General features: G+C 38.1%; 1 protein-coding gene across 2 annotated transcripts; it reads left to right on the plus strand.

Annotated features, from left to right (window-relative positions):
* The first annotated feature begins 14,352 nt into the window (after positions 1–14,352).
* On the plus strand, positions 14,353–57,653 carry LOC116255777 (vacuole membrane protein KMS1). Of its 2 annotated transcripts, none has more exons than XM_031631775.2 (8): positions 14,353–15,201; positions 22,588–22,799; positions 23,135–23,213; positions 51,344–51,649; positions 55,453–55,598; positions 56,438–56,554; positions 56,929–57,102; positions 57,193–57,653. In XM_031631775.2, the coding sequence occupies exons 1-8, from the start codon at positions 15,135–15,137 to the stop codon at positions 57,364–57,366; spliced, it is 1,275 nt and encodes a 424-aa protein (XP_031487635.1). In that variant the 5' UTR covers positions 14,353–15,134; the 3' UTR covers positions 57,367–57,653. The 2 variants fall into 2 exon arrangements, with proteins under 2 accessions (XP_031487635.1, XP_031487634.1); XM_031631774.2 differs by having other exon boundaries at positions 14,356–15,201; positions 55,441–55,598.
* Positions 57,654–72,089: the final 14,436 nt, after the last annotated feature.

Here is a 72,089-nt window from a genome sequence, read left to right on the forward strand (position 1 = left end):
CCACTAACAAGACAAATAGGATAGTGGTGTGGTAGATAGGACGTCCTATCCATCTATCTAATGAGACAATTATCAAATGACCTCTTAGGGTCTTTGGTGACTATTTCAATTATGTCTATCATTGAAGTTGTCACACCCCGACTTTTTACCCTCAATTTTTTTATTCTTTTCAACATATCATGTCGAGCTGCGACAACACAATATTCAAAATAGAGCTAGATAAATCAAAATATCAGCGAGGCGAATAATCCATTTATAAACCAGAATTAGTTCATACAAAATGACTTCTCATTTATCAATGACTCTTATAATAAAATTGCCCACAAAATAAAACATCGATGTCTAAACAAAAACAAAACAAAATAAAGACATGACGTGCCTGCATGACTATACACGAAATATCTCCAAAACCTCTCTCTACGATGAGCCATTTGATCAACATGCTGCCCCAGGTCTACCAAAACTTGAAAAAGATAAACAATAGAAGGTTAAGCCTTCGTAGTGTGACAACAAGCGAAATCAATTCATAACCCTCTAAGGTAAAGGATCAAATTTGAATTCCAAAATGCATAAGAAACATAGTTACTTAATACAATGATGCATACATGTATTCTTATAAACACTCAATGTAGTTTCTTACATATTTTATAATATATAGGGATTACTCAATAGCCACAATCAAAACACTTATTAATCATTTTCGATTGATTCAAATATACATTCCATTCAGTTAATTGACAGCTTATGTGGGTGTAAAACACATGCACATGCACACCATGGGTGACCTTCAGTCAGGAGACAACCCTTCGTGGTGACCCAAAACAATACGGATCCGTACACGTTTCAGCGATAAAATGATATATGTATTCTCAAGAAAATTATTCGGTCTTTCCTAGGACACATAGGTTGAGAAGGCAGGAGCCCAACACTCCAAGCATAATACAATGATATCTTGGGGCTATGCACCACCTGCACTCCGAGCAGGTGAGACTAGTGGCGCGGTGGGATGTATCCTAAACATATTGACACAAACCCACTAATTTTAAATCAATTAATCTTTCTTAATTTATCATTATGAAGATACATTCACATTTTGATTGGCTAGCAAATGAGATTGGTCCACTTCACGAGTGTAACGATGCCTCAAACCATCTTCATAAGAAGGTCACACATTCAATTAGTACTATTGGCTAGCAAAATCATGTTCTATGGATCCTTCTACCCATTTAGTCTATTAAATTATATCACTTCACAATGACAATGCAAATAAAAATTTCATAACAATCATAGCAATCAAACCATAACAATCACTTCATATGAAAACTTAGGTGAACCACGAAGAGTAGTCTCGACTTGTGATTGGCTCGTAGCTGTCCTAAGCAAATATCATGCTAAGATGCTCACTAGTGTACAATTGGGGTTGAGGAGGTACACAACTAGATACCCTGCTCAAGTTGCTTTAAGTAGTTATAATGTCTAGCATCCATATGCCATCACATAAAATTTTAAAAATAGTAAATCAATCTCACACATAAATCCATATGCCAAAAAGCACATATATGCACTCATCATTCAAACAAGAACACATTCATGAATCCAATGATCCTGAAAATTCACACTTAGGCATGCAACATACAATCCATATTTCGCTCTAGGTAGAGATTTGCCTGGAATATTGTCATACCTATCGTGCCCTTCCATAATGAAAAAAAAAATTTTTTTGAGCACTGTATCCTTTTGCTGAGGTTCTACTCGATGTACTCGGTCCACTTGCAAAAAAACTCAAAGCAATAAATTTTTCATACATTTCATTCTAAAAATCTATTAGATAGAAAAAAAGACTATCTAGTTATTGATCCTAAAAAGTGTCGAGAGCTTCAATCTACCTTTAGGAGTTTTCTTCAAACTTTTCCTTACAAGGTTGAGACAAATTAATCTAAAATCCAAGTCTTCCATTCAGCATATCAGTTGCCCATTTAACGTCAAACATGATGTACCACCAATCCTTCAATCACAAGCACACCTTCATATTAAAAACCTCAATTCACATCTCTCAATTGCTACCCCCAAATGATGTTGGGGTCGTACAATTGGGATCACTCAGCATGAATCTTTTCAAATACATCATTGTGCGCATCATCAATTATCTGGAAACCTATTCTATGTGGCTAACACTCTGTAGAGGCATCACCAATTGCAATTTTGCTTCTCCATTAGCAATCTAAAGATTGAACACTATTTCACTAGTAGCGTACATCAAACAAATCAACTATAAAAGGGTGTTCCTTTCACACCCTAGTGCAAGTCCAAATCCTAATATCTTATATGTCTTGTCTTCCCCTCAAACTGCAAATATAAAATACAAACTCCATTCCCACATGCATCGCAATATCCAACAAAATATAGCATGGATCAGCACTCTTATAAAGCAGTTATAGACCTTTTTAATGTAATAACATCTCTATCATGCTCCCTAAGTATTTCAAATATAAGTTCATCATGCCAACAAGATAATTATCAACACTTTTAGGGTAAAAGTCCAACAAAAATAAATTTGTTTAACTGTGCTCACCCCTTTTACAGTGCTCCAATTGATATGGCCATCTGCGATAGCCACCCTGAATGCTTGGCCAGCCACTAGACGCCGATGACAATCCATTGTTGTTGCCTCCAGTACCCTCTATCACTGAAAGAAGGGGGAAAACAAATTCCTCCAAGCTGCCAAATCAAAAATAGCAGTTGATGAGACTAAAAAATGAATTGACAAGATAAGGAGGAAGAACGTTTGGTCATTATGGAGAGAGGACCAAAGGGGAGCAGGATTGAGACAGCGGGAGGAAGGGTTTGAGAGTGTGAAAGACCAAAAGTGAGCACAAAAGGGAATGAATGATGAGAGTTCAAAGTGAAAGGGAGAGCATGGGATAGAGAGGGATCAGTTAAGAGAGCGGGTGAGCAAATGGGAACACAGAGGAGAGTGGCGGGACAAAGAATGGGAGTGAGGGAGACAGTAAGGGGCAAGAGAGGGAAAGAATGCAGGGGACCACGAGGAGCCAGCATGAGAGAGCTCGGTTGATGGAGACAAGCAGGCCAGAGGGATCAGACGAGAAGGAGGAGTGAGTGAAGGTCATGAGATGTGGAGGAGTGCTATGAGAGAGACAACATACAGTAGAGAGAGAGAGAGAGAGCAGAGAAGGAGAGTGTCTAAGGGAAAGGGAGAGAAAGAACAAGGGGGAACAAAGAGAGAACTCACCTCTCCATCATGCCTTCTCCACCTCTTCCACTAAGCTTCTCCTTCCTCTTCCCAAACTCTGTCACCTCTTCCTTCATTGTTCTTATTCTGCTACCTCCTCAAGCTACAAAGCAAAGTGATGACCATTACTATGATTGATGCATGGACTGGATATTATTGGGCAGCATTTTGCTCTCTGAGTTCTTTCACATTGCTATTCCTAGCATCTGTTGTAATGTTATGGTTAGTTCTCGTATCAAATTAATCAAGAATAGTTCATTTTCAAGTTGAAAATTTTATGTCTCTAGTATCTAAACTCCCTTTCGCAAACAGATGTTGAGTAGATAGCTAATGGGTTGTGGGATGAAATGTTCCCACTCGATGGCCCTAATGCTTTAGTTTGTTTATCTCAACCCTTTCTATAAAATAGTATAGAAAGCATATAAGATCATGTTGCATCATAATTGTGTTTGAAACCTCAAATTCTTTTTCTGAATATTAATTGGAATACGTCAATTAGTTGTATGATCTATCATTTTGATATTCTTTTCATTTAAAATTTAGTATGTAAACTGTGTTGGACTCTTTTGAGCACATGAACATGAACATGTAGGAATTAAACATGAAAACACAAACTATAGAGAGGCATTTGACAAACCTTACTTAATTTCTTTCCTTCGTTTGCTTCAGCTGAACATGGGTATATATAGACCATATAGGATGTAAGTAACTCAATGCCCATCATAAAGTCCCAATTATTTTTATTTATTTTCTCCATTATTTATACTACTATCCATGCAACACCAGTATTTTCATTGTTACTCTACTATTTTTTTACCATTACTCTTAAAACAAATAAAAGCTTTTGTAATGTATGCATGGACCATAACTGACATTACGACACCACTACAATACATTATGACACTATTACATACACAAGATACTTGGCAAGGTTAATCACATGCACATTGGTTAACCATGGCCATGAAAATCAATGGACTTTTACAACTGTCACATGAATCATAAATGAATAATAACTATGGTAATTTGATTGACAACTATCACCTATTTGACAAAACAATCTATACTTTGTCTACTCTTTGATGTGAGAATTCAAATATTCTCATCAGTTTTTTAATTTAACAAACTTAGGATAAGAGAAAGCCTTGGTAAGATCACCTGCAACTTGGTCATTAGTGTCGCACTATTTGATTGAGAATGCTCAATTTGCAATTACTTCATGAATGAAGGGGTACATGAGTTCAATGTGCTTCATCCTTCGATGTAGTACTAGACTTTTTCCATAGAAATGGTAGCCTTGTTGTAGAAAATTTCAGTTGGTTGACTTTATTGAATGTACATAACTTTAAAGATGCACTTCATCCAAATAGCTTGACAAGTTGCAGCAGTTGCAACCATATATTCTGCTTCAAAATATGATAGTACTTTTGAGTTTTGTTCTTTGAACTCCAAAATATTGTATGAGGTCCAAGAGGGAACACGTGCCTACTTGTACTTTTCCTATCTTCTATCGAACATGTCCACTTACTATAAAAAAAAGCAATGCAATTTAAAATTAGTGACTGGTTCAAACTAAATGCCAAAATTTGAGGTTCCTCATATGTAGTGTTCTATTATTTTTGCAGCACTAAGATGTTCAATAGCTGGTTTATGCACAAATCTAGTAACCAATCCAACTGCAACCATAATGTCAGGTCATGCATATGTCAAGTATATTAAGCTTATTACAATGCTCTGGAAATATGTCTCATTTGCTTTATTGATTTCATCATCAATTTTGGGTTTCTCTCATGCATTCATAGGAGTGTTAATTGCTCTTGCATTTATCCAAATTAACTTTCTTCAATAATTTATTTGCATATTTTTTTTGAGAAGTAAATATCCCAACATTAGATTGCCTCACTTGAAAACCCAAAAAATAATACAAGGAACTTAAATCTGACATCTCAAATTCCTTCATCATTTTCAACTTGAACGGATCACATAGTTTCTTTGAAGAGTTGATGTAAATAATATAATCAACATACACACACACACACACATACACACAAAAATAAAAGCTCATTGCTTTTTAGTTTATATATAATGTAGGTTCATTTTTACTTCGATGAAAACCATTTTGATGGAAATATGAGTTTAATTGACTAGTACCAAGCTCAAGTGTTTGTTTTAAGCTATACAATGGTTTCTTCAATCTGTATACTTTCTTTTCTTTCCCACCAATAGCAAAACATAGGAAATGTTTAATGTAAACAACGTCATTCAAATACTTATTTACAAAAGTTGATTTGACATCAAATTGAAAAACTTGTCAACCCTTTCATGTTGCTTTGCAAGGATACAATTTCAAATCTGTTCATGGGAGAATATGTTTCAAAAAAATGAACTCCATATTTTTGGATGTATCTTTTAGCTATGATGTGAATTTCTATTTTTCTATATTCCATTTTCCATCATATTTTATTTTGTAAACTAGTTTTCAACCAATGGAACTCTTTTCAAGTGGTAAATCTATTAATTCTCAAACATCATTTTTTTTCAATAACATGCAATTCTTTTTCAATAGATATTTTACATTCAGCATTTTCACAAGCTTCTTCGCCACCATAACTACAAAAGGCCATCTATAAATACCTTTTTAAAAAATGTACCTTTATATGTGGTGTTTCTTCATCACTTAAATCTTTGTTGCCATTTTTTGTTTAAAGATTGTGTAGAACTAGATGATGGCTTATCCTCTTTGCTTTGATCAAATGCATTTTCATCAAACACCAAGTAGTTAACATCTTCTTTACTTTGTTTTATTTCAATCAAAAACTACACCACAAAAAATTATTAACTTTTTTAAAATAGGATTACATAAGCAATAATAATACCTAGCTTTATCACTATAACCAACATAAATGCATTTTTTCCCACTTTTTTGTCTATCTTAAAGTGTTCACTTGCACCAAATGCCACAAAAAAAATTGACATTATTTACATCGAGTTTTCTTTCGCTTTATGTCTCATATGGAGCTTTGCTTCAAATTGAAGATATTCAACAAATAAACTGAAGTAATTATGGCTTCTACAAAAAAATTCAAAGGAAGATGCTTGGTGTTTAGCATGTTACAAGTTATTTCCATAAGTGTTTTACTCTTCCTTTCAGCTACACCATTCTATAGAGAAGTCTGCCATATTGTCAACAGCGTACAAATATCATTTTGCTTACAAAAGTGTTTTGGCAAGCTCTTTAAGCCTTGTCTAATCAAAAATGACATTTGATATTGTTTTCCATATATGCGCTCTTCACAAACCTTGTTAGGTAGCACAATCAAAGGCAACTCAAAACTAGTTTTTTCTGACTAAGTAATTTAATCTACCAAAATACACAAATGACCATATTTGAAGTCCAAAGAGTGATATGTTCAAGAGGAAACATGTGATTTTGTGCCATATTAACTTTAGCAATCCGTTTTTCAGCCTTCTTTATCTCACATGCAACATTCTTGAAAACAACTATGCAACCATTTTTTATAAATTGTCCCATACTTAGCAAATTTGTGGTAAATCACATGCATAACATACATCTTCAATGAGTTTTGTTTACCAGATTTGAATGCTACTTCAGTAGTTCTTTGTTCCATAATTTGAATTTGATAATTGTTACCAAGCCACACATTGAACTTCACAAACTTGTCAATACTTTTAAACAAATTTTTCCCATTAGTCATGTGGTTACTACAACCACTATAAAAAAAAAAAAACCCACATATTTTGGTTCCTTAACATTTAAATTTGGACTATTGAAAAAGAGATTATCTTCTCTTTCTCAAAAGTTGCTTGTTGTTTGGCATTTTGGTTGTTCGAATTGTTCCTCTCACCATTATTATATCTTTGATTGTTTGACCTACCACAACCTCTTCCTTGACCACAATAGCCAACTTGGTAGCTTCCATGTCTATGAACTCTATTTTTCATTGTTCTATTCATTGCAATTAACCTCATTATTATCAACCTTTGATAAAAAACATGTTCAGTCATGTCTTTGTACCTTTGTTTAATCACTGTTCATGTAACAATAAAGAGCACATTAGTTCATTCAAAGAATAGGATGAAAGATTTTTAGATTCTTCTATGGCTGTAATAATAAGGTCAAACTTTAGTGGTGAACTTCTTAATACTTTCTCAACTACCTTTTGATTGGTATAGCCTCCCCAACTGTCCTCATCAAATTGACCATGACAACAAGTGTAGAAAATAAGGTTTGAATGGACTGATCACCACCTTCCATAGAGAATGTCTCAATTCTTTTCTCAGAGTTTGAAGTTTTACTACAGTGATTTTTTGTCAGTACGAAACCCTTGTTTCAATATCATCTACGTCTTATTTGACTTAGTCACATTTGCAATCCTTGGAAATATGACATCAAACACAGCTTGTTGAAATACCAACAATTTCTTGGCATTTTTGTTTCATTGTTCTTTAGCATCACCTTTTTTGCCAATATTCTTTTCTAAAGACTTAGAGAGTGACACTTGACAAACTTCACTTCATTTCATTCCATCCTTCATTTCAGTTGAACTTGGATACATATAGACATTACATATAGGAGATAAGTAATTCCTAAACACTAAAATGCCCATCATAAAGACCCCACTTTTTTCTATTTATTTTTATCCCATTATTTATCCACAACTCTCCATGCAATACCACTACTCTCATCATTACTATACTACTGTCTTACCTTTACTCTTAAAACAAAAGGAGCTTTCATGACATACCCATGGACCATAAATATCATAAAGACACCAGTAATACAAGACATTATGATATCCTATACTCAAGACACTTGTCAAGGTTAATTACCTACACATTGATTAACCATAACTATGAAAACCAAGGGACTCTAACAACTCTTGCATGAATCATAAATAGACTATAACTATGACCATTTGATTGCCCACTAAGTAAAGTTTCATTTTTGATGTCCCAGCTTTTGTAGACAAATGATTATAACACACACATAGAGTAAATACAGGTTTTAAAAATAAAATGTTCATACTTTCAATGAGGTAAAACAATAGTTTGTAAAAAAATATTTTAAATACTGTTTATGCATTACTACCAGCTACATTAACTTAATTTATAAAAATTGGTTCAAAATTTTAGTCCTCATATCAGGTGAATTTGAAATTTAAAGTTGAACCTTTTTCATTAGAAAACATAAAATGAACTATACATGTGTGTGTTGCATTGCTGAGCATACATAAAGCATTTTATATCTTCTTTGTCTCAAGGGCAAAAGATGAACATTAAGAATAATTTGGGAAGAAATTAACCAAAAAAAATGCAATAAACAAACTTAATTAATGGAAAACTGGGTGATAATGCTATACTTTTAAATAAATTAGCTTATTGGTAATAATTTCAACCAATTAGACAGCAATATTGGAGAATGTTGTTGCTTTAGACCTGAGCTCATCATAATTTAGCTTGGACCATTGACTATGTATTCATAAGAAAATTATTAGGAAAAAAAATTCTAATTTTTTACTTTCTTATTTAAAAAAAATCCTGAGAAAAATATTTTTTTCAGAAAATGCCACAAAAAAATTTGGCAGAGAAACTATATCCATGGTATATATTATAGAAATCATCCTAATTAATATTATCATCAAAATTATATGAATGGAGTGGGTCTGTGACAATAATAATTGAACAACTTGAAGTACACCCAATGTCAAACAATTTCCCAATTACAACATTTATTTTTAGAAGTTTTCCTTTTTTGCATGCACCTTTTCGTCTATGTTGCAAAAAAGAACCAGCTTTCATGATGTCCTAACAGGACTCACATATATGTATGTGATTTGTCAGGATGAGGCTTGAATAAGAGAGTGCAATGGAGAGGCCTTTCCACCATTTCATTCACACATGGCTTCAAAGAGCTCTTTTTTTGCGTAGTTTGTTGTTTTTACTTGCCTACCACCGATTGACTAATTGATTTTTGTCTTTTCACTCTGCTCTTTTGTTACTTTTTTTTTTCCTCCATATATGTTGAATAAAAATTATCCAAAAATCAAATTTGCATCAGCCACAGGCGAACATTCTGGTCATCATCAGATGAGAAAATTGCCTGATTGAAAATTAGGCCCTCAAGCATCATGAAAATTTTATATGAGAAAGTAAAGACAAAAAAGTTTTGTACTACTCTCTCTCTCGGCCCCGACGCATTCTGAGGAGGGGATCCTGATGCCGTTTGTCTCTATTGCTCTATCCATGTGTTTTTGTTCGTATCCAAGAAAACACTATGTAGGGGTTGTCCCAGATATTATTACCAACAAAAACTATAGAAAGATGAATGGGATCCTGAGCAAACAGGATAAAACAACAAAAGACCAAAAGGATGTATCGCGCCCCAAAGGGGAAATCAACTGACTGTAGCAGTGGATTCCCACTCTTCAAAAAATTCAGAATCTACTGATTTGCCTTGCATGGATAACATGATGGAGGGTCTGTGCTGCCCCTCCATCAATATCCATGGGAAGTCTCCAGCCCCCAACCCCGCCCCCAGGGGTGAAGGTAAGGTAAGATTTTTTTTAGGGGCGAGCCAAACGGTTCGCAGGTTGAGCCAAGAAGAGCGATAGGTCGGGTTAAGTGGAGCGACAGGTCGAGCCAAACTAAAAAAAAATTGATTTTTTTAATATAAAAAAATTCGAAGAAGTCCCCTCCGTGCGAGGGCACTCACGAAAACAGTAGGCCCCCTTTTCCGCCTCAAGCCTCTCCCTGTTCTAGAGAGAGAGTCTTCCTCGCAAGACTCCGTGTTTTTGTTCGTATCAACACTGTTTTGATTAATTTGAATATTGAAGCACTTCTCGATAAGTTGGTAAAACCGAAGGCAAAAATAGAAGAAGCCCTAACCTTGTCGTCATGCTATCACATACAAAACCAATAATAAACTTAATTGAGGATTATATCCTTCAATCTGTACGTTAAAAGACATGGTTTTACAAATTATATTTGGGTGAGTTGAGGAGAACCACCACTTGGCTAGGCCGAAGCTCTTACCCAACCTAGGATGTACTTTCAGTGTTTTGGGGTGCTGTCTTTGCCGCGCTTCAACTTACATACTCGTTAATTCTCTTTTTACAACATAGAGAGTCGATGCTTTAGGGGTTTGAAATGAAAGTTGACCGCCTAAGAGTCCACACCCCCGTCCACTATCAACCACCAGGGGTGGAGCTAGGATTTACCGGTCGAAGTGTGACCAGTAAATAAAAATTCATGTCGTGTTTGTTACACTTACTCAAATTTGTTCCTTTTCTTTTTTCGACAATTAAACTCAAGGCTAGAATATTCCAACCTGTTTAGCTCATACCCATGAGGGTGCACGCACCCCGCCACCAAGCTCTTCAATTTGATGAGGGGCTTACTGCCCAAACGTATAGTATTCTTTTCCCATAAAAATGTTTTTATCAACGTCAAACAAAAACAAGTTGAAGACCTAGACCGAGACTGAAAAATGGTGAATATAGATTTGAAAAATTTTGAAGTAATTGCACCTGGCCAGTAAGTTGTTATATTACATCTACTCAACCGAAAGAAAATTTCAAAGAAGCATGAAATTCATGAAGTGCCAAAAATTTAAGTCATTATGCCAGTGCCTAGGGACAAAATGAAGGCGGCATTCTCTAGGCATATGAATCATTGAAAACCATGCATGAGCTGACCAGAGTCGAACACGGCCTTTCATTTGCTAGAGGAAGCATCAATTCATTTGGACTTCTACAGCATCTGAAACTCCTCCAGGGAAGATGATGGACGGATTTGGCAAGGGAAAGACAAGTTGCAGCTGCTAGCAATAGTGACGGATAAAGGATTGACCATCTATGGGATTTGCCTGCGATTACGGTGGTGAGAGAGAGATTGAAAAAAGGCATTGCCCGCTCCATTCTTTCCATCGCAGTTGTGTGTGTAATATATATATATATATATATATATATATATATATATATATATATATATATATATATATATATATATATATATATATATATATATAATGCACGTAATGTAGAAACAAAAACAAGACCTCTTTTGTGCAATGTAACTTTATATATAGATATTATACTATGGGTGACTTGATAAGAAATTTATATTAATTCAATCATTTTCTGTGGGTCGTTGTCATTTGCTGCGGAATATGCTTCGTATGAAAGAATCTAATTGCCAGGTGCTAAAAAAACACTTGCGTTGGCTCATCCTTTTGAGGATTCTATTAAAAATATCAATCTAAGTAGGAATGTTATTTAGCATGGCTAAATAACTATGCTATCGATCATGGGTAAATAACTAGGCAAAAGAATGTTGTAACCTCATTTGAAGTCATATCACGGAATTGTGCTTCACAAAAGCAAGCTCCATGTTCCAGATTTCTATGTTCTGGAACTCAGGAAATGCATGTTTCTTCAGTGCATAAACTAAATCACGTTATATGAAGCTTGCTTTTACAATGACCTTTAGGGTCAGTGAGGTAAATGGAACAGTTTTTCTTACTGTTTTATAAATTTCTCTTCAAAGTTGGAGTAGATTCATAAAACATTTTTTAAGTATTCATAAATCTGTCCCATTCTTTAGACCATATTCATTTTCAACCTGTAAAGTACTTCAGGTTAGTAGCAATTCATGAAAATTGACTTGAAATTATATGACTTTCAGCTTTAAATTTCGAAGTAGACACAGCTCTTACGAATTGGTTTTTGTGAGGAAAATATTATCGGTCCAATTATTTATATTTAGTGCGTGTTGATGGTAAAGGATTATAACGTGAAAGGGCAGTAAGCAGCAATATTCTGCAAATATGGTAGTTCCCCTTACGCCTTAACATGCTCTAACATCCACATTGAGGTTAAGAAATTGTTGTCTTATTTCCTGCTATTTGCCCCTAGATAGAACGAAGCTCTTCCCTTTAAATGATTGAGATTGCTAGTTTTACCTTTAACAATTTAAAGCTGGTCGTTAAAATTAAATTCACCTGCAAAATACATTTATATCATCAAAAAATTACAAGGATGCCCTTAGAAGCCAAAAGTGAGTGACCCTTTTGTGATGCATGGACAGCCGCTCGCTATGCTTGCTTTTGCTTGTGAAAGGTGGGTAAGACGTCAATGAATCAAATTTGAATCATAGCTTTCACTAAGCTTGGGCATGAGGCCGGCCCGACCCAGCGCCTGACATCTAAAACCTGTGCTTGAGCTTGGTTCGACTAAAAAAACCCGAGCCCGAGCCCAAGCCCTGCTCAATTAAATTTTAAAATAAGAAAAATTATATAAATATAATTAATCATAACAAAATATTATAAATAAATATATAATATATATATTTTTATATATTAATAAATTTTTTTAAAAAACTCATTATCAGGTCGAGCCGGATTTATTGGACTGACCCGGTCCGACCCATAAATTATCAGGCCGGCCCGGTTCCTTTTTTCCGGGCCCGGGTTTCTTTTTTTGCAACGGCCCGACCCGGTGTCCAGGCTTGCGCTTTACCACATCGGACTTATTGGATGTTCTTGTATTCATATTCTAATTCTAATTCAAATGGGAAAAGCATATCTGAATCATAATTTTAAATGCAAAATTCGTATCAGATCCGGATCTGACTTTTACGTTGAATCTGAATTTGCTTTAATACACAACCAAAACCGACTTTACAACGAGTGTCTAACACAGAAATCCAAATCTAATTAAATATTTATTAAAATAAAAAACAAACATGATCATATGTCATTTCTTAAATCTAAATCTGGTCCAATTTCATAATTGATTTTTTTTTTTTATATCTGTCCTTTTTCAAACAATTCAAATGGATATGCAATTCAAATAAAATCTATTTGACATTCATAGCTAGTTGATAACCACAAGGATCAAACTAGCAAGTGGCGTAATATCAGCTGGGCTGCGCATCGGCCTGACCCGGTTATAATTAAAAATATATAAAACATATAAGTTTAATAAATACAGATATATTTTTAATGAACAAATATGTTAAAATATAACAAAAATATTATATTATATTGTCGGGTCGAGTTAGGCACTGCTCAGGTCACCCACTGGCGATACTTGAGGCCACTTTTCACAGCCCAAGCTCAGTCAGACCCAGGCTGGGTCCCGAAAGCCCGTCAGATATTCGGCCCAACTGAAACCCACTTCTTAGCTGCTGGCACAACCAATTATGCCAAGCCCCATGAAGTGAGTGACTACTTGAAATGAGCAAGTGATTTCCATTGCCAGTTGGTAACAATGGATCAGTTTTCCCAAATGCAGAAATATTGGGAATGGATTTGTAAAGCTGCAGTTAGAAGTCAATAGATCGTTGTTTGCCTAAAAAACATAGCGATGGCTTTACTAAAAGGCCCTGCTGTTGCATGATACCAAATTTTCTAGTTGGGAAGATTAGTTACTGTTCTTCACACGCGTGTCTCAACCTTGAATTGCAGGTCCCGACCCAACCAATGCTTTCCTCTTGAAGAGGGAGACATCTAAGTTCCCTCAGCCTTAAAACAGTGGAAGAGGACCCGCGTATCTCTAGCCAGAGTTGATGAAATTGGTTCCAAGAGATAGGCGAAGTGCAAGCTCTTACCAAACCAAAAAATAACAAATACGACTATAAGTAAAATTACATATAAAAGAAAATGTGCATTTTCTAAAGCCTAATAAAGCTCCAATCTTATTTGAGAAAATCCTGTGTAATGAAAATCGAATCGGCTCCTTTCGGATTCGATGCAGCATCCTAATTCGAATGCTTTTAAAATGGCTGATTGCTATCGAATCAGCTGAATCGGCCATAAAATGGATCGATCGTTTTTTTTTTTTTTTGACACAACCCATAAAAATAACGCACCATGACATAGCAGCGGTCACGGGTTTCAAGCTTCAGACTCCTTGAATGAGAACCACGGTATTGCTTGGACGCGACAGCGGTCATAGCCTCATAGGTTTTGAACCTTCGATCCCATGAATGTGAACTGCAGTAGCGTCCAAATTGTGCTACGACCCTCGAAGCTTTTTTAAATGTTACCTTCCAAGTAGAACTCCCAAAACCGCATCTTTACGGGCAATGTTTTTCCACGCTTTCCTTCTCGAGTCTAAGTAATATTGAACGCAATCGATTCCGAACGCATCATCGGTCCACGAACCATGTTGCTCCGGCGGTTTCCTTCTACCGCTAATCGATACCAAATGCATCATTCGGTCCGCGGAATCTGTTGCTCCACCGAAAGCGAAAGGTAAGAGATGGACGCAGCCAAAGGGTTGGGCGCAAGAAGGAATGACAGTGGCTGTAGTCCTTACATCCTGGGGAGGGAAGGAATCAGTTTTTAGTTGGTTAACAAGGTGCGGGTTGGGGGCCTAGGGGGTCGAAGCGTACTTCCTGCCCCAATAAATTAGCAAGAAGGCTATGGCTTTCCCGGTTGAAGGGCAGAGAGAGAGATAGCGAGAGAGGTTACGGGGAGGGCGAGTATCCCAATCCTCTACCAACTCGCCTTTCGTCTTCTATTCTATTTGCACTAGTGAATTCTCCACCGGTTGCGGTTGCGGTTGCGGGCAAGCAAACTCCTCAGCTCTTGAACACTCTTCTTTTACGTTTCCCGTACTTCAACTCCCCTCTTTCTCTTTCTCGCTGTGCCGTTGATTCGTTGCAGAGAGGAAGTTACTTTTTTGTTCAAAGGGAGGATAGCTGGAAAGGGTTTCTTTTCCTTTCCTTCCTGTGGCAAATCTGGATTGCCCATTACAGCATCGCGCATTCTCCGCTATCGGCAGGTCAAGACGGATGGATTCGCATAAGGGTTGATTGATTTCCTGTTCCTTTCTTTGTTGATGAGAGAGATCTTCCGGAGATGGGGAAGCGACAACGAGCTCCAAGGCCGGTCGAGTCCGTTGATGACAAGAATCTCTTGGTTTCTCGTGAGTATTGATCTGCTTCCTCCGACCTATGAGATTTGGTCGATTATTTGACATTGGTTTTGGATTTTAAGAATTTTTGTTCTTCCATATGATCTGTGACACTATGAAAATTATTTCATGGTTAGGGAGAAGCTACTTGGGTTTATCCCATATGATTCATATAATATAATGTCCGTTGATACTAGTGTTTCACAAGAGAAACTGTTTGGTACGACGAAACTATTGATGCGGTCCAACAGTTGAACCTATTGGGAGTTGATATTCCATGGTCTTATACATCGCAGTTCAGCGATGAGTGAAATAATTGATATTGGAGATTATCTCATGGTGTCCACGAAATCCAGTTGGGTTTGGGTTTTTACTTTCTGAAATTGCAGATTGCAAATATTCCTATGTTAGGTTGCTGAGTTGCCATGTTCAATTCAAATGAGCACGGCTGAGTCTTTTCTTCTAGTAACCATCTTGGCTAAATAAATGCTGCTGCTCCAGTAATTTATGGCGCTTACCTGCTTCCGGTCCCATGGCTGCCAAAGTTTTTGGTTTTCTTTGCCACTTAAGATGGCGACTTTTGTTAAACTATCCATCACAAACAGCACATTTTCTAGCCTCCAGTTCGTAAAACCTTTGAGTTCCTCTTTGACGACTATACAGTGCACCAGCTTTGACCTTACATCGTTAACTATCCAATCGGATCTCATGGATTCATACTGACGACAATTCGGTTGAGTGACATTCACCAGTTGGATCAGAGGAGCATAGTCATTGCTGCTGTTCTGACTTGACATTTATTACAGGGGCTGTTATAAATCTCGTCTCAAGGCAGATCTGCAAGGAAAAAAACCTTATGAAGACATAAAAGTTAATGATTTTTAAATTTTAACCATCGATAATAGTCATTGCTGCTGTCCGGACTTGACATTTGTTACAGGCACTGTCATAAATCTCGTTTTAAGGCAGACCTGCCAGGAAAATCTCATGGCACAAAAGTTAATAATGTTAACCATAAATTTATAAGAGAGAGAGAGAGAGAGAGAGGGAGAGAGAGAGAGAGAGAGAGAGAGAGAGAGAGAGAGAGAGAGAGAGAGAGAGAGAGTGACTTGAGCTTGAAAATCCCATTCTTATCACAGTTCTTGACAATCCCATTGTTAGCATAGTCACTTGACCTTAACAAGCCCATTGCTAGCCAGTCTTTCTTCATCAAATACTCTTCAATGGGATTATGAGAATATGGGAGTGATAAGCTGGTCAGATTGTCAAGCATATAAAGGGAGGACCAGGTATATCCCAGAGACCACTTAAAAGGCATGCTAAAAGATATTTTAATCATACGGTGAACATGCTAATGCACTTATGACTTCAGATTTATTATAGCGCATGCTTTGGTTCAAGTGATTTGATCAATGATTTCGATTTTTTTACTACCTTTGTGTTATAAGGGCTGCTGGCTTTTTTCATGGTTCAGAAAATTCTAAACCTAAAAATGATTGACTTAATATCTATTTCCTTCCAAATGAAGAAAGAATTACATTCATTTAGATGGTCCAGCTTTGATCCCGGATGCAACTGGTATTAGTTAAAAAAAAAAAAAGGCACTCCTAGGGAGTGGACCCTCAAAAATGTTTAGGAGGGTCAAAAACAAGAATAAATAGTATGAAAAGAAATGAATTATACAATACTGGGATAAAATTAAGCATGTGAAGCTCAATAAATATACAAAACAGATATTACCAAAAACAGTATGTAAGAAGAAGAACAACTTTAGCATGTCATTTTTTTGGTTTCTTGGTTATTGTATTTTTACCTATTTTGTAGGTTTTTTTTCCATTTCTTAAAAATTTGCTGAGATTTTCTCAAGAAAAACATTTTACTGAATACAAGAGAACGACCTCGCCATTGAGAACCTGAGATAATATTTGTGGCTATGTTATATGCACATGTATATTGGTTGTAAACCACCTGTCTAGAGGATGGGAAAGACAGGCAAGCAATGGGTCTCTTAGTTCAAAAGGCAGACACAAAGTTGGGAGGCATAACATTCTATTTATATTTGTACACACACGCTCCTGAATATGCTTTTCCAGTGTTGTGCATTATGATACCACGCCATTCAAACTACATTGTATTTGTGAAGGAATTCTCACTTATGAATGAGTGGTGTCATGATTGTATGCCTTTTTAGGCATATCATATTTTTATTAAGTGACTGCCAACCCTTGTAATTCTGTGTCAAACAGATTCTCTTGGATGGTGAACATCTGATTACGTCAAGGGTGCTTGAAAATTGTCGTTGATAGCATTACAGGAAGTATTGGGAATTCACTTTGTTTGAATGATATCCTAAAAAAGGCTGTTTTGTAAAAATCAGGTTTTGTTAAAACTTGGTTTTTAATCAGTTTTGAAACTTGGATTGTGTGTTTTGGTGACACCAAAAACAGAGTGTTTTTCTTGTGGAAAACCTGGGGGGAGGGGGGTCAGGTTATTCACTCCCTTTGGAACCACTGTTTTGTCAAAATTGAGTGTTTCATAAGCCCAGTTTTGGCCATAACCCAAACACTCCTTAAACAGCCGAAGCACCATTTTATGGTGTCATCCAAATGTGCCCTAAAGGATTTTGCCTTTTTGGTTTTGTTTACCAAAGGCGATTGTTGTTTTGCAGACTCTGTTTTGAGGGTTTTGATGATTGGAGAGACAGATTGGTGTATGAAGTTTAGTGGTCCATAAATGCCAATAGACTGCCTAGATATGTTAGAGATCCAGCTTAAATACTTTGCTGGGATGTTTTTTAAGATTTCTTCATTTTGTTGCTCGCCTTATTTATGAAGCTCAACAGTGATTGACAGCTGTAACTCCTCAGTCCTTCTGGAGAGACTGCAAAGTTGTCATTAGCATTTCTAGACTGACTCAACTTCCATATATCATTGGAAACTATGCCTCTTACTTTTCCTAAATCAAGAAGGCCTTATTAGTAAATGTCCTGTAGAAGATTTTGGCACCTTAACCATGAACGTGAATGCCAAAGAAATAGAATATCTTTTGAAAGGTCCCCAAAGTCATGCCTTTAAGTGCATATGAAGCTTTAGGGATGATTTGCTCGAGCATAGGAGAGAGTAAGATGATTCAAGGTAATGGCACTTTGATGTAAGTGATGATGAACCTGTTAGTTACTGTAGAATATTTTTCGCTGGGTTGATGGAGATAGAGCAAAGAAGTGCATGTGCAAGTTCCTACCATAAGGCACAAGAGGCTGGTTCAAGGAGCTTGATTAAGCTGCTGAATGAATCCTTGCTGTCTGATGGTTCCCAGCACAAAACAAGCTCCTGATCAGGAAAATAGCTTGGGAAAAACAACTCCTGTGGAATCTTCAGGTCAGTGCCTTGCCCTATTGTTGCAATGAAACTGGTTCCTCTTTCTTTAGACTTTGGTGCTCATGAATACCTATCAGGATAAGGCCAGAAACCATACAGTGGAGAACTAGAATTCCTCCTATCAACCCAATTCCTTCAAATTAAAAGTGGTTCAAAATTAGACATGATATGTTTATCATTCGCTTATCTCACTATTCGTAATTGAGAAGTTGACTTTTTTGTTTTCTGGTTGTAGAAACAGTAAAAGCGAGTAGAATGGAGAACGAACACGGATGTAACGTGGAAAACCCCTCAACTAGAAGGAAAAAACCACGGGTGAGAAGGACTGGTGCCCATTAGCAACCAGACACTCTCTCTCTTAGATCTTCATTCACACCTAGAAGTTAAGTAGGGTCATAACAGTAACATATTGGATTGGGTCTAGATCCAGACCCGGATAGGTGACCCGAATACAACATATGTCAACATTTCTCCTCAAGTTGGGCATACATATCAAACATGCCCAACTTGGATACATTTCTCTCAAACTGAGTCACTAGTAAGGCTTTAGTTAGAACAACAACAATTTGGTCTTCAGAGTTCATATATGGTAGAATCAACTCTTTGACATCAATTCTCTCCCGGATGAAGTGACTCTTAATCTCGACATGCTTTGTTCGGTCATGTAACACAGAGTTGTTGGCCAGATTGATTGCGAACTTGTTATCACAATACATCTTCATAGGTCCTTCAGTTTGTATCTCAATATCAGTCAGCAATACTTTCAGCCACAGTAATTTTAACACTTTGATAGCAACAGCCCTATATTTAGCCTCTGCACTTGAGCAGAAACAAACATTTTGTTTCTTGCTCCTCCAAACAACAAGATTTCTCCCCAAGTAGACGTAGTACCCTGAAGTAGATCTTCTAGTTTCAACACAGCCTGCCCAGTCTGCAACAAAATACCCTTTAATCTCAATAGGCCCTTGATTCACATATAGAAGCCCCTTGCCAGGATTCGTCTTCAAGTAACACAAGATTCTGTCGACAGCCTTCAAGTGAGTATCTATAGGAGCGTGAATGAACTGACTCATCACATTAGCAACAAAAGTGATATCAGGTCTAGTCAGAGGGAGGTAGATCAATCTTCTAACCAGACGTTGATATCTCCCCTTAGCCTCTTTACAAAGAGGTTCTCCATCCTTAATACTGAGTTTATGTCTAGCATCCAGAAGAGTAGAAGTCGGTCTACACCCTAGTTTTCCTGTCTCATTCAGTAAATCCAAGGTATACTTCCTTTAATTTAGCACAAGGGTTATACCTGATCTAGCAATTTCAATACCCAGAAAATGTCTTAGTTTGCCAAGGTCTTTGAGATCAAATTCGGCAGCTAGTAAACCCTTTAATCTTATTATCTCATCTTCATCATCACCTGTGACAACCATATCATCAACAAAAGAGTAACCTTACCCTCCTTTCTCTTTACAAACAGAGTATGATCTCCATTTCTTGGTTGTAGCCATGTTGTCTCATTACAAGTCTAAGACGTTCAGACCATACTCGAGAAGACTGCTTGAGCTCATACAAAGCCTTCTTCAGTTTGTAGCATTTTCCCGGTTTCTCATATCCTGGGGGCATACACATATACACTTCTTCTTCAAGATCTCCGTTGAGAAAAACATTCTTAACATCAAGTTGGTACATCTTCCACACCAATGTTATAAAAGGCGTAGCGTATCGGTCGGGCTGACCTATATGCCGTATCGTAACGTATCATAAACGTAGCGTAGCGTATCGTAAAATTAATTTTTTAATTTTAAAAAATATTTAAAAATCAGAAAAAATAGAGAAAATTTATTGAAAATCTGAAAAAATGAATAAAAAATCAGAAATAAAAAATGTATTCAAATATAAAAAAAATCATCATACATAAGGAACATTCATGTGTATCAACAACACATTCAAAAATAAGAAATTAGATATTCAAAATAACATAATAAGCATTCATCACAATTTTAAACTTGAAAATTTTATAGAATCTTAAGACATAAAGTCTTAGGACTTGGAGTCTTAGTACTTAGATTACATCACAATTTTATAAGTTCAAAACATATAGCTATCATCTTTCATGATTTAACGATAATATCTCCCAAATCGATGAATCCTTGGTTATTTAACTTATTTTTGATAAAAATGTGCAAAATCTGTCCCTCAAACGTCTCTTGAAGTCTTTAAATACAAGAAGAGAGAGAGGGAGGAGTGTTTAAACTTTAAATAATAAAAAAATTTGTGTTTTAACCCGTATCGTACGATACGGGGGTGTATCGTCCCGTATCGTGCGATACAGTCCCCGTATCACACGATACGCGCGATACGCGTACGATACGCACGCGTATCGCATATCGAATACGTATTGTATAGGTTTCTTTGACCTATACGATACGTACCGTACGATACGCGTCCGTATCGTACGATACAGATAACATTGTCTTCCACTCCTTCAATACTGCTAGAGAAATAATAACTTTAACAGTCTTCATCTTCGCAACATGAGCAAAAGTCTCCAAGTAGTCAATCCCATATTTCTGACTCCCTTGGCAACCAGACGAGCTTTGTACTTCTCAAGACTCCCATATGGTTTGTACATAAAGGTGTAGACCCACTTGGATCCAACCAGATGAGCCGCTTTTAGGATCTCGACCACTTTTAATGTTCGGTTTCTGCTCAAGGCTTTCATTTCTTCTTGCATTGCATGAGTCCACTTGGGATTACTCTGAGCTTCTTTAACAGTCCTGAAAATCACAACCAAAGAAAGAGATGATACAAGGCATTTGTAATCATTGCTCAGTCGAGAATATGACGCAAAGTTACCAATAGGGTGTTGAGTACATGACCTGACACCCTTTCTCAGCTGCATCCGTATCCATACTGACACCCGCATTTGCATTTGCACCGGCACCGGCACCTGCACTCCACACCTCTATGACATAGACACCTTCTAGGTCGGTTAGCTGAAAGCATCCACAAGAAGCCAGTCTAAAAAGTTCAATGACTGAAGTGTCTCCTCTTTTGCCATAAGCAATAAAACCAACACTATGGACTGACTTTCCTAAAGGCCTTAGGAGTTTTACATCAAACAAGAACTGTTGTAGGGCATGGTAACTTTGCACGTCCTTTATGTTTGACATATCCAAAAACTCAGTTGCTTCCCTTGTCATTGAGATAAAAAATTTCTATTCTTGCATGGTGAAGGTGCTAGATAGAATTTGGGGTCTTCACCAAGCTAGTGCATGCGCCAGTGGTGATAGAAAAATCATAAATTTGATTTTTAAATATGTAACTTGAACATTTTCTTTGGGTCTTAGAAAAGAAAAGAAATATAACTCTTTTTCCCCAAGAACATGACTAAATTATTTTAATTGTGTAGTTTATGGAGTGCCATTTGTTTGATTCAATTTACGGTCCCCATCCAATTTATCAGTTATGCAACTGAGGAAGAGGAAATTCACAATTTCAGGATTGGAAATTGAGAACTGATGGAAAATGGGGAAGATATCTCACTGTGAGCCGTGCTGGACAATCTTAGAGGGTGTTTAATAGGAACAATGTTGTGTTTTCTTTCAGGGGAGCTAGTGTGACTATGACCAACATTTGACTGTTGGATTTAGGAACAACATAAATAATCACTCCATGTTCTTTGACATAAGAACATGTGTTCCAAGAATGCAGTGTTATTATTATTAAACGCCCTCCAAACATCCCCAATTTCAGACTGGAACAATTTCTTCTTGAACCTTGAATAGATGCATTGGATTTCCTTTCCTTCTATGAACTTAACATTTCTTAAAGAGTTAGAAAAGACAATCTGTTTTCTATCTTGCAGTTTGAAGGAGACAAAATATGTTTTGTCTTCCTGTTTAGCTTTAACCTTGTTCATGGTTGATCCTCCTACTCCCATTTTCACGAAGGGTCCCAAGCTACAGAGGATGATCACATTGAGCTACATATTGACGTGGCCTTATGTAAGTGTTTGTTTGTGCAGGACTGCGTGACAGGCATCAGTTGGAGCTTGATAATTTGACTTTAACAACACAACCCTTTAAGACCCTAAAATATTTTGTCCTTGCTACTCTGCAATATCTTAAGCAATCATTTGTATATATTCTGACAAAAGGAGGTTGGCTGCTGCTACTGCTGATCATCACATTTATGTTTAGGCAGTACTTTTTAACTGCAGATGGGCCTCATGAGAAGGTGCGTGATATCCATTTTGGACTTAATCTAAATCATTGGTTTAGTTTCCATTTGGTGAGGCTAATTAGTGAACCCAATGATGGGATCTTGTCAGTTTTGGATTTTGCAAATGTTTCATGATATGCGTAGAGTTGTTAGTGATGTCAGTGATTTCAAGCAGTTTGTTCAGTAGTTTTTTGGCCGATGTAGTTCTGAAGGTTCATTCTAGGACATGTAAAATGTCAAGACAAATGCTTTGTGACATTCTATGGAACCAAGCTATATAAATTCTTGGACATCTTATTAAAGTTTATTTAGTGAAAATTTATAATTTTGTTTGTGGATTCATTGTGCAGCATGTTCAGGAGTTCCTATGCTATCTCAGATATGCAGTGTGGTGGTTGGCTCTAGGAGTTGCATCATCAATTGGACTAGGTGAAAACCAAACGCTTTTTATCTGGTTTAAGTATGATTCGTTTTCTGTCTCTTTGGAGACATCCAATAAACTATGATTCTTTTTCTCCTTTCTTGTATTCCTGGGAATTCATTATGAAGCAAACTCTTCCATATGGAAATTAAATGTTGTCAGTCACAATGTTTTACATCTTTCTTTTGTAGCATATATATGCATATCACAAATATCACTGTTTCCTTTTGAAAACATTTGCCAGAGATGAAGAAAACAGCTAGTTCCCTTTGCTAATAATAAAAAAAAATGAAAATACAGAAAAATACACAAAAAATAAAAGAAAAATAAATACTAAAAAGCCTATGCATACATACATATATTTATATATACAAATCATACATCAAACTACTAGGAGTTTAAGATATATGATAGTACATATAAAAACATGTATGTATATTTACATTAGAGCTAATCCTTAAATTCTAACACCCCCTCTCAAACTATCGGTGTGATTACTGAAAGTTTGTTAAGAACAAACTGAAATCTTGCTGAAGCAAGTGCCTTGGTGAAGAAATCTCCAAGTTGATATTTTGAAGGAACAAAAGGTATGTCAATTATTCGGCTAATATATTGTTCTCTTACATAGTGACAATCCATTTTAATATGTTTTGTCCTTTCATGAAAAGTATGATTGCTAGCAATGTAGTTAAGCCCTAAGTTTCAAGGAAGGGAAATATCTACAGCAATATGTATTGGGTTCATTTCTAGAGATATTGGGTTCATTTCTAGAGAAGCCACAACAATGTTGGGGCCCTGATAAGCACCATAAAGGAAGATGCTCTGGTAGTTGCGAGAATATAAAAGCAGTTTTGATATAATTACAACGCTATGTGGTTGTCATGGCCAATTTTTATGCTTAAAAGGGAAATACTTCCTCAAGAAATTAAGAAAGATATTTATACTACAAAGAACAGTATGTCTTTCTAAAAATGTTATAATGTGTTGAAATATTGTTTCATGCTGCCATAATTTGGATTTTTAGTATCAGTTACCAGACATAACTGATGGTCTGTGTATGAATCTCATAAATTCATGCATGTTATGAAAATCGAAGTCGAGTTCAAAACTATTTGCCTCAGTTGTCAAAATTCTGACTAGTTAGCTAAGTAGTTCGTCTAGTCGGTTGAATCAGTTGTTGTCGGACATGTGTTTCAAATCAGCGACTAGTTACTCATACTAGAATTAGTTACCCTGGTTGTTGAGCAATTGACTAATCCCTGACCTGTGATTATATATTTGAATTCATTGGTATAGACATGCATGCTTTTGGATTTATTTCCATATAAATATATGGATAAATGTATTTATTTGGTTATTTATTTAAGGTCAATTGACTTAGATTGAGTTAAGCTGAGTAGTCCCAACTAATCCCCATTAGTCTTTTTAAGGTTTTGAATGACCTGTCTCTGTCTTTTGAATTTGACTACCTGGTTTTGTACATAATATCTTTTTTATTATGTTAAGTTTTCAAAGACTTAGTACTTTAATATCTTTTGTTATGTTAAAGTAATTTACCTCATATCTGATCCTTAAACTCCTTAGATGAATCGAGGTAACCTCTGACATGGACCAACCTCAAGTATCCAACTTGTTAGTACCAACAAAAATCACAATAACGTTGAAAACTAGTATAAATACTCTGAAAGCATGAAGTTTTTAAAACAACTATCTCTCTTTCCTTAAAGCCAACAGCTTCTATTTGTGAGAAAATGGGCCGGATGTTGAGGAACTTTGGGCAGGTGGTTTGGCAGAGGCATTCAACAAAACTTTGTCCAGAACGTGGAAATAAATGGTTGACGATATTAAGCAAGTTGACACAATAAATTGAGAGAACCTTTGTGGGCTCACACACCACTTACAAGTCTCATATTAATTACACTCCATATTTACTTGTCTAGGGATTTGAAGCAGTACTACCTTTAGAAATTCAAAATCTTTATGGTTAGCCTTAAATGGTTCATTGACTAAAGAGGAGAGTATTAAATTTGATTTGCTAAACTTGACTCTTGTGGTGCGAAAAAGTTGCAGGCGTGTTAACCATTACAATGTAACTTGCAAAGGCTTGAGTGGCTTGGCCCAAAGATATGTTGTCAAAAGTTCTAGGCACGTCCTAAGCAGTAAGTTCCTAGGTGGGACTAGGCACAGTATGTGGTCCCAAAAGGACAAAAAGAAACTAATGAACTGAAATTTTAAATGTTAAAATTCACAAATATCAAATATGAAACATTTTTTATATAAAATGTATAACTATAATTTGACAACAATATAACAAAGCAAAGCTAACACATAACATTCCATAACATGATCATAGGCATAACTTGATAGATTTTGGGTATCGAACTATAACTCACGATCAGCTTCAACAAAGGAAATGTTAAGAGAGAGAACAAGAAAAGATAAATGAGGAAGGGCGGTCAGTTTTCACATTCTCACGCAGCCCATTTGTGTAATGATCCTTCTACACAATTTACAAGAATCTAAGATGAAGCAATCACAATAATCTAGAGTGTAGAGTGAAGCAAACACAATAATCTAAAGTCTAGAATGAAACAATTACAAAAATTACAATCATGACCCTGCCAAGATAAATGTGATCAAATATAGTTAGATGTGTTGGATCTGGATCAAAACCGAACATCTTATCATCCTCCCTCAAGTTGTATATGGTTTTGCACCATGTACAACTTGCCTTTTAGAAACCAGAATCGTTGCGCTGTTAGTCCTTTGGTAAATAAGTCTACGACTTGTACATTTGTATGAACATAAATAGGCTGAATCTCCTTGTCTTCCACCGTTTGTCTAATAAAATGTTGATCAATCTCAATATGATTTCATTGACCATGTTGTATGGGATTAAAAACAATGTTAATAGTGCTTTGATTATCATAGATTAACATTGATATTTTAATCTTTTCATCAATGTCCTTAAGCAAATGTCTAACCCATGTAACTTCAGCAGTTCTTGTAGCTCTACATCTGTATTCAGCTTCAGTGCTGGATCTTGTCACTGCCTTTTGCTTTCGACAACTCCAAGACACAAGGTTACGTCCGATGAAAATACAAAACTAGAAATAAACTTTCTTTGATCGGGATCTCGAGCCAAATCTGCATCTGTGTGTCATAAGTGGATGTCCAACAGTTATATTTTCATTCTTACCATAAACTTGTGAAAAGTGACTATAACAGTCACAAAAGATGCATATAATACTAAAAAGGAACTAAGGCCAAGTGGAGAAGAGAATACTCATTCAATAATCTATATGAAGGCTGTAAAACACAGCTTATTTAGTACAAGGGGCAGCTCTACATTTTATACAAGAAGGGAGAGACAAGAGAAGGAGTTAGAGGAGGCTGTTCTAGCCGTTGGAGGTTCCAACGGCTCATAAAAGAGCCGTTGGAACTCCCAACGGCTCATAAAAGAGCCGTTGGAACTCCCAACGGCTAGAACATTAGGTTAAAAAGAATAAAAAATAAAAACAAAAATAAAAGAATAAAATACATGAAAAGTAAAACAGAAAAGTAAAACCTAACCTAGCTATGATATGCTAACATATCTTATTTTCTAACACCCCCCCTTAAACTCACGGTGTTATCACCGAAAGTTTATCTAAAAGAAAGTTGAATTTCGGAGAACATAGGGGCTTCGTGAAGAAATCAGCCAGCTGGAACTCAGAGCAAACAGATGGAAGCTTGATAGTCTTCTTCAAAAATTCTTCACGAACATAGTGACAATCCATCTTTATATACTTAGTTCGTTCATAGAAGGTTTGATTCTTGGCAATGTAGATAGAACTCTTATTGTCGCAACATAGATCAGTGGGCTCTTCTATTCTTGTTCCCATATCAAGAATCATTTGACGAAGCCAGACAATTTCCATAGTCGTATAAGCCATGGCGCAATATTCAACTTCAGTAGAGGATAAAGAGACTTTCTGTTGCTTCTTGCACTTCCATGAGATGAGCGATTCCCCTAGAAAAACACAAAATCCAGTAGTTGAGTGTCTATCATTTGAATCTCCTCTCCAATCAGCATCAGTATAAGCAATCAAGTTTAAAGAGGTAGAGGAAGACATAAATACTCCATTATTTATTGTTCCCTTAATGTATCTAATGATACGAAGAACAACTCCCATATGAACGGTTGATGGAGCGTGTTGAAATTGACTCATGGTATGAACTGCATGAGCAATGTCAGGTCGAGTGATGCTGAGATACATTAAGGATCCCACAAGCTGTCGGTAAGAAGTGAGATTGGTAAGTGGAAGTCCATCATCAATCTTCATTTTGGTTCTTATTGCTTCAGGAGTTTCTGTAACCTTGTAACCTTATCATCTGTTATGCCTGATTTAACAATGATCTCTGCAGCAAATTTAGTTTGTGACAAAAAATATCCTCTAGTAGAATATGCAAACCTCAATACCCAAGAAATATGTTAGAAAATCTAAATCTGTCATTTCAAAAGTTTTTTGAAGCAATTTCTTACATTCTCTAATACCTTCCTTATCACTACCTGTAATGATCATGTCATCAACATACAATAGGAGAATTATGATACCTGCAACAGTATTCTTAACAAACAAGGCAGCGTCAGTTAAACATGAATGAAACCCATAATCAGAAATAACAGAGTTAAAACGGTCAAACCAAGCTTTGGGAGCTCGTTTGAGCCCATAAAGAGCCTTTTTAAGTCTAAGAATTTTCCCTTGAGGAGCAGACAACCCTGGTGGTACTTCCATATAAACCTCTTCTATAAGATCTCCATTCAAAAAGGCATTTTTAACATCCATTTGATAGATATTCCAGTTTTTAATAGATGCTAAAGCAATAAGGGTTAAAGCAATAAGGGTCCTAACAGTAGTCATTCTAGCTACAGGAGCAAATGTTTCCTCATAGTCAATATTCTTGAGTGTAACCTTTGGCAACAAGCCTTGCTATATATCTTTCTAGGGATCCATCACTTTTAGTTTTCACCTTGTATACCCACTTGCATGCAATAGTCTTTTTTCCTATAGGTAAATCTTGTATTTTTCAAGTTTGGGCTTTTCTCAAGGCATCCAATTCTTCTAACATGGCATTCCTCCACTCAATATATTTGGATGCTTCATTAAAAGTAGAAGGTTCAAAGTGAGAGTGAATGACATTAATTCTGTTACGAGAGAGAGAAAGAGGCGGCGAAAAGTCATCATGCATTACGTGACCCTAATCTCCATTAAGAGATTAGGGTTAGGGAAAATTACAAGAGAAGTCCACTAAAAATAACAAAACATTTAAAGAGACCCTCCCTAACTTCCTAATATTTCAGAAAACCCCTTTTTTTGTATCTTTAACACTCCCCCTCAAGCTGGAGCATATATATCAATCATGCTCAGCTTGTTACAACATCTCAGGAAATCGCCTATGGGAAGAGCTTTAGTGAGAATATCTGCTGCCTGATCTTCTGAGGAGACATGAATAGTGCTAACAATTCCTCCTTGAACTAAGTCCCGAATATAGTGGCAATCCACTTCAATGTGTTTAGTCCGCTCATGGAAGACAGGATTGTTAGCGATATATGTAGCTGCCTTGTTGTCACAATACATCTTCATTGGGAGATTCACTGAGACATCCAACTCTACAAGTAGTGATCTAACCCACGACATTTCAGCCACAGTTTGAGCCATAGCCCTATATTCCGACTCAGCACTAGAACGAGCCACAACATTCTGCTTCTTGCTTCTTCAGGAAATAAGATTACCGCCCACAAAGACACAAAACCCGGTAGTAGACTTCCTATCATCTACAGATCCAGCATAATCAGCATCACTATACGCCTCGATGTCAACACATTCTCCTTTCTTGAACCATAGCCCCTTTCCCGGGGCTGATTTCAAGTATCTTACAATCATTAGAGCTGCATCCCAGTGAACTTTTCGGGGTTTTTCCATGAATTGGCTCAACTTATTCACAGCAAAGCTAATGTCAGGACGAGTGACAGTCAAATATAACAGTTTCCCTATCAGAGATCTGTAAGATCTAGAGTCAAACGGCTCTGAGTCATCATGTATATGAATGCGAGGATTCATGGGAAGTGTGGCAGGTTTAGCCCCCAATAGTCCCGTTTCCTGTAGAAGATCAAGAGCATATTTCCTTTGAGACACTACAACTCCTTTATTACTACGAGCCACCTCAATACCAAGAAAATAACAAAGTTGTCCAAGGTCTTTCGTAACAAAGTGTTGCTGTAAAAACTCCTTTGTTTGAGCTATCTCTTGATCATTTTCCCCTGTAAGAACAATATCATCCACGTAGACAATCAATATCACAAGTCCTGCTGAGCCTCGCTTGATAAACAATGAGTGATCAAGCTGGGATCGGCTAAATCCACACTTAGATAACACTTCAGTAAGCTTTTGGAACCATGCACGGGGACTCTGTTTGAGTCCATAAATAGCCTTCTTTAACTTGCATACCTTGGAACACTCCCCTTGTCGCTCAAAACCAGGTGGTTGCTGCATATAAACAATTTCAGAAAGGTCTCCATACAGAAAGGCATTTTTGACATCCAATTGAAAAAGAGGCCACTCTCGTTGGACAGCAAGAGAGATAATCAAGCGAATAGTGCCCAACCGGGCCACAGGCGAAAAGGTTTCAAAGAAGTCAACACCATAAGTATGAGTATACCCTTTTGCGACAAGACGGGCCTTGAACCTTTCAACTGACCCATCAGAATGATACTTGATGGTGAATACCCATCGTGAGCCAACCACATCACAGCGTGTTGGGGGGTCTACCAAATCCCAAGTCTCCCGAGAAAGAAGAGCATCCATTTCCTCCTGCATAGCTTGTCGCCAACGTGGATCTAACAGGGCGTGATGGTGCGAGGACGGGATAACATGACTAGATAAAGCTTGATCAAACTGTACTAAGTGTGTACTCAGATGAGCAGTAGAGACAGAATTAGATATAGGATGTAAGGTACACTGTCGCTTGCCCTTGCGAATAGCAATAGGGAGATCTGCTGCAGAATAGTCATCACTTAAACCTGAGTCAGTCTTATCAGTAGAGCTTACCTCTTGAGACGATGCTGGTGGACGGTTGAGAGAGGGACCTAGACGACGAGTGTAAACCAACGGAGGCTCAAGAAAACGTTCATGTGACCTAGGTTGAGATGATGGAAATGACTCAAGTGACACTGGTGGAATAGGAAGAGGTATAGGTGCATGCATCTCAGATGAAGAGGGACTTGACGGAGGGAAATAAGGACGAGACTCAAAGAAGGTAACATCCGCACTGATAATGTCTTTCTTGGTCAAGGGATCAAAGCATTTGTATCCCTTTTGATTAGCTGAATAGCCAATAAAGATACATTTGATGGCTTGGGCAGCAAGTTTGCTTTTGTTCGGGCCTAGGATATGTGCAAAGCAAGTGCATCCAAAAACTTTGGGAGGTAAATGAAATAATGAACGCCCTGGATATAGAATTTGAATTGGAATACGGTCTTGAATGGAGGAAGAGGGTAATCTATTAATGAGGTAACACGCAGTAAGGATAGCATCACCCCAAAAATAGGCAGGCATGTGAGAATGTAACATGAGGGTACGAGCTACGTTTAGGAGTTGCCGATGTTTGCGTTCGGCTACACCATTCTGTTGGGACGTATGTGGACAAGTATATTGAGGTCGAATTCCATGGTCGACATAAAACTGAAGTAGAATGGAAGACTTGAATTCAAGAGCATTATCAGTGCGAATATTTTTGACAATGAATCCAAACTGAGTTTTTATTTCCTTGATAAATTTTTGAAGAATACATATGACTTCAGATCTTTCCCTTAACAAGAAAACCCAACTGACTCTAGTAAAATCATCAACTAGAACAAGATAATATCGAAAACATGATCGAAAAGGAACCCGACTAGGACCCCATACATCCACATGAATGAGATCAAAAGGACTCTGACTCGATGGACTCTGACTCGAAGGAAAGCTGCTCCGTGTTGGCAGGCATCACATAAGAAGGACTCTGATGCAGGAATGTATGGAAACATGCGACGAAGTTTTGGTACGGAAGGATGACCCAATCTGAGATGCCATTGGAAGGGAGAAGGCTTGGAAGGGACTGAAGATGCAGCAACATCAACTGGGATTGACAAAAAATAAAGGCCCTCACGCTCATGGCCGCCACCAATCATCTTCCCAGTTGGTAAGTCCTGAAAAGAACAAGAGTCAGATTCAAAAATGACTTTACATTGTAAGTCGATAGCTAGCTGCTTCACAGATATCAAATTAACAGGAAACTGAGGTGCATATAGCACATGTGTAATAGTGCCTAAATGTGGAAGATAAATATCACCGCTACCCAAAACAGGGGACAACTTGCCATTAGCCAGCTTAACATACTGTGGTGTAGAAAATCTGACAAATGATGAAAAATTTTGTGGTTGATTACAACAATGTCTAGAAGCGCCCGAGTCTATCATCCATGTCATACCTGGATCAGCAGTAGGAGCACCAACAGAGAATGCTGAATCTACAACAGCAGCATTGGTAGATGTAGAGGCAGATGTAGAGCCAGACCTCTGAGCAAGAACACGATCATATTCATCCTTACTTAGGTTAAGAGAATATGACATAGATATAGAAGGATCAGTAGAAGACTCAACCATAGATATTGTTGCCTTTGAATGAGTTGCTTGGGATGAAGAAGGACCTCTGCTTGTGGTGATTCTACCTCCACCACGTCCAGAGGAAACATTAGACCTGAGGTGAGGATGTTTGTCCCAACAACGGTCCTCTAGATGACCAATTTTGCCACAATAAGAGCACTGAAATCTGCCACGTCCAGCACCACGGCTTGTACCACACCCCCTAGTGCCTCCAAAAGAACTAGGGCCCCGTCCTCCTGATATCACAAGTACAGAGACTGGTATGTCATGTGTAGTCTGAGAAAGAGTGGCTGCAAAGCGACTCAGCCTATTATACGTGTCTGCTAAATCTGGAAGTTCACTGCCTGTTAGAATTTGAGACTTTGCCACAGAGTATTCTGAAGATAGGCCAGATAAAAACTTTGCCACCATACCAGTCTCAACGTGTGATGCATAACAATGCTGGCAAGGTGGGCGAAGAGCCCTTTAACCGTTCATATGCAGCAGTCAAAGTAGCAAAATATTGAGATAAGTCCTGATCCCCTTGTCGAATGTTGCATAACTCCTCTTCTAGTTGTAGGATCTTGATTACATTAGTGGCATGCGAGTATGTCTTTCTCAAGAAAGACCACATATCCTTGGCCTTGGTATAATATGCAATAGTTGGGGCTATATGAGACTCCACACTATTCATAATCCAAGACATAACAATATAATTATCTTCATCCCACGCAGCATATATTCCTTTTTTCTCAATAGGTTCATCCTCCTCAAGAATATATTTCTTCCTATGACTAGCCACCGACATTATGAATACCCTAGACGATATTTCATAATTTGAGCCATTAAGTTTCATCGTGGTTCCATAAGAGAATGAATTCCCAGCCATCTTGTAGTCAGTAGACCCTTCAGATTTACTGTTTTCAGCCATAGTAAATAAAGAAGACCAGATTGACGCAAACGTTTAAAGAAAGAGGGCTAGGAAATTACTGTCACTTCAGATCTGGTTCAGCCGATGACAAAAAACAAGAATGAACTCCCAACGACTGAAGACTGTTGCTCCCAACGACTGAAGACTGCTGCCACTTATAACAGCAGCTAGTTCTCATAAAACTTCCTATCCACGTGTCAAAGAAATCCACGAAATCAAACAAAAAACTTGTACTAAGGATCAGCAACAGTCCTCACGCAGCCTTTCTTTACTGAATTTGTATCCACGATCTATAGAAAAAATCTGATCATATTCAAAAACCTGAATTTATAAGCAGCACATAGACTCCACAAAGCATCCACAACACCTCACGCAGCTTGACTTTACCGAAACTGTATTTACGATCATCACAAACCACAGCGTCACACGTCACGCTGCATCCACAATAGTCTCTTCATACGACCAATATGAGGATCTGATCACGCCTTCCACATAGGCGTGATCATGTCCTCCTTCTCACGGCACGCCCAACCCCTATTCCCTCACTGTCTCCTTATTGGGTGATAAGAGGGAATAAGGAGTAGCGGTGACAAGGGAGAGAACGAAAGAAAAAAAAAAGGAACGAACTCACTTGGCTGTTCGCCGGAAAGATTGTCGCCGGAGAAGGTCACCGGAAAGCGCACTCTGCCGTCGACGCCCACACCCGCTCTGATACCATGTTATGAGAGAGAGAGAGAGGCGGCGAAAAGTCATCATGCATTACGTGACCCTAATCTCTATTAAGAGATTAGGGTTAGGGAAAATTACAAGAGAAGTCCACTAAAAATAACAAAACATTTAAAGAGACCCTCCCTAACTTCCTAATATTTCAGAAAACCCCTTTTTTTGTATCTTTAACAAATTCTAACTCTATGTGATGAAGTAAAAGTTTCATAAGACACAAACCTATTGGGTTGTCTTACATTTCTAGTGGATCTCCTAAGGTTTTCTTCACTTCGAGTTGATTGAAGATCAATAGTCTCATGATGTTCTTCTTCACCAACTTCTTGTTGCCGGTTTCTTCTATGATAAGTGATTATATCCTTGGCTACTCTACTATCATTACCATCAGTGTTACTATCATCAACATCATGCATTTTATCATCACATTGAGAGAGGAACTTAAATAAAAAGGAATAATCATTATTGTGTTGAGACTCCCCATAATTTTTAAATCCACTTTCGTCTTCACAAAACCTTACATTCCTTGAGACGATGATCTTGTCTTTAATAGAGTTATAACATTTGTAGCTTTTTGAGTTTCAGAATAACCAATAAAAGCACATTCAATAACTTTTGAACTTAGCTTGTCAGCCTTGTCATTAAGAACAAAGCATTTGCATCCAAAAGTATGAAGTCTATTGAAATTGGGTTCATACTTGAATAATTTTTCAAACGGAGTGGTGTTATTTAAAACTTTTGAAGGCATTCTGTTTATGAGATAAACAGTGTTTCAGCCCAAAAGTTTTTAGGCACATTTTTTGGAAATAAGAAGAGTTCTTGTTGTTTCAATTATGTGCCTATGTTTCCTTTCAGAAAGTCCATTTTGTTGAGGGGTTTTTGGACATGATTTTTGATGGACTATCCCATAGTTTTCCAAATATCTTTTGAACTCATTTGAAATGTATTCACCCCCGAATCAGTCCTTAAAATTTTTAATTTAACATTGAACTGTGTTTGTACCAACATGTGAAAATTTTTGAATATCTAAAAAACTTCGGATTTATATTTTAGGAAATATATCCAACAATACCTAGTGAAGTCATCAATGAAGATCACATAATATGATAGCCCTCTTTTTGACATGATAGGAGAGGGTCCCCATACATCAGAATGAACAAGCTCAAAAGGCAAAGAAGAGAAAAAGTTCCTTTCTCCAAAAGATAAAGATTTCATTTTTCCATGTATACAATCATTACATTTAAAGTTTTCAATACAAATATTCTTGATAGGACTCATCATAGATAATTTTCTAATATTTGGATGACCTAATCTTTGGTGCCAAACATTGATGTCTACATTTTCAACATAGTGACAAAACTTTTCTTTGGGGATGCATAAATTGTCCATGTAGTAAAGGTCTCATTTTCTAAAACCTTCCCCAATCAATCTCCCGTTTTGGTGATCCTGCACCAAACATTTATTTGATGAGAAAACAACATCAAATCCAAGATCTGAGATTTGTGACACAGAAAGTAAGTTAAGATTAAGTCTAGGGAAATAACTAACTTTTGGAACAAAAAAATTTGTTTTCAAAATTCCCAATCCCTTTAACACTCAAAGAAGTTCCATCGGCGGTAACTACATTTGATTCTTTTCTTGTTTGTTCAAAATTGGTCAAAGAAGATACATTTGGTGTCATATGAAAAGACGCACCGGAATCTAAAAGCCAATAAAACATACCGGGAGTGTTGGAGATGGATGCCGTTGTTGCTAATGCACCGGAATTTGACTCCTTGATCATGGGTTGAAGGGCCATCAGGATTTGATTCAACGTTGTGGATATAGATGAGAGATCACATCCTTCATTTGCGACATTTGCGGCCTTTCTTTGATCAAATTGTTTAATGTTATAATGTCCACCTTGAGGATATGAAATTCCCCGGTTGTGTTGCCCTCCTTGAGGATATGAAGTTCCTCCTTTGAAAAAAATTCCTCCATGATTCCGCAATTGTCCTTCATTGTTGTTCAACTTTGGACAACTAGGTCTTATGTAACCCGGTTCATGACAAAAGTGACAAATAACTCTATATTCTCCTCTAATTTGATTCTTAAAGTGAGGAGGTCTAAAAGATTTGATGTTGTTTCCAGGTCTAGAAGCGGCTAATGCTCTTTCTTCTTCTTGTTTTGAGATAAGAATACTATCCTTATCCATTTCTTTGGATAGTTTCATTCTAGTTTATTCTCCACTTAGCTTTGTAAGAAGTTCATGAATGGGTGGAGGAGAAGCAAAAGAAAGAAGGGCTGACCTTATTTGTTCAAATTCGGGTCGTAGCCCTTGAAGGAATTGAAAAAACCGAAATTCATCCACTTTAATTATTCTAATCTCATGGCATTTGCAATCCATCCCTAGTTTGGGATTTAGTTGATCTAACTCATTCCATACACTAGATATTTCCATGAAAAATTCTCTAACATTTTTCTCTCCTTGCTTGATACTTTGAGCCTTTTGAATCAAAAGATACTTCCGGGCCATATCTTTTTGGGTGAACATTCCCTTGAGATATTCCCAAACTTCACTAGCCTTTTCATAATACATAAGGTTTTGGGCAATCCTAGGTTCAATACTTCCATAAATCCATTCTTTAATCATAGAATTCTTGGCTTCCCAATCGTCTAATTTTTTGTAATATTCATTCATGGCATTTTGTCTTTCCACTCCATCTAGTTGTTTCTCAATTCCATTTTCTATTTTGGTCAACTTAAGAGTGGGAGTGATAGACGTACCTCTTATGAAGCCCCATAAATATTTTCCTTTGATATGCATTTCCAAACATTTTGCCTATAGTGTATAATTGGTTCCATCGAGCTTGTACGGAGCATAATAACTTCCTCCTTCGATTGAAACTTTGGAGTCTTCCATGAGAGCAATATTTGAGACAATAATCTCCAAGGAAGTCAAGAAGAAACTCTTCTAGAAATTTCACCAAACAGTTGGTGAGCAGCCACAACAAAAAAGCCTTCAAGAAATGATATTCACCAGCAAAAAATCTCTTCAATCGAACCAGCAACCTAGCCTTTAATAAGCTTCAAGAATCATTCCCATGGCTCTGATACTATGTGAAAAGTGACTATAACAATCACAAAAGATGCATATAATACTAAAAAGGCACTAAGGCCTAGTGGAGAAGAGTAATACTCATTCAATAATCTATATGAAGGCTGTAAAACACAACTTCTTTAGTACAAGGGGCAGCTCTACATTTTATACAAGAAGGGAAAGACAAGAGAAGGAGTTAGAGGAGGCTGTTCTAGCCATTGGAGGTTCCGACGGCTCATAAAAGAGCCGTTGGAACTCCCAACGGCTAGAACATTAGGTTAAAAAGAATAAAAAATAAAACAAAAATAAAAGAATAAAATACATGAAAAATAAAACAGAAAAGTAAAACCTAACCTAGCTAAGCCTAGCTATGATATGCTAACATATCTTATTTTCTAACAAAACTAAGTCATTTCCTGTTGTCCCTTTGAGATATCTTAATATTCTTTTGACAACATCCATGTGAGTATCTCTAGATGCATGCATAAATTGAGATACTTGATTCACAACATATATAATAGCAGGTTTGGTGAATGTAAGATATTGGAGTGCCCCATCAATGCTTTGATATTGTGTAGGGTCTTCATATAACTCCTCGTCATGAACATTTAGTCTTTGATTTAGAACACTAGGAGTTCCAACTGGCTCACACTTAGACATAACTGTCTTTTTCAGTAGATCAAACGTCTATTTTTGTTGTGTCAATGTGAGGCGATTATTGTGCCTATCAAACTCCACTCCAAGAAAGAATCGTAAATCACCAAGCTCTTTCATTTTGAAGTTCTGCATAATCAAAGCTTTAGTATCTCTTATGTGTTTTTCAGAATTGCCTGTGATAGCAATATCATCAACATATATAAGAAGTAAAAAAAATATGTTTTCTTTTCGATAAATGAAAAGAGAGTGATCTAGAGGACATCTCCAAAAACCACATTCTTGAATCTTGCATGAGAAACTGTCAAACCATGAGCGTGAGGCTTGTTTGAGTCTATAAATAGATTTTCTTAGTTTACAAACTCACGCATAAGAGTCTCCTTTCGTATATCCTGGAGGTTGTTCCATATATACTTCCTCCCTCATATTACCGTGAAGAAAAGTATTCTTTACGTCCATTTGATGTAGTCTCTATGTATATTCAACAGCCAACGATATAATCACACGGATTGTTTCCATTTTGATCATAGGGCTGAATGTCTCATCATAATCTTGTCTATATTGCTGCGTGAAGCCTTGTGCCACCAGTCTTGCCTTGTATCTTTTCATACTGCTATCGGGTTTATATTTGACTTTATAAATCCATTTCGATCCTATTACATTCTTTTCTTTAGGTCTAGGAACAAATTTCCATGTCCCATATTAATGTAGTGCATCTATTTCTTCATTCATTGCCCTGATTCTATGTGACGACTTGGATGCTTCCTCAAAAGTAGGTTCATCTTGTTTTATAGTTTGGGTCATAAAGAGCTGACAATCTAAGGAAAGATTATTATAACTTAACCATCGATGAATGGGGTGTTGCACTCGCTCAGATCTTTTAATAGGCTGTCATCATAGACTTCCTCATGGGAAGAGGTCGTATTGCCCATCCCTCTTTTTTGATGAGTGTAAACCTGTCCTGAAAATCGCCATGAAGCATTGTTTTCTCCTTCTTTCGTAGCTGGAATGAGTTCTTTGTTTCCTTCTGTTTGTGTAAGGTGTGGAGATCCTATCTCATCATGTGGATGAGGTTCTAGATTACCTTCTGCAAATAATTCAGCACTTACCCAAGTATCATATGATTCCACGGGTTGAGAATTCTCAGTAGAAATGTTAAAGTTGTGTTTGTCATACACAACATTTGTTGATACTTTGATGCATTTGGTTGCAGGGTCGTAACATCTAAAACCTTTGTATTCATCTGCATAACTAACAAACCTGCACTGGACTGCTTTGCTTTGAAATTTACTTGTTAATGATGAGTCAATGTGAACATAGCACACACATTCGAAAACCCTTAAATTATTGTAGTTTGGATTTCGACCAAAAAGAGTGAAGTAAGGAGATTTTGAATCCAAAACTATCATGGGCAGACATTTTATTATGTGTACAACAGTGTGAAAGGCCTTAGTCCATAGAGTAATAGGAGTATTACTATCATGCATCATACTCATACCACTTCCTACGATGTGACAATGTTTCTGTTCAGCTACGCCATTTTGTTGTGGGGTGTATGGGCAAGAAATCTGTCAAGTTATCTATTTTCTTGTAAAAAGTTAATAAAGTCATGTGAAGAATATTCTCCCAACACATCAAACTAGAAATGTACAACCTTAGACAAAAACTGGGCTTGGACCATGACATGAAATTCTTGAAAGACACTAAACACTTCTGATTTTTGTTTCATGAAGTGAATCCAAGTATATCGAGAATAAGAATCTATGAATAAAACATAATAGTGGAAGCCAGACAAGGAATCAATGGAAGCTGGCCCACATACATCAGAATAGACAATCTCAAAAGGTTCAGAAACTCTTTTATTTATATTATGAAAAGGAAGTATATGACTCTTACATAGTTCGCAACGAGAACATTTTTTGTCATAGGAATCAAAGGATAGACTGAATTTTAGAATGAGATTATCTGATGCAAGTTTTTCTAAAAACCCACAACCACAACCATACAACCATGCCATAAATCTGGCTTACTGACATTTAATTGGGATTCGCTAGAGTTTGGAATTTGTGAAGGTGCTTTGGAAGGAAAGCATGTCAATCAAGCTAGATTTGAAGAGGACTATAAGAAAGAAGGACTTTCCTTGAAGACATACATATTTCCTTGTCGTTCCCCTTTAGTGAATGTTTTCTTTGTTAGAAGATCTTTGACATACACAGAGGAAGAAGTAAATTCAACAGGTGAGTTTGTATCATCTACAAGTTTAGAAAGGATAATATTCTTTTTGATATTTAGAGCAAGGGCAACATTTGACAAAGATAGTGGAAATGGTGATGTTGGAAGAGAAATTTGTGCATTTCCAACGTGTGATAGGATGAAAACTTCCGTCACTTGTAACTATATTACTTTTACCAGAATAACGAAAAAGATCATGTAACTTACCAGCATTTCCAGTTACATGAGTAGCAACACCTGAAGCCACACCTGAAGCCAAATACCCTTCACCTTGATCATTCTGTTTCGTCGTCATCTTGGAGATAGCTATCATTAATATTTGTTGCACATTGGCTGGTGGGAGTTTGACATTCTATTCAACTTCAGGTTTATTGCCTCTGTTTTGTAGGTTGGACCAACAATTTGCTTTGATGTGACCCTTCTTGTTACATTGGAAACACGTTGGCACTTTCTTTGTTGTATTGGTCTGAAATCTTCCTGTAACACTCGGTGTTGGCAGAATACCTCAGCCATTTTGTCCAATGTGCCCACGATTCATGCCTCCTTGATGAACCTCATGTCCTGCAGCAGCTTTAATAACTAAAACATTGTGAGCATTACCTTGGTTTGTTTCTCTTATGGGTAAGATAGGAAAAAGTTCAAGGGCAGTAGTGAAGGCATAAAAAACTGGTCCAAGACTGCTAAATAAGGTATCCAACAACTCCCAACTAATCAACCATCCCTTTTACACGTCCCAAATATTTCATAATCGACATTGGCCCTTTACTGAGATTCTGAAATTCCTTCTTCAAATATAGAATACGTGCCTCTAAAATCGAAAAATAGTACAAGAAAAACTTACAGTTAAGCTTAGGAAAAACTAGGAAAGGAAGGCAGGTAGCAAACTTGCTGAGTTGCTGCGATGCCTTCAACTGACTCCAGCTTCTCTATTTATAGAGAAGGGGTGTAGAAGACTTGTACTACCGGTGAAGCAACTGGTAGTACAGGTAACAAACTTGTACTGCGGTTGCAGTACTGGTTTTCAAAAACCATGGGCCGGTTTTGTCCAACCGACAAATAAAAGGAAAAGTAGTGGTCACCATCTGGCGCACTACCTGACACTAGTACAATAATGACTCTTGTGACGTCATCTAGTGCGTCACTTACAATTATTGATTCATTGACGTCATTGCATACGTCAGTTTTCCATTATTGGTGGTCCATGTCTTCAAAGATGCGTTCTTCTGGCTGTTTGGACAAATTCTCTGAAATACCTTAGAAGGTATGTGAGCTCTGAGAATTGATCTTCCATTTCTGGTAGAACTTCGTTCCAGTGGTTGTCCTTAGTTGCTGAAGATTTACACGCTTTAACTTTCTTTTCATGGATTTTAACATAACCAGTTAATTCATTAAGTGCCCTTAAGGCCATTTGTTGTTCTAGACAGCTTAGCTGGTTGCCTAAGACTGCCTTCTCATCCAGACTTAATGGTCTGGGTGGTTCAGACTGCACCTCCTTGTTGAGGTTGTAATGGGGATGTCGCTGCTGAGCGATCTCCTCATACTCTGAAACGATTCCAGCACTTGAATACTCAAAGCCTTCATTGTGAAGCATACTGTTGGTGGCTTTGCTTGTTGATCCTCCGTCCATTCCTGTAACAGTGAACAAAAATCGTTAAGTAAATTTTCCTCCTTCTGAGGAAGCTGTTCATACTGCGCTAGGACTGAGACCATTCGGGACAGTGTATCTGCTATGACATTCTCCTTGCCCTGAATATGCTCGAAGGATACTTCTAATCCTAAACCTGTGATGAAATCTACGAAGCTGATCCATCTAACTCTAGATGGCTTGTTTACGGCAGATTTGTTGAAAAATGATATGATTGCCTGGCAATCTGTTCTGATCAGCAGGTGTTCGGATTCAAGGTAATACAGCTTCAGACTCTCTAAAGAGTTCATGACAGCGTGTATTTATGCGTCTATGGAAGACTTCGGAGGGGAGAATTTCCCGCTCGCGTAAGCACATGGTCTTTCCATTGACCTTGGATCGCCCTTTAATGGCTTCCATTTAATAACTCCTCCCCATCCCTCCATGCATCCGTCTGTTTCCAGAACCATGGCACATTTCTTTGGGGGGATTGATAGAGGGGGCAAGTCCTTTACTTGCTCTTTGATCTGTTGCACTAATTTCCAGTCCTGTGCGTTCATTCGCCTTTATCCAGTAGGGCTGGTTTTGCTGTATAATGGTGCAAGCAGCTTTCCCAGGTTTGGGATGAAATGTCGGGCGTAGTTTAACACACCCAACCAGGATCTGAGTCCGGCGATGGTTTTCAGTTCCATCTCCTCTTTCTCTAGGATCTTCTTGATTATGTTCGGCTGTAGGGTTATCTCTCCTTTGCCGATTACTGCTCCTAGGAATTCGATCGTTTGTAGTCCGATCGCCATTTTTGTTGGACTTAGTACAAGCCCATTCTTCTGACAGCGGTCAAGCATGATCCTTAGGTGCTTGACATGTGCATCTTCGCTTTGGGAGAAGACAAGTATATCATCGATATATACTGCAATAAAGTCTTCAGTCCCCTGAAATACGTTATCCATCTTTCGTTGGAAAACGGCTGGTGCATTTTTCGGTCCGAATGGCATGACGAGCTATTCAAATAGTCCTTGTGGGACCCAAAATGCCGTGAGCGGGATTGATTCCGGGTCCATCATCACTTGGTGGAATCCGCTCTTGAGGTCGAACTTGGAGTAGATTCTGCTTCCTGCGACCTTCTTGATAATTGAGTTTATCCTTGGAAGCGAATACTGGTCTTTCTCCGTGTTGTCGTTCAGACGTTTGTAGTTAAAGACCATGCGTTCTTTTCCTTTCTTGACTACTCTAGTCTTGGGGTCCTGTGTTGTCCCTGAGTGGACAATAATTGCAGTGGTCCTGTGCTTGCTTTCGGATGGTCTAATGACTCCAATTTTGAGCAGAGCGTCCACATGCCGTTTGAAGGACTCCTTCATAAGTGGGGTCATTTGCTTGAGGGGGCGGTCCTCGATAGTAAGATTTGGATTGTTCAATTCCAATTTGCAAGTGATTCGGTTTTTCGCCCAATGTTGCAGCGGGTTTTCTCCAATATACCCTGCTGCCTCCAGCTGCTCCATCATTGGTTTAAACTTTTCTTTGAAGTTGATGGGAGTAGGCTGTGTGTTGTAGAAGACGGCTTCTTGTATGTTGATATACTCTTGATCGTCCTCTTCTTCTACAAATGCAGAAATCCTGGCGGTCTGCGGGGAATGGATTGTGGTTACATTCTTGTAAAATGTAATTATGTCTCCTTCAATCCTCATTCCACCCTTCATTGATCGGATAAAGTTGCATCCGATAATCATTTGTATCTCGCCGCCTAGGTTTAGAGGGAGGGCATAGGTGTAAGGAATGTAGAATACATTACCGCCTATGGTCATCTTTCCTCCTCTCAGCTTTTTGTTTGCAGTCTGCGTAGAGTTGACACCTGTAAAATTTACAGTGAAGGTGTTTGGCTCCAGAGCTGCACCGGGTACCGATTTTTCATCGATACAGCATGTAGTGGCCCCCGTGTCTAGTATTGCTTTAACAGTAAAAGGTTGTACTGTCTGAATGTCGAGCAATACTTCCAGGTTGTAGAGTCGGTTTTTAACCAACTGTCCGGGTTTAGCCGGGGCTGCGTAGATTCGTGCGGAATTTGAAGTACTGGGCTCCCCACCGCCTTCCGCTGTGCGTAGAGAGCTCTGAACAGTAGTGGCAAAAATATGCTCAGCCTCATCGTCTGATAGGGTTTCATGTATTTGGATCTGTTTGCCTTTGTTGATTTGCCGGGTCTTGCTTTCAAGTCCGGTCTGTAAAGATGGGCTCGTTGAGGCAGGAATCTTTCCTTTTGAAAGGGCCTCAAGGTCCAGCTTTAGGTCTGTCTCCAGCTGGATATCTTCGTACTGTTGGAGACGCCTAGTGAGCTTGGTGCGTTCATCATTGCACCACTCCAGGTACCGTTGTTGGGCTCGTACAAAGGTGCGAGTCTCTTTCGGTCCTCCCGATGTTATTGCCCTAAAAGGGGCAACGGGTACCTCTTTATCAAAGTAATGTGGTCCACAGAGATTGCAGGCCACCACAAAGCATAGAGGGCAAGAGATGCGGGCCCTCTGCATAGAAGTTCTTTTGCAGCAGACACATGTGGGGTCTGGAACTTCTGAGTTGTGGGTCCATTCATGTTTGCATACCATTTGGACTTTAGGCAGCATGATTGATGGGCGCCAGCCTGGCTTGTTATGGCCAAGGCGTAGTATGCCCTCAAAATCTTCTTTGTGTAGAACAAACAGCGATAGGGCTTTGAGCTGTTGCTCTGTATCATCGTTATCTTCTCCTTCTGAGACGGAATAGATGGCGTCACTAAGGTCATCTCCTTCGTCTACAGAGACTATGTCATAGCCGTCAGGAATGTCGATACCTTCAAAGATTGCTGATCGCCTGACGCTCCTCTTTTCATTGGGACACTCTCTGGCAAAATGCCCCTCATCACCACATAAGTAACATTTGCAGCGTTTTTCACGCACCAAATGCTTTCTTTTCTCTATGCGAGCATGACTCGCATGTGGCTTTCCTTTATAAGTTCGGGATTTTCTATACCCGAACCTTGATTTCCCTGTTTTGAGCTTCCCGTAATAACCAGTAATGGGAATTTGAGAACAATAAGAATAATCCTTCAGGGATCTCGTAAGTGCTGCTTCCTTACAGCGAGCTTCTAAGAACTGGTGTGTGAACAGAATTCTAGCCATTAGTCCGACTTTGGCGTTCGGATTTCTAGCATCAAATTCTTGTTTGATCTTTAGACCAAGTTCTCCTGGTAGCTTCAGCCAATATTTTTCGGATAACTCCGCATTGGCCCACGCTCTTCCTGATTTGGCCGCAGGGTGCCAGTAATCATTCATGAACTGCGTGATGTTCTTCATGCTGGGACAGGTTAATTTTTCCAGGTCACGGTATGCCTGGTCCTGAATTCCCGTCGTCCCTTGGGCTGGATCTTCTAGTGAGAACACCAATCGTATCTGTGATAGGATGTTGTTGGTGCCTTCTCGTCCTTCTCCAGACGCTAGCATGGTATTATATTCTGTGGGGTAGGACATTCTCCATGTGATCCACAGAAGTTTTTCGTCTTCACCGAGCAAGTTCTCGATGAAATCTGCCTTTTCTTGAGTGTCTGAGAAATCTCTCTCAGAGCAGAGATTTCTTGTAATAGATGCCCAACGCATAAAAACTTCCTGAAACATACCTAATTGCGCTGGTATAACAAACATTGCTCCTTGGGAAACCTTGGCAGATGGTAGGTCCCAATTCTCATTGAATACGCCCCTTTTGAAACGGGCGTTCTTTACTCCACTTACTTCACCTAAATCTGTTTTGATTGGTGGAGTTTCTCCGAGAGCCGGCGGATAGCCAGGGATATTCATCCTGGTGTCTTCTGATGCCGGGTTGTATATGGATGACGCGGCGGAGGATGCGAAGACAGACTCCTTGACCTTCTTGAAGGAAGGGTAGTCGAGCTCTGTTTCTTCGATAACAAATGCTTTTACTGCAAAAGGATTTTCAAAATCATCCTCTTCCTCTCCGTCTTGGTCGAATATTGGGGCGTCGTTAAAACGTCCCCATGAGGTTAGGTACTCTAACCTTTCTTCTACCTCATCTGTCTCTGGTTCATCGCTGACCAGGACAGCAATCATTTCTTGCTGGTCTTCTTCCAGCAATTCCGAAGGATTGGCTTCATAGTTGCCGAACCTGATGGACATTCTTCCATCTTGTAGGTTTCGGGCTGACATGCTTCTTGGTATAACTGGGATAACTACAGTGGAATTTTCCACTTCCCAGTCAACGCTTTGAAGACCTTGCGTCATCCTTCGTTGTAGGTCTTGGTAACTGGAGGGCTGTATGAAAGCCCTGTCCACCTGCTGTCCTTCTAAGCATGAGACAGCTTCCTCCGAAAGGTGTTGGTAGACTCTGTGCTGATCAGAGTCTCGCCTGGTGGTTTTTGAAAACCAGTACTGCAACCGCAGTACAAGTTTGTTACCTGTACTACCAGTTGCTTCACCGGTAGTACAAGTCTTCTACACCCCTTGTCTATAAATAGAGAAGCTGGAGTCAGTTGAAGGCATCGCAGCAACTCAGCAAGTTTGCTACCTGCCTTCCTTTCCTAGTTTTTCCTAAGCTTGACTGTAAGTTTTTCTTGTAAGTTTGCTTAAATTTTAGTGAAGTTTGTCTGAGCATCGCCTCAGCTCTTCCCGTTCCTGTGTTCAATCTTCGTTTCATTGCTTCCGCACCACTTCAATTCCATTACCCCCACTGTAGTTATCCCATTTTCTTTGTGGTATCAGAGCGAAGGTTTCCTAAGCGCTATCACCTTGTTGTAGTGATCCAGTAATCTCTGTCAAAGCTTACATACCACCTTTCAAAGACAAAAGGCCTAGACGCCAGTGGCAGAAGAGTGTAAGTCCACGTTCAGTCAGAAGGTTGAGTCCCGAAGAAGGTATATGTCCAGTAGAGACAGAATCCCTGTGTCACTCTCTTCAAGACCTAGTGTTAGGGCAGCAGTTTCTGCTACCGAGGTAATAGACCCTCCAGGAGTGTGTTTTGTATCACCAACTACTTTCATCCAAACCAATGACCGGTTCACAGATCTATCTAGAACCCTTTCTACCATTGTAAAAGAAAACAATTCCATAGCCTACCTAGTGTCAGAACCTGATAGTCGGACCGAAATCCAGAAAAACCTAGTGTCAATCCAGTCTAGTATAGAAACCTTAGTTTCGGAAATAGCTAGTTTAAAGGCAGAACTTGCAGAAATCAAAAGCCTCTGCGTCAAAACAGAAACCAAAGAGGAGGAACTTCAAAATTCCTTGGTTGACGAACTTTCCAAGAAGTTCAAAACCTTATCCATCGGCAAGCCAGTTCAGAAGAAGGGCAAGATCAAGGTCTTCCGAGACCCCTATTCTATTCTTGACAAAATCAAGAAACAACCCTCTTCATCATCATGACGAGCCGAACCAGACCTCTGGTTTCCACAGAAGCCTCCACATCAACATCGACTCCAACATTGGAGTTCGAGGATCAAATACGTGACTACAGACGTAGTCAAAGGAGGAGACACAACTGGCAGCGCTTTACAAATCGCGTTTTAGGGCGACAGCCTTACAACGAAGTGCTCGAGCAGCACATCCAGCCCGAGCAACAGCTGCAAAGATCACTGCGGGACAGAGCCAACATGGTTCCCGCAGAAGTGCTTTATTCCACCAGGCGAGACTCTGATCAGCACAGAGTCTACCAACACCTTTCGGAGGAAGCTGTCTCATGCTTAGAAGGACAGCAGGTGGACAGGGCTTTCATACAGCCCTCCAGTATTGCTCGACATTCAGACAGTACAACCTTTTACTGTTAAAGCAATACTAGACACGGGGGCCACTACATGCTGTATCGATGAAAAATCGGTACCCGGTGCAGCTCTGGAGCCAAACACCTTCACTGTAAATTTTACAGGTGTCAACTCTACGCAGACTGCAAACAAAAAGCTGAGAGGAGGAAAGATGACCATAGGCGGTAATGTATTCTACATTCCTTACACCTATGCCCTCCCTCTAAACCTAGGCGGCGAGATACAAATGATTATCGGATGCAACTTTATCCGATCAATGAAGGGTGGAATGAGGATTGAAGGAGACATAATTACATTTTACAAGAATGTAACCACAATCCATTCCCAACAGACCGCCAGGATTTCTGCATTTGTAGAAGAAGAGGACGATCAAGAGTATATCAACATACAAGAAGCCGTCTTCTACAACACACAGCCTACTCCCATCAACTTCAAAGAAAAGTTTAAACCAATGATGGAGCAGCTGGAGGCAGCAGGGTATATTGGAGAAAACCCGCTGCAACATTGGGCGAAAAACCGAATCACTTGCAAATTGGAATTGAAAAATCCAAATCTTACTATCGAGGACCGCCCCCTCAAGCAAGTGACCCCACTTATGAAGGAGTCCTTCAAACGGCATGTGGACGCTCTGCTCAAAATTGGAGTCATTAGACCATCCAAAAGCAAGCACAGGACCACTGCAATTATTGTCCACTCAGGGACAACACAGGACCCCAAGACTAGAGTAGTCAAGAAAGGAAAAGAACGCATGGTCTTTAACTACAAACGTCTGAACGACAACACGGAGAAAGACCAGTATTCGCTTCCAGGGATAAACTCAATTATCAAGAAGGTCGCAGGAAGCAGAATCTACTCCAAGTTCGACCTCAAGAGCGGATTCCACCAAGTGATGATGGACTCGGAATCAATCCCGCTCACGGCATTTTGGGTCCCACAAGGACTATTTGAATGGCTCGTCATGCCATTCGGACTGAAAAATGCACCAGCCGTTTTCCAACGAAAGATGGATAACGTATTTCAGGGGACTGAAGACTTTATTGCAGTATATATCGATGATATACTTGTCTTCTCCCAAAGCGAAGATGCACATGTCAAGCACCTAAGGATCATGCTTGACCGCTGTCAGAAGAATGGGCTTGTACTAAGTCCAACAAAAATGGCGATCGGACTACAAACGATCGAATTCCTAGGAGCAGTAATCGGCAAAGGAGAGATAACCCTACAGCCGAACATAATCAAGAAGATCCTAGAGAAAGAGGAGATGGAACTGAAAACCATCGCCGGACTCAGATCCTGGTTGGGTGTGTTAAACTACGCCCGACATTTCATCCCAAACCTGGGAAAGCTGCTTGCACCATTATACAGCAAAACCAGCCCTACTGGATAAAGGCGAATGAACGCACAGGACTGGAAATTAGTGCAACAGATCAAAGAGCAAGTAAAGGACTTGCCCCCTCTATCAATCCCCCCAAAGAAATGTGCCATGGTTCTGGAAACAGACGGATGCATGGAGGGATGGGGAGGAGTTATTAAATGGAAGCCATTAAAGGGCGATCCAAGGTCAATGGAAAGACCATGTGCTTACGCGAGCGGGAAATTCTCCCCTCCGAAGTCTTCCATAGACGCAGAAATACACGCTGTCATGAACTCTTTAGAGAGTCTGAAGCTGTATTACCTTGAATCCGAACACCTGCTGATCAGAACAGATTGCCAGGCAATCATATCATTTTTCAACAAATATGCCGTAAACAAGCCATCTAGAGTTAGATGGATCAGCTTCGTAGATTTCATCACAGGTTTAGGATTAGAAGTATCCTTCGAGCATATTCAGGGCAAGGAGAATGTCATAGCAGATACACTGTCCCGAATGGTCTCAGTCCTAGCGCAGTATGAACAGCTTCCTCAGAAGGAGGAAAATTTACTTAACGATTTTTGTTCACTGTTACAGGAATGGACGGAGGATCAACAAGCAAAGCCACCAACAACATGCTTCACAATGAAGGCTTTGAGTGTTCAAGTGCTGGAATCGTTTCAGAGTATGAGGAGATCGCTCAGCGGCGACATCCCCATTACAACCTCAACAAGGAGGTGCAGTCTGAACCACCCAGACCATTAAGTCTGGATGAGAAGGCAGTCTTAGGCAACCAGCTAAGCTGTCTAGAACAACAAATGGCCTTAAGGGCACTTAATGAATTAACTGGTTATGTTAAAATCCATGAAAAGAAAGTTAAAGCGTGTAAATCTTCAGCAACTAAGGACAACCACTGGAGCGAAGTTCTACCAGAAATGGAAGATCAATTCTCAGAGCTCACATACCTTCTAAGGTATTTCAGAGAATTTGTCCAAACAGCCAGAAGAACGCATCTTTGAAGACATGGACCACCAATAATGGAAAACTGACGTATGCAATGACGTCAATGAATCAATAATTGTAAGTGACGCACTAGATGACGTCACAAGAGTCATTATTGTACTAGTGTCAGGTAGTGCGCCAAATGGTGACCACTACTTTTCCTTTTATTTGTCGATTGGACAAAACCAGCCCATGGTTTTTGAAAACCAGTACTGCAACCGCAGTACAAGTTTGTTACCTGTACTACCAGTTGCTTCACCGGTAGTACAAGTCTTCTACACCCCTTCTCTATAAATAGAGAAGCTGGAGTCAGTTGAAGGCATCGCAGCAACTCAGCAAGTTTGCTACCTGCCTTCCTTTCCTAGTTTTTCCTAAGCTTGACTGTAATGCCTGGTCCTGAATTCCCGTCGTCCCTTGGGCTGGATCTTCTAGTGAGAACACCAATCGTATCTGTGATAGGATGTTGTTGGTGCCTTCTCGTCCTTCTCCAGACGCTAGCATGGTATTATATTCTGTGGGGTAGGACATAATACCATTTCAGAGTATGAGGAGATCGCTCAGCGGCGACATCCCCATTACAACCTCAACAAGGAGGTGCAGTCTGAACCACCCAGACCATTAAGTCTGGATGAGAAGGCAGTCTTAGGCAACCAGCTAAGCTGTCTAGAACAACAAATGGCCTTAAGGGCACTTAATGAATTAACTGGTTATGTTAAAATCCATGAAAAGAAAGAATTATCTTGTGGTACAGTCATCAGAAAGAGAAATCAACATTTCTTGAGAGAACATTGATGCGATATATGCAACAAGACTTTGATCTCGTTTCATCCATGTTACAAATTCAGGATTACGAATTTTTTAAGTGGAAAGTCTTCCCTCTCTCATTCTTAATGTCTTGTTGAATGAATTGTGGTGGGATTGGAATGGAACCATCAAGATGCCCGTACAGATTTTGACTCCTTATGAAAGGAGTGATCTGCCTTTTCCAAGTAAGGTAGTTGGAGTGGTACAGTTTTTTAGAAATAAGATGTGGTAAAAAGTTGGATGACATACTGGATTGGGAGAGAATATCCATGAGAATTATATATCTATTAACGCAGATATATATTAAGTGCTAACATAAATATAAAGAATGTTGTCAAGGTAGATGAAGGGTTAGGAGCAAAATGTTAGAATGGGCATAAGAGAAAACCAACTAGGAGATTTCAAGTCTGTTCAGACATTCTCGTTGGCAGAACCAGCCAAACCTTGCTTTGATACCATGATAGATTTTGGGTATCGAACTATAACCCTTTCAGCAAAGGAAATGTTAAGAGAGAACACGAAAAGAGAAATGAAGAAAAGAGGTGAGATTTCACGTTCTCACGTAGTCCACTTATATAATGATCCTTCTATACAATTGACAAGGATCTAAAATGAAGCAATCACAGTAATCTAGAGTCTAGAGTGAAGTAAACACAATAATCTAGAGTCTAGAGTGAAACAATTACAAAAATTACAATCATGACCCTGCCTAGATAAATGTGATCAAACATAGTTAGACGTGTTGGATCTGGATTAGATTAGATCCAACATCTTATCATAACTAATCGTTGAAAGAACAAATTAAATAAAGTTGAACGATTAAGGTTTTAAACGTTACATGGATAAAAATAGAAAGCTTATAATTCCACATCAATGCTTTTCAATGTTACAGAGCATGAAAAAATTTCTAATTTCCAAATTCTATGTGGCTAAGCATCTAATTCTGATCTCTAAAACCTAAAGGCCTCAGATAGAATTAATATAACTTAAGAAAAGTGAACTAAGTCTTCAACATAAGCACAGGTTTCATGTTAACAGATCAAGATAGGATCATCCAACAGGGACATCTGTGTCATACATTTGGACTGCTTTTTATACATACATTTGTGATTCGCTCATCAACCTAATAAGCTATTATGTTACTATTTTTCCTGATTCTAGTTAATGGTATTTCCTTCATTTTTTATTAGAAATCTTGGTTGGGATGGTTAGATCAAGTTTATTGAGTACTTTATGTTTTTCTTGGGAACATGAATGACTCATTTGACACACTTTATGATGGCAGGATCTGGATTGCACACATTTGTTTTATATCTTGGCCCCCATATTGCTTTATTTACGATAAAATCCACGCAGTGTGGCCGAGTGGATTTGAAAACTGCTCCATATGATACCATTCAATTGAAAAGAAGTCCTTCATGGCTTGAGAAGGATTGCTCTGAATTTGGTCCTCCTATATTCCCCTTGTTGCCGGACACACTTGTTAGAGTTCCTGTTAGCAGCATCTTGCCCCAGGTTCAAATCGAAGCTATTTTATGGGGAATTGGAACAGCACTTGGGGAGCTTCCTCCATATTTTATTTCCAGAGCAGGTATATGCCTTATGCCTTCTTTGTGGGTTGCTGAACCTAGTGCATTGTCATTGTTATGTTGGCTCTGTGGAATATAGTAATGAAGCTGTTGCAGCATGTAGCATTATATTTGCTGTCACGAGCTACAGTTTTGGTATAAGAAGAGGCCTCATTTGTCTTTATCTCATCTAGTTGAATGAAAACAAGTAATTGATCCATGTGCATGTGTTTGTAAACAAGGTAGTCTTTTATCGGATCACCAGATCAAGTACTTGTTACTACACCTTGCATATGAATGCTCACAAGAGTTTTTAGCCTTTAGACTTTTGATTGACACGACCTTGCATTAACTGGTTATTAGCTGAACCTTTTAGTTGCTCTTCTTTGATTGGGAAAAGTAGTTGAAATCATTGTCAGAGATATCATGATATTTTAAGAAATATTGCGATAATATTGCAAAATAATAAAAAAATGAAAAATGAAGAAATGCCAAAAAATCACTAAGAAAGGTTTCTTGTCATATTGTCATGACAATGTCATGATATTTTCCCTTTTTCTGAGAAAACAATTTTTAAATTTTACATATCTTAAACAGTTAAACCTTTTTTTTCATTTTTTTCCTTTCCTACATTTTTAATACTATTTTGATGTATTATGAATGTGTTTGACATTTTGTAATATAATTCATAAAAAAACTCATAATTTCACACTTTTTAGTGTTGTTTATGAACTCTCTAACTTCTGAATTCCTGAGATTTTCCTCAGAGAAGCAACTGTCTGGTTAAATACCTAACACAAGCCACATTGATAAAAACCTGAGAATGATCATGACAATGGTTGGAAGAAATGATATTCTGCTTTAACAGAAGAAAGCAAATAGAGTATCACAATTCTGTGGAAAAATGTTAGGGTGAAAGAATTTTTTTAGATGGAAGGTTTCCCTTGTTTAATCTAGTTTGCTCCTTAACTAAAGACGCTTCTGTCAGCATGGATGCCTGGCCTAGTATGGATAATTTCCTCTTCTCGTATTTATGATTGCTGACCCCTGGGGTTCGTTCCTGTCTAGAGTCTGCATGTTATTTTACGCTCTTTGTGGCATAGATTGCCAATGCTAGTGCTTAGTTGCCTGTCTATTTGTTGCTAAGCAAAGGATTGTCTGGAATGGGCCTGATGGTACTGCAGCCATGGCTTAGTCCCCAAGCATTTCTAATAGAAGTTGAATTAATGTTGTAAGAGAATCTAACTATCACTTTGATTAGGAATTCAACCCCCATAGGAGTTTTATGGATACTATAGCATAGTTGGCTGCAGTTTGCTTTGGACACCTCGGGACAGAGTAACAGAGGATTATCATGGACACCTTATACCGTCGCTTTTGAAAACAGTTTAATTCTACAATATGATTTTCTTTTGATTAACAAATAGAAAAATTAAATATCTAAAAAGTTAAAGAAGCAAAAGAAACTATTTTTTTTAAAGTATCCGAAAAATTTTGAAAGTAAACTCCAGTAAAATTTTCCACATTTCTTTTTATAATTATAAGTTGGAAAAACAAAGTTATAGGCATTCGTCAATTGCTGAAGCACTTGATCGTTGTTACCAGCTATTGAGAAATAACATTTTATTCTGATGCTCCAGATATTGTTAAAGTTCCTTTGCTATCATGCTGGAGTGTTCTTTTTTTTGCTTGTCTAACATCAAGGGCATGTTTGTATGCCTAGAAAAACTATTCATCCTGAGCACGGATTATCAAGGGATAATCCAATTATTCCGGTTATTTTGTGTGTGTTTGCCAGAGGCAACACCTTCAACTCCACATTTACATGAGAAGTTATGGGGTCCACTAGAGTCTTAATTTGGCATTTGATTTTAGGGAATGCATACACCAACTGGATATATTTATCCAGCATGGATCCACTTGTACACCCTAAATCCTGGAATGTTTAACCAGGAATTGGAAATAACCCAGGGATTCAAGCACACCTTAAATGGTTTCTGTTTGCCCGATCCTCAAGGTGATCCAATTTTTCCAGTGTCTGGATTCGATCCCTTATTTTTGTCTTGTAAGCTTGTCTTTTTCCAGATATTACTGTCATTATTGGAATTTTTGTCTGCACATGTTGAAGCGATTCCAGTGCATAATCAAATATTGGTGGTCAACATTATGGATTTGGATCACTTTCTTTTGAGGTGTTGCACTTTTTGTATATGGTACTTTGAGGCAGAATTTCCATAGACAACACACATAGGATGCTCGAAGGAGGTTGGAAGCTTGCTCTGAAACCTACAGAGATATTGAGAGGGCATTTGACCGAGAAGTAGGGGCTGCAGTCAACTGATATGAATGATGAGAGGTAGATCAAAAGGAGATGAAAGATAGATGTGCCAACTGCTCATGCATATACAACCGGGGGAAAACACAGGGAGAACTGGGAGCCAGAGCCTTGTGTTCTCTAGTTAGGAAAGGGTAGTCACAACCTCAGATTGAAGAACCAAACATTGGAATAAGAACAGAGCCGTAGGGTATACAACAACATACCCCCCACCAACTTGGATCATGAAGGAGGGTTCCAGAGACATGGTGAACATGCATAAGGCCTGCATGGATAGATTTTCCTAAATTTTCAAGGGAGGACCTAATAGACCCTAACCCTCAAAACCTTGCTAATCACTAGCACACTCAAGAAAGTGGAGAAAAGAGGTTAGTTATGGTCAAAAGAAGTCTTCTCTGAACATAATTCCCCAGTGCAGACACCCGGTAATCTGAAGCTACCCATAAACAGTCTCATACATCAAACCTCAACCAATTAGTAAGTACAATAACAAGCCATATATTGTTTTCGCCATTGAGGAAAATCAAGAAACATCCACACATGGTCAAGAACACAGGCAACTAGTCAGCAGATTTTTATTCTCATATGCTGTCGCCTCCACTCCTTATCCATCACCCCTATTCATTCTGATTTTCAGCGGCAGTTGACGTATGGAAAACTCCTTACGAATGCCAAAAACTGACCAAGTTTCAGCTAAATTCGATATCTGTATTGGAAGCTATGGCCTTTCAAAAGATTCAGCTGGTTGCCCAATTTCCTAGCACCTAGGCTGCTTCACGAGGCAAGATTTTGCAGCAAACCTCCTTTACCTCTTAAACTCAAGCTGGGGATACTCACCCAAGCATAGATTCTGCAAGATCTTGGCCTTGGGGACCCCCCCAAGTACCAGACACTCTCGGCCTGATCACAACACCCATAAATCCTTGAGTCAGACCTGACTACCAAGCCGGGCCTTGTACCAACTGTGTTGGGCAGTCAGTTGAGCCGTGTTGAACAGGGATCAAGCCTCCCGTGGTGGTTCCCAGCAGTTGGGCGATTATGGGTGCTCCAAGTGGCCGAAGACCACTATCGGCTAGTTGCAATATATTGCTGTTGTGATTGAAGGATCTCTGCTGAGCTCGATCGCCTGGGTCGAATGCCAAAGGAGAATGGGAATTGTTTGTGCAGGCAACAGTGAAAACTGCAGGATGTTGTTACATTAGCTGTCCTATTTTAATTGCTAAATGCTTAGTTGTTGTCGGACAACTTATCCTTACATGGTATTTTTATTTGATTGATTCTTCTTGTTTTATGTGCTTCATAATCTCTGCAGTTATTTAGAGGCGTTAAAGCATGTTTCTTAAATGCTTACCTTTTGATTTTGCTTTATAATTTATATCACAAGCTACCCTTTTGTTTACCTCACATTTTCAGCTTCATCTTATTAGATTATCCATTATTTCCTAATCATGCCTCTTCTAACAAAAATTTTAACTGCAGCACGTATTTCAGGTAGTCGATTGCAAGATATGGAAGAGTGGGATTCTTCTTCTAGAGAGTCTGGTGGACTTTTATCTGGTTTACTGAGGAAAATAAAACGATATCTCCTTTCCCATTCTCAGCACTTGAACTTCTTTACCATATTAGGCTTAGCTTCGGTTAGTTTCCCTGCCTTTGGTTCTTTAATTGTGTTGAAGTTGAAATGCTATAGTTTTTGAGGAATTGTCTCTCTCTCTCTCTCAGAGTTTGATAGTAATTGACATAGGGACAAATTCAAACTTTGTGATGTTTCTGCTAGGAAAGTAAGTGTTAGATCTTCATAACCATGTCCATGGACTTGAGCATTTTGCCTAGAGTGTGCTTATGCAAGCTTTCTTACACATTATTCTAGTAATTAAAGCATACAAATAGCCATTTCCTGGGTCTTTTGATGGGATTGGTGGCATCCTCTACCAAGCAGAGTTGCTCTCAGTGAAATTTCTACTTGTTCTACATGTGTACCTTCAATTAATTCTGGGCCATGCCTTGGGAAGATTAAGTATGTCTTCCTACCCAACCACGGAGTGTAGTATTGGTGAAAATGGCTCTGTGCGATTGGAAACAGAAGCACTCTCCCACTTGGTAATTCAAAAGAGTCGAGCTACCTGCATTGGAGTTGTGATGAAGTCAGCCTAGACCAACCAACAGGAGGATAAAGCATGTAGTCCTGGTGACCCACCAAGTGAGAGACCTCCTTGTGCAGGGCCTATGGTGAGGGGCCTTGCCTAATGGTGGAATTTGTTCAGTTGAACATTTACAAAGTATTTCTTGGCACTATTTTTTGTCTTCCAGGAGCCAAGCACTTATCCTGAATTTTGATAGTTGTTTGTTTTCACTTTCTTTCTGTGCAACTTCCCAAGAACTCTGTATGAAACCAATTGGTTTCTAATTATTTGTTTGAGACTAAGTGATTCCAAAGGATCTAGCAGCCGTTACTAAAGCTTTTTCTATTTTTCAGGTTCCAAATCCACTGTTTGACCTTGCTGGAATCATGTGTGGGCAATTTGCTATTCCATTTTGGAAATTCTTTCTTGCAACCTTGTTTGGGAAGGCAATAATCAAGACCCACATACAGGTAAGCTTAAAGTTTTTTGTTCCCGCTATCCGATTGAAGATTAATATTGTAGACCCTGATTTTGCATTTTGAGTGTTTTTGCCTGCGGTTTCTTTCTTCTTTGTCTCATAGGTTCCTTTGTCTGCCCAAGAGGCATGCACATTTGTGATTGCAAAATTAATGATCCCTGCCTTCCGTGATTGATATGGTTGTTTACCTCTTTCTCTGTTCTTTATACTTGCACAACTCTTGCATCGTTTAATGGCCAACTTCCCCAAAGCTGGTCAAATTCTGCTGTGTTTGTTCTATTCAAACCAAGGTCTGAATGTTTTATCATTCTATCTGTTTGCTGCATCTTCTACATTCTTCTAATTTAGGGATATTTATCCTTGCAGACCCTCTTCATCATACTTGTTTGCAACAATCAACTTCTAGAGCTTATAGAGAAGGAGCTGATCTGGATATTAGGCTTTGTACCTGGATTATCTTTGACAACAAATGGCCTCAATGCCAACCTGCAAAAAGTAAAGGACAAGTATTTGGCAAAGCCAGCAGTGTCCAATATAAAGGTGGGATGTTGTTACCCTAGATCATTGAGTTTGCATTCTCTATTTGCTTTCTCATGAAGTTATCTCCTAATTCTTGCTCACTGAATTCAGGGGAAGCAGTGGAACTTCTCATTTACTACCATATGGAATGCTTTCATATGGCTAATGCTCATCAATTTCTTCAGTAAAATTGTGTCATCAACTGCCCAGAAATTTCTCAAGAGGCAGCAGGATAGAGAGTTGGCTGCATTGGTTGCATCACAGTCTAATGGTCAGGCCAGCTGAGCTTCTCAAATCCATGGCAAACAAACTTATTCGTAATTGCAAATCAATCCAGCCATCATTTGCCTCCGACATTTAGGGCACATGATATTTTCATATTTCTTTTTTAACTTCACTTCAATAGGAAGGAAATTTGAAGTGAGAGAGGTGTTCTGGTTACAAGGATCGTTTTGTTCTCACCCTGACAAGGGAAAGAAGCCAAATTTCTGGTAAGGTTATAGTAAGGCCTTGAATATGTAATGCACAAATTTGATTCTTATGCAATTCTATGAACAAGTTGATTTAGTTAACCGACAAATTCTGTAGACCTGCTAAATTTACCCTTCTTTAAAAATTCCTCTTATAGGATAATGCTTAATTACAATTTTCTTTGAACATGGTTCAACTCCCATGTGCAACGGTTAGGCCCTGGGAGAAAACGCACTTTTGAAAGTGGGTGTATTAGCTCCAATTGCTACGTCGAACGACTTCTTGAGCAAGCTGTCATGGATCTCCAACCTTGCGATGTTGCTGGGCGTGCACACGAGCGAGTTGAGCTCAAGGTGGCTCGATTAAAAAAACTAGAGCTTGAGATCGGCTCAAACTTGAGTGGAGCTCCATAGAAAAAGCTCGAGCTTGACTCGACGGTACAATGTCAAGCTTGAGTTTGACTCGTTAAACTCGTATCATTTAACTCGTTTTTGTTAAACTTGTCTCGCATTGTTTTTAAAAATTGATTAACTCGTTTAGTTGTTACTTGTTTAACTATTTTTTTACTATTTTTAAGCTTTTTTAAGCTTTCATTATGTAGTCGAGTTGAGTTTGAGTTCTTACAACCTGAATTCGACTCGTTTAGCATTTCAAGCATGCATTTAAGCTTGAACTTGACTAGTTTATACATGAGTTTGAGTCGAGTTTTAATGACTCAATTCAAGTTGAGCTCAAGCTGGCTAGACTCGTTGTGCAGCCTGAGTTGTTGCGGTCTGCCTTTTGGCGTCAACTAACCTAGTTTAAGATCTTGGCAAAGTTAAAAACAAGCTTTTATCAAGTTCATTTGTATCTGAATATTTCAATTGGTCTTCCTCATGCTCCATTTTGACCATTTCATATTGATATCCCTCCTTAGCTCCTATTGTATTCCCATACATCCTGAACATATTAAAAATTAATATTTTGTTAGTCTTTTGCAGAAATCTCGTACACCTGATATCTGTTGTTCTATGTAGAATTTAATCCTCGGTGTCTTTGCTAAGTAAAGAAGTTTTCTTGTGCAAGGAAATAGAATCTTGGGGATTAGCTCCAACCTAAGACAATGGATCAGGGTATCTGAACTATTTAGCTTTTGGCATGTCAGCCTAAGCCATGCTTTGGTTGTCATGAGATAGTGTGGCGTACAGATGTAAACAGATCGGGTCTGGGTAGGATATAGCTATTACTACTGTGATTACCAATCAAATTCAAAGAAGGTTGCAACTCGAGCGTGCAAAAATGCAAAATTCTAAAGCTGGGCTTGAATTGTACATGCAAGCGGATATGGATATTCATAAAGTATTTGGTGGTTCAATAAGAAAGTCCAATAGTGTAAATATCGATTTTCTGAACTAGTTTTGCTAACATTTAATCTGCAGATAAAGAGCACCAGCTGATGTTTAATCTCAGAGAACAATAGGTTCTTCCATATTTAAGCTGAAGGGACCAAGTTCCTAAGGAACACATCAATCCTTAGAAGAGGAAGCCTTATAAAAACCTTCAGAAACAGCCTAAGGAGAGGCTAGAAAACTCTCGGATGATCCTTCGTCAACAGACTTCTTATACAGCACACCTCCAAGCTCGTCTGCAGCTAGCTTCTTCTTCAGTAGCTTCAAGCTCGCCTTCTGTAGGTTGGACGTTCAGCAGCTCAAGCCTGCAAGTCTTCAGCAGGTTGGACGCTCAGCAACTCAAGCCTGAACGTCACCAACAGTTTGGACACAGCCTTGGGACAATCTCAACAGAGTCTAGCTTCTTCAACAGCTACAGCTCGCCTTCAGCTGCCTCTAGCAAGGCTGGATGGCTTCAGGAGACCCAAGCTCATCTTCAACAGCATTAGATCGCCTTCTATAGCCCTCCTTAAGCAGGAAGTAGTCTCCCTGCCATAACTTCCTTGGTCCAACTCGTTGCTTCATCAAATGATCATATCAATTGTGTCAAATCTTCAACAGACCCAGCAACAAGCTGCATCGATTTCCAATAGAGTTCAGCTTGTTAGCTACCTAAGTTCATTCCCATGCGACTACGGCAGACTTGTAGTCCATCTACAACCTGCGTGCCTAGCTTCATCGCTCCTTTACTCAGTTTAGTAATTTCCTAATTGTTAAATTCATTTTTTTTATCTCTGTGCTCAAGATGATTAGTCCTACTGCTACTTAATCCAAAACTGCAGTTATCCAAACTGCTTGTCAGCTCCTAATAGCAGCTTTATTGCTCCTAATCAATGGCATTGCTATCTCTATTGAGTCTACACTCAGAAGAGCAGCCATGCTGTTGTCTGTCTAAAGAAGTGCATCAGCTTTGCTTCTCCTAACCAATAGCCGGTCTCTGTCCCTGAACTGCAACTCTTTTGCTGTTCCTCCATGCAGACGTAGCAATGATTCACTATCTTTGGCCAGCAAGTTAGCTGCTCCAGTCTCCAAAGTAGCAGATCCATCAGAACATCCCTTTGCTATTTTCAAATCTGAAGAACAGTAGACCTATACTGCTCCAAATCCACGGCCAAACCACCGTTGCTAGTGTTGCTCTGAACCTGCATCAGTTGAAATGTTGAACCTAATGCAGTAGCCATTTTGCTAGTCTTCTAATTTACAGCAACCTTTGTTGTCTTAAATCGAAAAGTATCGTTGCTAACCATAACTCATGGTCAATCAAGCGGCATCCTAATTCGTAGCCACTCGAGCTGCCCCTAAACTGCAGCGCCCCAACAGTTAGTCTCCCTATCATTGCAGCCAACCTGAGCTGCTCTTAACCTTCAGCTACCTGCACTGCTCCCAATCAGTGGCCCAACCAGTAGTACCTAACCTGGACCTGCTGCTTCTATTGTAACACTCGACCTGTTGTGTTAGCTTGCAGTCATCAGAGCTGCTACTCCAAATCAGCAAAAACCTACTAGTCATCGCACAACCTCAAGCTGTGCCTGTTCTAATCGGGACAGCAGCCTTGCCATTCGCTGGTGAGAACCGGTGAGGCTGCGAATGAGCCACAAAAACAATGGCTTTGCTGCAATTAAATTATCCGTCTATCTTCCGACCAATTAAACTATAGGTCTCCTTTGGATTCGCTTAGCCCTATTCAAATAAGGTAAGTCCTAAAATCAATCCTACCCCTCTTAATTTAATGTGACCAATGTGTGCTCACTAACCTTTCAAATCTCTCTTAGAAATGTATGTAATAGAGCCATTTATTTATATGTTTAAATTTTCAAAAAACAATTCCTCCACCAATCAAGTCTTGGTCATCATGTTGCCAAGTTATTTCTGAGACCCTGTCTAAGATATAGCATTACAACTAGACCAGCCTATTAGATTGAAATGGTCCCCCATTAGTATCAAAACTGATAGTAGCCCCAGTTATGTTGATTGGTGAATAAGAAGAAATGGAGAACCTGCAAACCATAGACAACCCTGGAGAAATATACCAACAATTTGGATCCATCATAAGTCCACAACCAATTTTCAAAAACAATGTATATAAGCAAGAGTCCTAGGACGTGCACTGCTATCTGTCATCTTCTATCTTCAAGTGATTGTTTGGAAAAATGTATAAAACAAATGAAGTGCTCACTTTGATCTAGGTTCTAGTCTAAACCTAGTGTCAAACTCTTTTCAAGCCTCCATTGGGTCAACCTAATGTCAATTCAAACTAATTAACTCTTCCTTTCCTACTTAGCTCGACTTTTCATACTCAGATAACACTTTCTCCTATGATCATATTCTTTTCAATGAATGCCAAGGTCGAACTACGCACAAAAGTCTACCTACCTCAATGGTAATTGTTTTGGTACCCTATCTTTCAGTGCATGTTCCTATACCACTTGCAGAATTGTAGGCTCGAAGAAGCTATCGACTTCATAGTCCAACCTATCAATGACAGTCTGATCTATGTAGTTGCTGAAAAATGAAATCCAAGAATCAACACATTTGGTTTCTATGGCATGAGAAGACGATCACCCTGGATGAATTTTTCAACATTATAGGACTTTATGAGCCAGAAGATGATCCCAATGGACCAATCAAGTGTCAATTCTTCTTCAATCAAGAACAAGCCAAAATCCTAGAAGTGATTCATAGACTCACTGGAGAAAAGGTGTTGACACCTTAAAGCAAGATGGACATCAACACATTTAGCTAGAAAGTTTCAATAAATAGCTTTCTCAGTACATTAATTCCATCACACGCAGACAAGTACAAGAATTCAATGATTACTTGCACTATTGGTCTCAACTTCTTCTGGAACAAGGAACATAATGTGGACCTTCGAGTTGCTTGCCTAATCAAAAAATGGGGGCAAATCAAATTTCACCATCGAACAATAGCGATGGAAGCATTATCTTTCCCTTATAGAGGAAGCTCAAGATTTTCAATTAGTGATGTAGACTACATTGAAGGAGTGTTGTCACCCTACAGTCTTGGTTCTACAAACATGTGGGGCCATAATCCATCCATTTCCATTATTCTAATGAGAGATTATTCATTGTGGAGCATTACCAAGGGAAGATGGAACAATTGAAGGAAGAAAAAATAATCTAGGACTTCTTTCATAGAGAGGTCGCCAAATCAAGATATATTTGTAACCCAAATAATGGTTGCCTACTTCTCAGACCATATTTCACAGTGGAATATCATTCAGAGCTATGTTTTTGTCAGTTTTCATAATGAGAAAGACAAATTCATGAAATGAGATCAAAGGGAATCATTGTGGAGCACGAGCTTGAAACGTTGAAGTGGTCGGGAAGATACACCTTAGCGCAACAACGGCGGGGGCCATTTTCCCACACCTACATTATCCTTGCTTCAACTATGGGTCCTAATTATGCCATTTGCCCACATCTATATCTGCCTATCTGTCACTCTTAGGTAGGTGTTAATGTCTAGCCCAAAAGCATTGTGATCAGTCGATCATCAAAACAATGTTGTCTCATTCACATATTGCAATGTTAAATTAAACATTTTGCTCATCTTCATAAATATCTACCATTAGACCATTCTCCATAAATCCTAACTCCCTATCTTTTTCAAACTCAGGTGAACATCTAATTCATGGTAGACACTATAAAATAGAAAGAAAAGAAATAAAGATGGAATCTGAGCAACAACCCAATCTTGAGAACAAAAGTGAAGAGACACCTTCAAGTTCCAGTACAACTACAAAAGCACTTGATTCAGATTAGGAAGACTACAAAAAGATTTCACAAGTTCGTGCTAAGGTTCAAAGAATTATCATCCAATGATAGTGAAACTTCTGATGGCATTATTACATGAACAAGCAATAAAGAAAATGAGAAAACTCCCAAGGAGAAAACAGAAAGAAAGAATCTCTAAAAGTGAAGCTGCAAGAAGTTGAGAAAGAAAAATAAATGTTGTTCAACTCAAAGGCAATAACCAAAGAAGCTTCACTTGTGAAGATTTTTATGAAAACTTTGAAAATGACAAGTGCATCAGAAACTTGCCAAAGAAGTTTGACAAATTTGATGGCTAAGGAGATCTAGAGGCTCATTTGGCCATGCTCTTCATCAAATGTTACAAATTAAAAAACAATCATCAGACTTTTTTTTTTGCTGCTTTTCAAGAAGCTTGGAAGGTATAGCAGCACAATGGTACTGAGAACATATCAGTTTTGATAATTTGATCAATCTGTTCATTGAATGATTCATCCAAAATGTAGAAACTGCTCCGACAATTACTACCCCATGCCATCTTAAACAAGCTAGGAGAAAAGGCCAAAGCCTTCATTTAGAGATGGAGATTAGCCTGCGATAAAATGAGTGATCTAATATCTCATTCTCATGCATTGAAAACTAACTACCAACAATCTTCCCCAACCATCAAGGAGCTTAATTTCAAATGCTCCCATTATGTCATTCATGGACTTAATAGAAAGAGCAGAGTGTATTGAAGCCGACTTAAAAAAAGCAAAAAAAAAAAAAAAGAAACTCAATACACTCGCTAATTTCGTTGTAAAAGCAACACCAACAACGAAGGAAAAGGCTGACTGCACAAAAGAAAAGGATTCTTACCACAAGACTAGAGCCAGTACCAGTAATAATGTCAGCAACAAGAATAAACATATGGGTTGGAGTTATGATAGAAAGTTCACAACATTAGAATAAACTTATGAGGAGATCATGAATCAGTTAATGAAAAGGCATAAGCTATCTTTACCAAATGTCTCCCATCCTCCTCCTGTGATGGGAAGGAATTACCAATTTTGCCAACTTTATTGAGCACCAGGTCATGATATCAATGGTTGTTTGATACTGATGAATATAATCTAGGATGTAGTGGACAAATTGCTGAGTAGGATAACTCCAGTCAGTTCTTGAAGCATGACAAAGAAACAACGTCAAGGGTCAAGTATATTTCTAACTGAATTTCAATTAAATATCATACCATGATGAGCAATAAAAGGAAGAAAGAAACTCCTATGGATATCTTTGATTGTTATCTAGAAAGGATGAGGAGGTAGCAAAGCACAATGAAGCGCCTTCCACAAGTTCCACTCTTATGGAGGAGATACTACCATTGGATGAGGTATTCAATTCAAAACCTCTAGAAATGCTATTCAATTGGCAAGATTATCTAGTTACTTTGAAGATTGCAAAATTTAGTCCGAATATAGGCAACCAATGGGTATGCAGTTTATCTTAGAACGATCCTATATTCCTTACAAACAAAAATCTCTCAAATGGAGGCACCATGCACAATGACACTACACATTATAATCAAAACTTTAGATAACACTGTCACTCACATATTGGTTGACAGAGGGACATGTTCGAACATTTGTCTATTGCAAACAACACAAGCACTGGGTATGAGAGTTAGATTATTCTCCAACACCAATTACCATATCTAGATATGATGGATAGGGTCAACCTTGTCTGAGCTATATATGTTTGGAAGTAGACAATGTAGAAGCAAAATTTGAAATTCTATTTCACAGTGGACATAGAACTATCCTTCAATATGTTACTGGGCTGACCATGGGTTAACTCAGCCAATGTAGTACCATCAACTTTGTACCAATGCATTTGTTGAGCCAAATGAACACATATAATCATAGTGGATGTAGGAGATCATAAAAAATGACGTCCTCATCCAATGCTGCATGTGTCTACCTATATCATTGACATACCCAACATACATGTCTGAAAAAAAAAGATAAATTGATCCAAAATTTCAACAAAATATCTCTTCACAAACCAAAGAAACAAACGTGGGTGGTCAAGGGCAGTAGGCCTGCTTCATTTGAACCAACTTACAAGAACCATCATTTATTCAAACATCAGATGAAATTCTGGAACTAGTTATGGTCCTAGGACAGAGAGTTACCTATGCTTTGGGATGCCAAGTCATTGAAGAAGTAAAGGAAGATGAAAAATTCAAACCTAGGCAATTCATCAAGGAGACCATGATGGATGGATGTTCGTTGTCAACCTAAAATTAGTCATCCAAATCTCTTTCGATTATTTTGTTTTTTCAAAGAAAATCGTTGTACTTATTTATTGACTCAGTGCCACATTTTGAAATATCATCAATGTACAATAATGACAGTCTCAATTAATATAATTTACTTTCACGAGACTCTAACAATCAATCCTATTTTGTACTGATGACATCTGAAAATCAACAATCGACGTCACTAGTAGAAGTGAATCCAGAGCTCATAGATACATAATGTCCAAAGTTTCCGCAAGTGAAAAAATAAGACCGACCATCGTCTCTGGTTGATGATCAAATCGAGGAAATTAATATTGGCACAACAAATAATCTAGAGATACTACAAATTGAAACCAGTCTCTCCTAAAAAAAAAAGATAGAATTCATCGAGTTCCTCAAAAACCATCAAGAAACATTTGCATAGACCTACAAGGACATACCAGGTCTTGACATCAAACTAGTCAAGCATCAGTTACCCTTCTAACTAAAATGCAAACCAATCAAGCAAAAACTAAGGAAATTAGACCATCAACTTGAGGGACAAGTCACAGAAGGATTACAAGACCTATTGGATGCAAAAGTATTCCGAACAATTGACTACGCATAATGTTTAGCAAACATCATGGTAACCCATAAGAAAAATGGCAAAATTCATCTCTACATCAATTTCAAATATTTGAATAAAGTCATTCCCAAGGATGATTATCTATTGCCAAATATTAATTTAATCATAGATAGTACAACAGGTTATAGAATGTTCTCATTCATGAATGGATATTCTGGACACCACCAGATCAAGCTAGCTGCTCAATATCAATCTAAGACATCCTTTACAACACTTTGGGGCACTTTTTGCCAAATGATGATGCATTTTGATTTTAAAAATGCCTAAGCAACATACCAAAAGGCTATGATAGTTATATTTCATGATCAAATGCATAACATGATTGATAATTATATTGATGATCTACTAATCAAGTCATAGACAAGGGAGAATCTCATTGATATTCTTTGTCAAGGAATTGACACAAACTACTACACTACAAAACTCAGGTTGAATCCGCAAAAGTGTGTGTTCAGAGTGGAATCCAGTAAGCTATTAAGGTTTATGGTCAGTAAAAAGGGGATTGAAATAGATCTTGTTAATGCAAATTCAATCATAGAATATTTAAATGAATTGTACATTTTGCAAGGTCGAATTCAATCAATTAAGAGATTTATATCTAACTTGGCTAAGACATGCAAATCATATAATTAACTACTAAAAAAATGAGTAAAATCTAATTGGGGACTAAAAATGTTAAACATCTTTTGAAAAGATCAAGAAATACCTTCTTTACTTACCAATACTAAAACCCCAGTTTTGAGATGACTATAATTGCTTATATCACAGTCAACCACTCAAGTGTGATGGTTTCCTAACACAATATGAAGAAGGATATAAAATAAAACTTGTCATCTACCATGTCAGTATGACATTTATACAATATGAAGAATTACTCTCATATAAAAAATAATTGTTGGTCATTAGTTTGAATGTATCAAAATTTGAGACATTACCTACTATCATGCAACGTCAAAATTCTATCCAACTTGAAGTCACTCAAACAACCACTTTTAAATGAAATGATAGCAAAATGGTATGTTATATTGATGCAGTATGGTTCAGAATATGTATCACATAAGTCAATTAAGGGGCAAGCCTCACAGATCAGTTGGCATATTTCATCTTATCGAAAGAAATCAAAGCAAATGATGACTTCTCAAATAAACAAATCATAATGGTCGAGCTAGCTCCGCTGTGGAACACGTATATTGATGGTTACAAAAGTAGCGCTTGAGTAGGTATTGGAGTACTTTCCATTAAGCCTAAGAGAGAAATGATCTTGTATTCTCTCAAACTAAACTTCTCTTGTACGTACAACATGGTTGATTGTGAAGCTTTAATTGTAGGCTGCAAAGAGTTCACATATTTGAGGATGCTTTCCTAGTTGTCAGCCAAGTTAATGGTGAATGATAAGTTAAAGATAAAAAATTGATCTCTTATCAAGATTTGGCGACATCCCTTGTAAAAACGTTTAAAGTATACCAACTTTTACATGTCAAGCAGGAAATAAACCCAATTGTAGATGGTTTAGCTAGTCTAGGATCCACCATTACATTCAAGTATGAGAGTTGATCAAATATTCCAAAGTCGATAAACTCAAAAACCAACATACATGATACTAGAGCTAGTGATCCAAGTAGAAAACATAGAAGTGCTTTCATATCATGATATCAAAAACTAAATTCAAAATATGACATTTCCACTAGAGATGTCTCACAAAGAGAAAAAAAACTCTAAGGCATATGTCCACAAGATATTTCATTCTTGCCAAAGGTTTCTATAGAAGGGGGTTTAGTGCAGAGTTTGCGAGGTGTCTTGACAAGAAAGAGGCCTCAAAAGACGTACATGAAACCCACAAAGGTATCAAACTCTTGTCAAACAGATAGTTGAAGCAAGGTCCTATTAGCCCACGATGTAGAAAGACTATCATCAATTTGTCAAGAAGTATATTAAATGTCAGTTGCATGCACTACCAATTTATGCTCCCGTGTTATACCTACATCGGTTAGCTCACCCTTGTCATTCTCAATGTAAGCCATCGACATGGTCGGCCAATCGATCCACCTACCTCAAATGGACAGGTGTATTTCCTAGCATCGACCAATTATTTCACCAAATGGGTCAAAGTAATCACCCTAAAAACAGTTGAAGAACAACAATGTGTTGGCTTTTATCCACAAAAATCTCCCATGCATATTTGGCATCCTCTATGACATGGTTTCAAACTATGACATTCATTTAAAAAATGAGAAGATGCATGATCTCTACAACAAATATCAAATACAACATCACTTCTCTACACTGTATTATCCCTAGGGTAATGGTGAAGCAGAGACCACAAATAAAATTTTAATTCAAATTTTGGAAAGAACTATGCAAACGGGCCAAGATTGACATGGAAAATTCCATGATGTACTTTGGGCATACCAAACTACTATTCAAATGCCACACTTGCATAATTAATGTATGAAACAAAAATTATCCTTCCATTATATATTAAAAAACTCACAATGAAGGTCGTTGTTATCATCGAACTTCCTATGAATAAATACAAGCAAGGAAGATTGACACAACTTGATCTCCTTGATGAAAAAAGGCTACAAGCAACCCAACATGCTAAAGGCTATAGCAAAAAAGTGGCTTGACATTAAGCCAAGTTTGTCATTGAAAGAAAAATTTAAGTAAATGACATAGCTTTCCGATCTATCGCTAGCTTTTCGATCTATCACTCCTTTCAAGAGTAGACCTAAAGGCAAATGGTCACCAAATTGAGGAGGACATTACGTCATTAAGGAATTCTTAGCTCGCAATATTTATCTATTAATCAACACCAATGTAGTTGAAATCCCAAATCCAATCAATGCATTACACCTAAAAAAATTCTATGCTTGAATACAATCACAAATTAAGATTGCCAACATTTGAACAATAGTTATCCAATAAAAGAATGTCTTACATTCTTTCCAAACCTATAGGAGTGTCTTACCTCATGGTAGGAAACTTCAATCAAAATTGATTTGTAAATCATTTCTTCAAATGAATTTCTTAAAAGAAATTCAAATAATCTTTTCAGAACAATTTCTGCAAACAATTTTTAGTTTCCAAGGTAGAGACCGTGACTTGACTATGAACAAACAACCACAAGGGGCATTGGTTTGTATTATACAAGAAATTCCAATAAAGTCGAGGGATTAGTGTTCGAAGGTTAATATTGATCATGACAATCAACCATTTGTGAAGGTCTAATATGAAATGCCATACGGAAGAAGTCATTGCGACCAAAGGACAGTGGCAAGATGCAAGGGAAGGAAATCAAACAAAATGAGTTGAGCGATGAGCTCAGGGTGAGTGTAGTTGTTCCTTTAATTTAAAGCTATGCATTAGTGGGTATGACATATGCTTATACTGTGAAGTTAAAAAACACTCCATAAACAATTGGCTTGTGTCAGACCTCCTAAAGCCTTTTTGGACTCGAGCGTAAGTCCAAGTGGTGTTCTATATCTGGTAACCTAAGGCCAACTGGTCTCAGAGCTATATGCTTAAAGTTTTCTACAAGGGTTCAAAAGAAAGCTCAAAAGGCATGACAAAGCACATAGCAAAAATACATAAAATCATCAAAATTGTAGAACTCTGTAGTAGCCCTTGGAGTGGTGACCCATTTCCCCCATAGGTGAAGGGTCACTCAAAAAGCAAACAAATTTCAAAAGAAAGCTAAATAGGCAATAAAAGCAAAAACAAACACTTACCATGGGAAAAAAAGGCACAAAAGACCAACTTCTTTGAAGCATCAAGCGTGAAAGCCATCTACAATTGCAAGATTTCTTAATGAATATCAATTTATCTACAATGCTTCCTATAAAATTGATGAAGAACTTTATGTTCAAGCCTTTTTCCTAAACTACTGCTCTTCGCAAGAATAACATGACTCAACATAAAAGCAAATTCTTCAAATTAGATTTGTGAAATTTTGGTGTGTGTATTTTTGCTACTAAACAAAGCCCAAGGCTCGGCTAACAACAAAGTGATGCATCTATTAACACCCCAAATTTTGCTATCTAAATTACAATGTCTATTTCAAAATTTTGCAAAGCATTTTAAACAAATTTTGAGGAGATGCAACTCAATGCTTATTCAATTTAATCCTAGACCAAGGTCCAGGAATCAATTGCAAACTCAGCTCTAGATTAACTTAGAGCCTTGAATTGCAAATCAAGATTTCTATTGAGTTTGAAACAAGATTTCAAAATTCAAATTCAATTAGACCCAAAACCGACCTCTAAAATCAATGCAGATCAAAGCCAAAGAAGCAAAGTTTGGAATTCAAAATTCAATTTAAACCCAGAATTAAAATCCTAATCTAAACTAAGTTAAAATGTTAAACTTGGTCAACTTCCCCGTAATAGAACCTATGGAGTAAAATGTCCACGTCAATCACAGAAACCTTAATTCAAGGTTATCTCGAGGTGCTCGACACAATTTAGAGTATGTGATCGCCTGATCCAATTCAAATAAACCAAAAAGAACTTGAATTACTAAGCAACTGAACTACACTTAGTAAAAAGTCAATCAAATTGACAGACACTCATAAAAAAGAGTGTTTAAATTTAGTAAAACACCAAATATATGATTCAAAGTAGAATTAGAAAAAGTCAATGCTCTAAAATGAAAATGAACAAAATTAGAGTCTAGTCAAAGTCACAATGAGCTTTGACTGAATCTAGACTCACCTAGGCAATGCATTTGGGTTAGGTAGGTCCAATGGATTTCAAAATGTTAAAAGAGAATTTTGTTCTCTTGTTACTAACTAAGAAAAATGATTAAAATAGAATTTGAAATTAATTCTATTTTTTCATAAAAAAAGTGAGGAGGGTCTCACTTAAAAATAATATCAATTCCATTAAAGATGGAGCACCATTTGGTTGTCTCATTGTCTCTTCATAATCATTCTTAAATGATTCTAACTAAGAGAAAAAAAAACCTAAAAGAGAAGCCCGTTTAGGTGTGGTTCTCTTTTTTCTCTTTAAAATCACCTTGGATAATTTTCATTGAAACCAAAACCAACTCAATCAAAGTTTATATGATTTCAAAATTCAATTAAAGAGCACCCCAATTAGGTGTAACTCTTTTCATCTGGATTTTTCAAAATCATTTTGAATTAAAAATCTCAAAACCAGTCCAGTTAAGCTGCTATGATTTCAAAACACTAAAAGAGCAACTTCCTTTTGGTGCAGCTCTCTCTCCAAATTATTTTGAATGATTTCCAAAACCATTTTAGTTAAAACTGGTATATTTAAAAAAGAAAAAACGGAAAAAAATAGTGCGGCCCTTTTGGGTGTGCTCTCTTTCTCTCTCTTTTCAAATCATTTTGAATGATTTCAAATTAAAAGGAAAGCGAGTAAGTTAAAGCTGGTATATTTTCAAAAATCAACTAAAGAGCAGCCATTCTCTTTCTACCCTTTTGTCACCATATTGATTGGCTTCAAATACAACCAAAGCTTACTTAATTGAGTTAGATGGTTTTCCACAAAAAAAAAACCTTTTTTGAAATGCATCTAAAATTAAAAAAAAAAGCCAGCTCTATTAAAGTTTACTTATTTTCAAAAAAACAAGCTAAGGAGCAGCCCTTTGGCGGGCTTCCCCCTTAATTCAAATCTTTTTAGAAACATTTCAATTCTAAGAAGTAGATCAGCTTAAAAGCTTATCTACTTCCCAAGGCTGAATTGAAGGTAGTGTCTAGCAGGCGTGCCCTCCTTTCTCTTCTTTTGCAAAAGATTTTGAATACTAACTATATTGTTATATGTTAAAAATTTTAAAAAGAAAAGGAATGGTCTTAACAATGGAGAGAGGCATAGCCCAGCTGGGCATAGCATCACTGTCACTCATTTTTAGTTGATAGAAATTATTTTGTCACTTAAGGAACCAAGTTCCTAAGGAGCACATCAATGCTCAATAGAGGAAGCCTTAACAAAACCTTCAGAAACAGCCTAAGGAGAGGCTGGAAACCTCTCGGATGATCTTTTTTCAACAGGCGTCTTCTACAGCAAACCTTCAAGCCTGTTTGCAGCCATCTTCTTCTTCAGTAGCTCCAACGTCACCTTCAACAAGTTGGATGCTCAAAGGCTCAAGCCTGCAAGCCTTCAGCAGGTTGGCCACTCAACAACTCAAGCCTAAATGTCACCAACAGTTTGGACGCTCAGCCTTGGGACAATCAGAACAGAGTCTAGCTTCTTCAACAGCTACAACTTGCCTTCAGCTGCCTCCAGCAAGCTTGGATAGCTTCTGCAAACAGTGGCAGCTCGTCTCCTATAGCTTGCCTTAAGTAGGAAGTACTCTCCCTACCACAGCTTCCTTGATCCAATCAGTTAGTTCATCAAACAGGCAAATTAGTTGCATCAAATCTACAACCAGACCCAGCAACAAGCTACGTCAATTTCCAGTAGATTTCAGCTCGT

The sequence above is a fragment of the Nymphaea colorata genome, chromosome 6 (assembly GCF_008831285.2).
Source record: "Nymphaea colorata isolate Beijing-Zhang1983 chromosome 6, ASM883128v2, whole genome shotgun sequence".
In the NCBI taxonomy this organism is placed as follows: domain Eukaryota; kingdom Viridiplantae; phylum Streptophyta; class Magnoliopsida; order Nymphaeales; family Nymphaeaceae; genus Nymphaea; species Nymphaea colorata.

Coding starts and splice junctions, on each gene's coding strand:
- LOC116255777 (XM_031631774.2), top strand. CDS start 15,135: ATGGGGAAGCGACAACGAGCTCCAAGGCCGGTCGAGTCCGTTGATGAC. Junction 22,800..23,134: donor CAGATGGGCCTCATGAGAAG/GTGCGTGATATC, acceptor TTCATTGTGCAG/CATGTTCAGGAGTTCCTATG. Junction 23,214..51,343: donor TGCATCATCAATTGGACTAG/GTGAAAACCAAA, acceptor TTATGATGGCAG/GATCTGGATTGCACACATTT.